The sequence below is a fragment of the Carcharhinus amblyrhynchos genome, unplaced genomic scaffold (assembly GCF_965287045.1).
Source record: "Carcharhinus amblyrhynchos unplaced genomic scaffold, sCarAmb.v2.hapA scaffold_37, whole genome shotgun sequence".
In the NCBI taxonomy this organism is placed as follows: Eukaryota; Metazoa; Chordata; class Chondrichthyes; order Carcharhiniformes; family Carcharhinidae; genus Carcharhinus; species Carcharhinus amblyrhynchos.
In genome coordinates this window covers 431,031-503,119 of record NW_027649778.1, presented here as the reverse complement: position 1 = coordinate 503,119, position 72,089 = coordinate 431,031, and the positions used below count along the sequence as shown (strand labels likewise).

The window sequence follows — 72,089 nt, the reverse complement described above, 5'->3', positions numbered from 1 at the left end:
GCTGGGAGGAAGAAACATACAGTGGGCAGATTAAGTGACAGGACTTCAATTTCAGTTTCAGTTTTGGGAGTTGAGGGTTAGCAGCATCACTGAAAGAGAAGTCTCTCTCTCTCTCTTTCCCTGTTTTTCTTTTGGAATTCTGCTGCTATCCTGAAGGGTTGTCGGGGTCTGGACCAGAGTCTCTGGTATTTTGGGAAATTGCCTTGTCTTCAAACTGTTCGGAGCAAGTCCAGAGAACTGTAGACATCAACCAAAGGATTCAATTCCCAGTATCACGTGAGCAGTAGTTTGTGCTCCATTAAATCTGTGAAAGGGCTCTTTTGGAGTTTGGTCTTTGGAGTTTCTAACCTGAACCATAACATTAGTGTTTGGTTATCCCTGTTTCACTTCAGAAATACTCCACACAACAACTGCACCAAGGACACCCTGGATTGGAAATAATCAGATCCAGGGCCAATGTTTCCTTGCACTGACCTTCTATGTTCACAGATGTGGAGAGAACAATGTCCAGATATGCACCATGCCGTGCACTCAAGCTCAATCGGTTACATTTACAGGTGTTCCTCTCTTGGCCATTCACAGAAGCTGATATGTTCAGATGGAATGGGAAACTACACTGGGTCTTAGTTGGCTTGAACTCGACTACCTGCTAAACATGCCGGGTAACATAGTCACCATTCAGCTCAAGAGACACTTCCCACACACACCATCCCACAGCGACATGACAGACAACTCGTTTCCACTGAATTTCGGAACTTTCCACAAACGTGGGACTTTGAGCATATAGAGAGCAGCCTTTATATTCACCGTCCAAACTGTCTGGTGGAATGGGCAGTTTGTTCAGACAAGTGCCTGCTGGAGAAATGTGTACAGGATCACCCTGATCACCAAGCTGCATTCATTGGCCACGCCAGCACAACGTTCTGCTCCAGGTGTAACAGGCCTTGGTTTTTGCTACTAAGGTTCTGCTGCAGTCCAAACCTTAAAGCAATGTGAAAGCTGCCCTGATGCAGCACAGATTGAGGAGCTAAACACACCATGATTGAGATGCCTGGGGATTCAGCTGTCTAACACCAGAATCGAGCTGACACATGGCCGGTGGTACAGAGCAATGTCCAACATTTGGGGTGGCACGGTAGTACTGGGGTTAGCACTGCTGCTTCACAGTTCCAGCGATGTGGGTTCGATTCCCGGCTTGGGTCACTGTCTGTGTGGAGTTTGCACATTCTCCTCGTGTCTGCAGGGGCTCCAGTTTCCTCCCACAATCCAAAGATGTGCGGGCTAGGTTGATTGGTCATGCTAAATTGCCCTTAATATCCTGAGATGCGTAAGTTAGAGGGATTAGTAGGTAAATATGTAGGGATATCACAGTAGGGCGTGGATGGGATTGTGATTGGTGCATTCATTCCTTCCTCCAAGTCATTAATAAATATTGCAAACAGTAGTGGTCCCAGCGCTGATCCCTCTGGAACCCTACTGGTTACAGATCACCAACCTGAAAAAGAACCCCTTATCTTCACTTGCTGTTTCCTGCTCATTCACCAATTCTCTGTCTGTGCCAATATACTTCTTCCAACACATGGGCTCTTATCCTATGACTTAACCTTTTATGAGGTGCCTTGTCAAACGCCCTCTGGAAGTCCAAATGCAACACATCTACTGGTTCCCCTCTCTCCACTCTGGTTGAGACTTCCTCAAAAAACACTAATAAATTAGTCAGACACGACTTCCCTTCCGTGAATCCATGCTGACTCTGCTCGATTAAATTATGATTTTCCAAATATGCTGCTATTACTGTCTTAATAATTGATTCCAACATTTTCCCAATAGTAGATGTTAGACTAATGGGCTGATAGTTACTTGCTTTCTGCCTCCGTCCCATTTTGAATAGAAGTGTCACACCAGCAGTTTTCCAATCCTCCAGTATCTTTCCAGAATCCAAGGAGTTTTGGAAAATTAAAACCAATGCATCCACTATCTCTGTAGCTGCTTCTTCTAGGATCCTAGGATACAAACCATCAGGACCAGGGGACTTATCTGCCTTTGGCCCACTGGTTTGTCTAATACGGCCTCTCCAACGATGGTGATGGAACTTAATTCCTCCCCTGTATTCTTTCGAGTTAATGAAATGATCAAAGTGTCTTCCATTGTAAAGATTGATGCAAAACGTCTGTTTAACTCCTCTGCCATTTCCTTGTTCCCCATAGAGGGAGGTGATGGCCTAGTGGTATTATTGCTAGACTATTAGTCCCTCAACTCAACTAATGCTCTGGGAAGCCGGGTTCGAATCCCGCCATAGAAGATTATGGAATTTGAATTTAATAAAAAATATCTGGAATTAAGAATTCACTGATGACCATGAAACCCAGTAAGAAGTCTCACAACACCAGGTTAATGTCCAACAGCATTATTTGGTAGCACAAGCCACAAGCTTTCAGAGCACTGCCCCTTCATCAGGTGAGTGGGATTTCGGTTCACAAACAGGGCATATAAAGATACAAACTTAATTTATAAAATAATGGTTGGAATGCGAATCTTTACACATAATCAGTTCTTAAAGGTACACACAATGTGAGTGGGGAGAGCATTAAGCACAGGTTAAAGAGATGTGTATTGACTCCAGACAGGACAGTTAGTGAGATTTTGCAAGCCCAGGCAAGTCGTGGGGGTTACAGATGATGTGACATGAACCCAAGATCCTGGTTAAGGCCATCCTCCTGTGTGTAGAACTTGGCTAACAGTCTCTGCTCATTGACTGTGCCGTGTGTGGTGAAGGCCACCTTGGAGAATGCTTACCTGAAAATCAGAAGCCGAATGCTTGTGACCGTTGACGTGTTCGCCAACAGAAGAGAACAGTCTTGCCTGGTGATTGTCGAGCAATGTTCATTCATCCATTGTCATCGCGTCTGCCTGTCTCCCAAACGTACCATGTTTTGGGACATTCTTTCCTGTAATGTATCAGGTAGACAATGTTGGCCGAGTTGCAAGAGTATGTACCGTGTACCTGGTGGGTGGTGTTCTCACGTGAGATGATGGCGTTTTTGTCGATGATCCGGCATGTCTTGCAGAGGTTGCTGTGGCAGGGTTGTGTGGTGTTGTGGTCACTGTTCTCCTGAAGGCTGGGTAGTTTGCTGCGGACAATGGTCTGTTTGAGGTTGTGCAGTTGTTTGAAGGCAAGAAGTGGGGGTGTGGGGGTGGCCCTGGCGAGATGTTCGTCTTCATCAATGACATATTGAAGGCTCTGGAAAAGATGTCTTAGCTTCTCCACTCCGGGGAAGTACTGGACGATGAAGGGCACTCTGTCCACCGTGTCCATTGTTTGTCTTCTGAGGAGGTCAGTGCGGTTTTCCAATCGATGAGTCGAGCGCCATATCCTGTTTTTGTAAGAACATCTTTCAGCATCTGGAAGTGTCTGTTCTGATCCTCCTCATCTGAGCAGACCCTGTGTGTACGGAGGGTTTGTCCGTAGGGGATGGCTTCTTTAACGTGTTTAGGGTGGAAGCTGGAGAAGTGGAGCATTGTGAGGTTGTCTGTGGGCTTGTGGTACGGTGAGGTGCTGAGGTGATCGTCCTTGATGGAGATGCGTGTGTCCAAGAATGCAACCGATTCTGGAGAATAGTCCATGGTGAGTCTGATGGTGAGATGGAACTTGTTGATGTCATCATATAGTTGTTTCAGTGATTGTTCACCATGAGTCCAAAGGAAGAAAATGTCATCCATGTATCTAGTGTATCGCATCGGTTGGAGGTCCTGTGTGGCGAAGAAGTCTTGTTTGAACCTGTGCATGAAGATGTTGGCATATTGAGATGTGAATTTAGTCCCCACGGTTGTTCCGTGTGTCCGGATGAAGAACTGGCTGTTGAAGGTGAAGACATTGTGGTCCAGGATGAAGCCGATGAGTTGTAAAATTGCATCTGGAGATTGGCAGTTGTTGATGTTGAGTACTGAGGCAGTTACAGCAATGCTATTATCATGGAGGATGCTGGTGTAGAGCACGGAGACATCCACTGTGATGAGGAGTGCTCCTGGTTCAACTGCTCTATATGTGTTGAGTGTTGTGGGAAATTCACCACTTTGGAGTCAGACTTGGAGGTTCAACAAAACAGTTTTATTCAGACAAAGCTTTGGGAGAAGCGCTGGTCCTCCGCAGTACTGGCAGCCACCTTCTCAACTACACAATGGCAGTTGAGCATGTTTTATACTTTTTAGATAATAGACAGTACGGACATTAGCCGTTAGCACATTGTTGTAAGCTGAGTAGACAGATACGGACATCGACAGTTAACACATTGTTATAAGCAAACAGGTATGAACGTAGTTAACACATTGTTGTACATAGAGTAGATACACTTATGCAGTTATGTCCTCTATCAATGACTGGTTTTGTTCTGTACATTTATGCTTTTATGTCCCCATCAGTGGTTGATCTCATTATCAAACTCATTGTTCTGCGTCTGCTCTTATCTCAAGTTTAAGGTGCTTCAAGGTCTGACCAGTTTCCTGCAGTGATTTAAACACTACAGGTTTTAACTCTTTGTGTAATGTCTGTGCCCAAAGTCAGTGCCTCTTACTGTCCTCTCCAGAGTCCATTTTGTGTCCATCACTTTGATTTCACCCTAAAGCTTTGGGAGAAGCTGTAGGAAATCTGTAGTATTGTGACAAAAGCTGGGGGTTCTTTGTACAAAGGATTTCAGGATGCCCTTGACCATGAAACCATCATTGATTGTTGGAAAATCCCTTCTGGTTCACTGAAGTCACTATGGCTGACTCTCAATTGCCTTCCGAAATGGCCGAGTTAGCCAATCAGTTCAAGGACAACTAAGGATGGGTAATAAATGCTGTCCAATCAGCAACACCCATGTCCCATGAATGAATAAAAAAACTCTCTCCCCAGATTCATTTTTGAAGGGTCTACTCTTCATTTCGATATAATTAAAGAAGTTCTCATTGTCAGTTTTGATATTTCTCGCTAATTTGCCCTCATAGTTTACTACTTCTCCCTTTATTATTGTTTTATCCTCCTTTGCTGGATTCTGAGTCGATTCCAGTCTTTGAGGCAGTCACTGACTTTCACCTCCTCATTCACTTTTTCTTTCAATTTAATACTCTGCTCGACTTCCTTGGTTTGAGCCTCTCATTGTTTCTTTCCTCGTTACTGGGATATATTTTTGCTGAGAGGCATGAATTACCTCCTCAAATGTTTGCACGGCTGACTTCCATTCTTTCCAGTTAAGCTATCTGCCCACATTACTAACTCTATCCTCATTCCATTGCCATTTCCTTTACTCAAGTCAAACACAATTGTTTCAGACCCAAGTTTCTTACTCTCAATATTAAGTTCTATCAGCTTAGAATCACTATTTTCCTACACACCTTTTACTCGGAGTTAATTTATTAAAATTGCTTCATTACCCATTATCAAGTCTAGGATAGCCTGTTCCCTGGTTGGCTTCATGACACATTGCTCTAGAAAACTGTCCCGAATGCACTCGATGAACTTGTTGTTGTAGTTATTCTTTCCATGTTGATTAACCCAATTTACATGAAGAGTGAAGTCAACCATAATTACTGCTCTGTTCCTTTTACATGCTCTACACACCCATTCTTACAGTGTAGCTTTCACTTGCTGTTTATTATCTCCACCCAAATAAACTCGACATTGTCTGAGCTGAGATCATCTCTCACACTGACCTCATTGCATCTCTTATTAACAGAGCTACCCCCCTTCCTTTCACTTCTCTCCTGTCTTTCTGAAAGGTCAAAATCCCTGAATATTAAGTTCCCACTTTTGATCTTTTAATCACAGGTAGAATTTTACCGGCATCTGCCCGAGGTTCGTAAGATTCTGCCCGAGGCCAACGGAGAATGCCATCCTTCGAACCAAGCCTGCCCCCTGATTTGGGGAGGGCATGCTGGTAAAATCCCGGCACATGTTTCCATAATAGAACATAGAACACTACAGCACAAACAGGCCCTTCGGCCCACAAGTTGCGCCGATCATATCCATACCTACCAGGCCTATCTATAACTCTCAATCCCATTAATGGCTATAAGGTCATTACATTTACCTCGATGTGAGCCATCAGTTTGTCTACCTTATTCCAAATGCTTTGTGTATTAAAATACAAAGCCTTTAGACTTCTCTTTTTGCTATTTTTAATCATCCAATCTTTTTTTTGTTCTGTGGCCCTATTTGCTTCTTGGCCTTGATTACCCTGCCTACCATTTTTCATTTTCCTGTTCCTTCCTTCGTTTATTACGGCCCTGGTTTCTCTTTTCCTTGTCACCCTGCTTAGATTCCCATCCCCCTGCCATTCTAGTTTAAACCCTCCCCAAACACACCAGCAACTACTACAGCTGGTCCATGGCACAGGTTCTTACACCAGTGGACATACAGACTGCTCCAGCCGTCAACACTCCACACACACAACACGCTGGAGAAAGTTCTGGGTTGCCTACACTAGGGACACCAGTCAGAGAAAGATGACGACACCACCAACTTGTAAAGTCAGGCGCGGAGTGAGCCTGAGCAAACTGAACACAAGGTTCCAGGACTTTATTACCACCTAGAATTGTCTTTTGAATTTCAGCTTTCTACAACAAAGAGGTGGGTGGGGGCGGGGGTGTGTGGAGGCATGAGGAGGGGGTGCGATGGACTATACACCTGTTGCAACTCTTCAATCTACAGTGCCTCACTGTAAATGAAGATAGATCTGCACTATTAGCTTGTTTCCCTTGTACGTTATTCAATGGTCTGTACATAGTGCCCTATGGAGCACACTGTTACATCTCATTCCAATAGGCATTCATTCTACAACTTCCCTGTTTACAAGGAATGTTCACATGAGAATATGATGGTGCGGTTACAGAAGAGGCCACATGGCCGGAATGTGGGAGTTATCCCTGGAAGTTTGGGCAGAGCACAAGGTTTGAAATCACTGCTAAGTTAGTGAATAAACTATTCTTTGCCGAAAGTTCTCACTGCCAGTGATTCGAGAGCCCAGAACATTTACACTTGTGAAAGTGAACTGTTTTCTTTAATTGTGAATGATTGGTGCAGTCTTTATTTCACTGTATGGAATCTCCTGTTATTATTTCTGAATTGACCACATACACTTTCAGCTTATCTCTCCTTCCCTCTCTGTAACAGCCGAGGTGTAACACTCTGATATATTCCACACCCAGGGGAGGTAATGTGAAGTCCTGTTTTACCAGAGCCCAGTGCCCTGTAACATTGAATAATCACAAATAACACAATGATGCTCTAATCACTATTCTGTCACTCGAAAGTTAAAGCAGCAGGTAACTGGGGATCTGACCCAGAAAATCTGCTTTATGAATGACTGCCAGGGTGAAACTGAATGGATTCCAGACATCGGATCAGCCTTATTGACTCTGCAGTGACTGAGCAAATTGCTAATTAATCTTGACTCTTCCCTCAATCATTAAAGACTTGCCCTACTGACCCAACCAATTTTCCTCATTACTGATTCGCTTCACAGTTTTTGAAATTTTCAACTCACCAGGGCCTTGGTGAGACCACACCTGGAATATTGTGTGAAGTTTTAGTCTCCTTACCTAAGAAAGGACATACTTGTTATGGAGGCAGTACAGCAATAGTTCATAGAATCATAGAAAAGTTACAGCACAGAAGGAGGCCCTCCAGTCCATCTTGTCCATGCCAGCCCAAGGATACCCAAGAACCCTTTCTCGTCCCACATTCCCGCACCCAGCCCATAACCCTGTTGTTTACAGCACTGAAGGTACAGATCCAGGTACATTTGAAAAGAGTTTCGGGTCTCTGCCTCCACCACCAACTCAGACAGCGAATTGCAGATACCCACCACTCTCTATGTGTGAAAGTAGTTCTTCCTCGTTTTCCCTCTATACCTTCTGCCACTTATCTTAAATCTTTGTCCCCTGGTTCTAGAATTCTCCACCAAGGGAAACACTTTTATCCTGTCCACTCTCTCTCTTCCTCTCATAATTTTGTACACCTCAGTCAAATCACCTCCAAGGAAAATAACCCCAACCTCTCCAATCGCTCCTCGTAGCTACACCTTTCCATCCCTGGCAACATTCTTGTAAACCTCCTCTGCACTCTCTCCAGAGTAATGACATCCTTCCTGTCATATGGTGACCAGAACTGCACACAATACTCCAGTTATGGCCTCACCAGTGTTTTATACAATTCCAAGGTTATATCCTTACTTTTATATTCTATACCTCTACCAATGAAGAATAACATTCTATTTGCCTTCTTTATAATGTTGCCTGTTTGAACTGCTGCCTTTAGGGACCTGTGTACTTGTACACCAAGATTTCTCATTTCATTTACCCCTCTTAGTATATTCCCATTTATTGTGTACACTGTAACTGTCTGACCTCCCTAAATGCATCACTCTCACTTCCCTGTGTTCAAATCCATCTCACCTGATGAAAGAGTAGTGCTCCGAAAGCTCATGATTCCAAACAAATCCATCTGCCACCTTACCTCCCTCTCCACCAACCCATCAATATTGTTTTGGTGATTTTAGCTATCGTCTACATTATCCACTACTCAGTCAATCTTGGTATGTTCTGCAAATTTCCCAATTACGTTCCCATGTTCATGTCCAAATCGTTAATATTTAACACAAACAGCAAGGCTCCCAACACCGAGCCCTGCGGAATACCACTGGAAACAGCTTTCCATTCGCAAAGCCATCCATTGACCATCATTCTTTGTGTCCTGTACTAAACCACTTTGGATCTAGTTTGCCACATTGCCCTGTATCCCATGGGCTTTTACTTTGTTGACCAATCTGCATGCTAAAATCTTGTACACACTATCCACTGCACTACCTTCATCAACACTTCTTGTCACGTCCACAAAGAATGCAGTCAAGTTTGTGAGGCAAGATCTTCCTTTAACAAATCCACACTGACCATCCCTGACAAGCCCTTGCTGTTCCAGGTGACAGTTAATCCTATCTCTCAGGATTGATTCTACTAATTTTCCCACCATCAATGTGAGACTAACCGGCCTATAATTATTTGGAGTTTCCTTTGATCTTTTTTAAACAATGGAACTACATTTGCATTTTACCAGTACCCACCCCTGTATCTAGTGAGGATTGGGAAACCATCCTCACAGCCTCCACCTCCCTGACGTTCTTTCGCAGCCTCGGAAACAATCCATCTGGCCCCGGCGACTTATCAACTTTCAAGGATTCCAACCCTTTCAGTACTTCCTTTCTCTTTATGATGATCCTGTCCTGTATCTCTCAGTATTCCTGCTGGAAAACTAAATCAGCATCATTCCTGTCCTTTGTAAACACAGAGACAAAATGTTCATTTTAAACACTTCCCACTGCCTCTGCATCTACACACAAGTTCCCTTCTTCATCCCTGATAGGTCTGACATTTTCATTCATTAACCTGTTAATTAATATATTGATAAAATATCTTTGGCTTTTCTGTAACTTTATTGACTAACCGTCTCTCACACTATCTCTTTGATTGCCTTATTTCCTATTTTACTTCATCCCAGCATTTCTGATATTCATCTTGTCAATCTGCAGTCCTCAGTTCTTTGTGTCTATTATCCATTTACTTTTTCTCTTTGTTCTTCTCCTTTATTTTTCTACTCAACCAGGGATGGTCTAGATTTGGCAGTACCACTCTTACTTTCGGAAGGGAAATGTCTACTTTGTACATTTAGGATCTGGCTTTTTAGTGCTTCCCCTTGGTTTTCCGCTGATTTATCCCCTTGCAGTCCTGTCCAGTCCACCTCAGCCAAGTCCCTTCTCATTCCTGCAGAATTTGTCTTTCCCTAGTTCAAAGCTTTTATTCTTACGTTATCTCTGTCCTGTTCCATAGGAATGCTAAATCTAATTGTGATCACTGACCCTGATCACTTCACCTGCTTGCCCTTCTTTGTTCCCTGAGACCAGGTCTAGAATTGCATCTCCTCCTGTTGGGTTTCTCACTAGCTGGTTCGAATTTCTTCCCGGGATAATTTACATTAATATTTCTCCCTCAGTGCCCCTTGTATTGTTTGAATTCTGGTTCATATTGGGATAGTTAAAGTCTCTAACTGTTATTGGTCTTTTATTCCTACAGGCAGAAATTTGCCTACATATCTTCTATCTTGCCCTCACTATTTGGGGGTGTGTAGCATACTCCCACTAGTGAGACTGCCTCTTTTTTATCCCTAAACTCAACCCATTAAGCCTCGTCTGTGACCTGATACATTATTCCTTCTCACAACTGGAATTGATTCTTTAACCATTAGTGTTACTCCCCCTCCTTTTTTATCTCCCACTCTATTGTGTCTGCAGATTCTATAGCTAGGAAGATTGAGCTGCCAATTTTGCCCCTCCTTTAGTCAGGTTTCCATTATAACAATGACATCATGCTGCCTTGTGTCTACCTCTGCCTTTAACTCATTTACCTTGTTTGTAATACTGCTTGCACTAAAGTATATACATTTAAACCCCATCCCCGCTGGACACCATTAAAATTTTCCTTCTCCTGTAATTCCAAGTCTATCATTCCGTCCTCAATATCACTACCTAATCTTTAATCTCTATTTGCCTGATCTGAATCTGACCTGTCTGATCCTACTCCTGGACCTACACTTCCCATTGCCTCAGCAAAGCAGGCAGCATAATTAAGGACCTCACGTACCCCGGACATTCTCTGTTCCATCTTCTTCTGTCAAAAGTCTGAGGTCATGTACCAACCGACTCAAGAACAGCTTCTTCCCTGCTGCCATCAGACTTTTGAATGGACCTACCTCCCATTAAGTTGATCTTTCTCTACATCCTAGCTATGACTGTAACACTACGCTCTGCACTCTCTCCTTCCCTTCTCTGTGTACTCTATGAATGGTATGCTTTGCGCAAGAAACAATATTTTTCACTGTATCCCAATACGTGTGACAATAATAAAGCAAATCAAATGAAATCAAATAGCCCTGCCATACTAGGGTGATTCTTGGGACAGACAGATTGTTGTATGAGGAGTGATTGGGTCAACAATGTAGACATCCCATAACACAATGATAGTAAGTAGGTAACCCCATTAAACTTGACACTGGGCTTAATAACTCCAATAACACTGTAACACTGGACATAATAAGCTCCACAACAGTGTGACTCTAGATAGAATAGAAACATAGAAAATAGGATCAGCAGTAGGCCATTTGGCCCATCAAACCTATGTATTGACTGGAGGTTCCAAAACAGAGCAGGGATCTTATTAAAACATAAAATTCTGATGGGGCTGGACAGACTAGAAGCGGGGGTGATCTTTCCACTGGATGGGGGAATCTAAAACATGGGGCCACAGTCTCAGGATGTGGGGTCGGCCATTTAGGATTGAGATGAGAAGAGATTTATTAACTCAGAAAGTGGTGAACCTGAGGAATTCTCTGCCACAGAAAGCTGTGGAGGCCAAAACACTGAATGTATTTCAGATGGGAATAGAGAGATTTCTAGGCATTAAAGATAAGAAGGGTTATGGGGAGAGCGTGGGAATAGGGAGCTGAGATAATGAATCAGGGGTGAGCAAATTGAATGATGATGCAGGCTCGATGGGCCGAATGGCCTACTCGTGATCCTATTTTCTATGTTTCTATTCTATCTAGAGTCACACTGTTGTGGAGTTTATTATGTCCAGTGTTACAGTGTCATTGGAGTTATTATGCCCAGTGTCAAGTTTAATGAGGTTATCTACTTACTATCGGTGTGTTATGGAATGTCTATGTATGTTATATGTAGAAAAGATGACACTGTTATGTGTGCTTTTTAGACCCCCTGGCAGCGTATCTGTAGGACAGAGCATATACCAGAAATAACTGGGACATAGAACATAGAAAAACTACAGCACAAACAAGGCCTTCAGCCCACAAGTTGCGCTGAACATACTTCTGCCTACTAGACTTACCTATAATCCCCTATCTTACTAAGTTCCATGTACTCATCCAGAAGTCTCTTAAAAAACCCTATCAAATCCACCTCCACCACCAACGGCAGCCGATTCCACGCACGCACCGCTCTCTGAGTGAAAAACTTACCCCGACATCTCCTCTGTACCTACTCCCCAGCACCCGAAACCTGTGTCCTCTTGTAGCAGCCATGTCAGCCTCTGAGAATCCATGTAAGAAAGGCATTGTGATTCGGTTGCAAGTTATAAGATTCTGAGGGGATGTTTCCATTGTGGGGCATCTTATAAGTGTTGGGCATGGGGGTCTCCCATTTAGAACAGAGATGGGAATGAGTTTCTTCTCTCAGGGGGTCCTTTATCTTTGGGCTTCTCTTCCCCAGAGCGCAGTGAGGGCTGAGCCATTGAATATATTCAAGGCTCTTTTAGACAGATTTCTCATTAACGAGGGAATCAAGGGTTATGAGGAGCTGATTGGAAAGCGGATTTAAGACCAGACTCAAACAGCCATTGAAAGTGAAATAGGCTAGCTGGGCCGAATGGCCCTGATAACTGTCCTCGGTTTTAATGATGTTATAAAGTTGAGTCTGTACTCATTGGAGTTTAGAAGGATGACGGGGGGGGGATCTTATTGAAACTTACAGGATACTGCGAGGCCTGGATAGAGTGGACATGGAGAGGATGTTTCCACTAGTGGGAAAAACTAGAACCAGAGGGAGCAACCTCAGGCTAAAGGGACGATCCTTTAAAACAGAGATGAGGAGGAATTTCTTCAGCCAGAGAGTGGGGAATCTGTGGAAATCTTTGCCGCAGAAGGCTGTGGAGGCCGGGTCACTGAGTGTCTTTAAGACAGGGATAGATAGGTTCTTGATTAATAAGGGGATCAGGGGGAAAGGCAGGAGAATGGGGATGAGAAAAATATCAGCCATGATTGAATGGCAGGGCAGACTCGATGGGCTGAGTGGCCTCATTCTGCTCCTATGTCTTATGGTCCTAGGTATCACTGTGTTCTGGGGGTTTTTTTATCTTTGTGTTTGCATTGCCTCCTGTTTGGTCAGATATTTATGTAATAAACTAACTGACTTAATGATTCAGATATTAATGTCTAATCGTTGTTGGTTATTCTTCATGTGGCCGAGCAGTAGGAGAACCCTGTCCCAGACCAGTTCCTGCGTGGCAGTGAATGGGTTAATTTTCTGGGCTAAGTCCCTCCCTCGCTTTGGTCTTCAGAGAGGGCCGGATTGTGAGTGCTGGAGTTTAATCCCAGTTGGCCGCAGCTCACATCTCTGCTCGGGGTGTCTGAGTGAGAGTGGACAGAAAGGAAAGGAAGCGGATAGAAAACATCCCACATCCAACAACATGTGAGTGATTGTTAAATTCAGACATGCACCTTGTTATCTGTCAGTGGAACTTCCTTCCATTTAGATTTCATTCTGAAAATGAACAGATTTAAATGATTCCTTTCAGAGTATTGGTGTTATCGGAGTAAATATAATAGTAAATACATTTTGGGCTGATGAAGAGTACTCTGATCAGTGTAAAGTTTCTCAGTGATTTGGGCTGGTATCTGGGAGCCTGGGTGTGTTTAGTCCCGGTAGTGTCCGACTGGAACCTGACACTCAAGGCTGCAATTCTTTATCCTGGGATCCCTGGAGCTGGAGAAACAGAATTCCAGAACGAGGACTTATCCTTGCCTCTGATCCCCATCATTTCGTGTTGAGAAATGAAGCAATATAATTGATTTGATAATGTTACACAATAATCCAGGAGTTCTGGCTCAGTTGTGTTGTCAGGCTGTTAGTTACAGCTGGAATAAATGGTTTTTGCTGACGGTCTGATCTGGTGTCGAAATGTAAATCTCATTTTTCCCCAAACCATTGCTCCAGTTTAAATTGTTTTAGATTTGATGCATTATAAATAACTTTATCATCAATTTAATTGTTTCTGATAGACAATTGACAGATTCATCCCGTTCCCATCTCAGAGACCAGGTCATATATCTCTCAGTGCTGTCCCCAGTACAGACTGGACAAGGTGGCACTGATCTTGGGAAGGAATGTGTATTTGCAGCGAGTCCACCTCATTCTCTGTCAGATAGGTGAAGGGACCCTCACCCCGCCAGCAAATCAAAGGGGAATTTAGTCTCTAAAGTGGAGAAGGTGCAATTCTCACTGTATAAGGAAGGCTGTGCAAATCGATATTAACTATAAACTAGGATGGGAAGTGTTTAATTGTGTTCCATTCTTCACTTCTGAAAGCTACAATGAAAGGAGCAGAAAGTTTCCGATAGAAAGCTGTGCCTCTGTCACCGAGGTTCAACACATCAGCGGATTACTGGGCCGCTCGATTCACCATCTCTGGCTGTTCCAGTGAACTGAACCATGTGTAAATGATTGCAGCCGAGAGGGACAGAGCAGAAAACCGTTCCTTTCATTCCCAAACTCCTCTTTCTAATTAATAACCCTACTCAACAATGACACATTGATCTGAAATTTAGGGCAGCGATTCTGGAACCATCGCCTCTTCACTGCATTGCTGTTTCCAGAGTTTACTCCGTCTTTCCCTCTCTCTCACCAGCATTCTCTCTCTCATTCCTGCCCTCAACATCTCATTCCGCTATTCTCTTTCCCGGAAACGTGGGTTAGATACAGAGTAAAGCTCCCTCTACACTGTCCCCATCAAACACTCCCAGGACAGGTACAGCACGGGGTTAGATACAGAGTAAAGCTCCAACTACACTGTCCCCCCATCAAACACTCCCAGGACAGGTACAGCACAGGGACAGATACAGAGTAAAGCTCCCTCTACACTGTCCCCCCATCAAACACTCCCAGGACAGGTACAGCACGGGGTTAGATACAGAGTAAAGCTCCCTCTACACTGTCCCCATCAAACACTCCCAGGACAGGTACAGCACGGGGTTAGATACAGAGTAAAGCTCCAACTACACTGTCCCCCCATCAAACACTCCCAGGACAGGTACAGCACGGGGTTAAATACAGAATGAATCTCTACCTTTTCATCCAGATGGTTTAAAATATATTTGTCCTGTTTTCAGGTTTGTTTGTCGGAAATCCGTTGAGGATCACCGTTCGGAATCCTATGTAAAAATGGAACCCTGGAGCCCAGTGGCAGAAGCCAGTCACTGTAGTGTAGGAGGCTCATCGGATGGAAGCACCATGTACAGTTTCACACTCAGCGGAGTTCCCCAGGGACTCACCTCCCCTGAGCTCACTAATAGTTTCAGTTGCTGCCACAAGAGATATGAGGACTGTGCGAGTGGGCAGATTGGAGATGATTCGATGAAGTGTGATTATGGTCTCAGTTCCATTCCCAAGCGCCTGTGCCTCGTGTGTGGTGACATTGCCTCTGGATACCATTATGGAGTGGCTTCCTGTGAGGCCTGTAAAGCTTTCTTCAAACGCACCATTCAAGGTCCAGCAATCTTTCCCTGGCTTCATTCCACCGTTGGTTTTGTTTGCATGAACAATATTGGTGGTGGGCATTGGAATCAATTCCATTTGGGGCTAAAATAGAAAATAACAAACACTCCCAGTTAGCAATGGTGAGATTCAGAATTCTCAGTCTAAACTACCCAGGTTTGAAAAAGTTTTCTCCAGTAACAATATATAGTGAATAACGAGCTTACTTTGTATCTAACCCTGTGCTGTACCAGTCCTGGGAGTGTTTGATGGGGGACAGTGTAGAGGGAGCTTTACTCTGTATCTAACCCCGTGCTGTACCTGTCCTGGGAGTGTTTGATGGGGGACAGTGTAGAGGGAGCTTTACTCTGTATCTAACCCCGTGCTGTACCAGTCCTGGGAGTGTTTGATGGGGGACAGTGTAGAGGGAGCTTTACTCTGTATCTAACCCCGTGCTGTACCTGTCCTGGGAGTGTTTGATGGGGGACAGTGTAGAGGGAGCTTTACTCTGTATCTAACCCCGTGCTGTACCTGTCCTGGGAGTGTTTGATGTGGACAGAGTAGAGAGAGATTTACTCAGTATGTAAGCCTGGTTGAACCTGTCCTGGGAATGTTTGATGGGGACAGTTTAAAGGGAACTTTATTCTGTAACTAACCCTGTGTTGCACCTGTCTTGGGACTGTTTGATGGAGACAGTGTAGAGGGAGTTTTACTCTGTATCTAACCCTGTGCTGTACCTGTCCTGGGAGTGTTTGATGGCGGGGTAGTGTAGAGGGAGCTTTATTCTATATTTAATACTGTGCTGTACCAGTCCTGGGTGTGTGTGATGTGGACAGATTAGAGAGAGATTTATTCAGCATGTAAGCCTGTGTTGAACGTGTCCTGGGAATGTTTGATGTTGACAGTTTACAGGGAACTTTACTCTGTATCTAACCCCGTGCTGTACCTGTCCTGGGAGTGTTTGATGGGGGACAGTGTAGAGGGAGCTTTACTCTGTATCCAACCCTGTGCTGTACCTGTCCTGGGAGTGTTTGATGGGGAGAATGTAGAGGAAGCTTTACTCTGTATGTAACCTCGTGCTGTACCTGTCCTGGGAGTGTTTGATGGGGGGACAGTGTAGAGGGAGCTTTACTCTATATCTAACCCCTGTGCTGTACCTGTCCTGGGAGTGTTTGATGGGGGACAGTGTAGAGGGAGCTTCACTCTGTATCTAATCCCATTCTGTAACTGTCCTGGAAGTGTTTGATGGGGGACAGTGTAGAGGGAGCTTTACTCTGTATCTAACCCCGTGTTGAACTTGTCCTGGGAGTGTGTGATGGGGACAGTGCAGAGAGAAATTTACTCTGTCTGTAACCCTATGCTGCATCTTCCTGGGAGTGTTTGATGGACTGACTCTCAGGGTGGTATTGTATGCCCTCAGAAAGCATTTGGACATTGTGGGCATTTCTTGAGCCAGTCCTGCTTCCATTAGGCCAGTTCTGCGTACACCATCTCATTAAGAGTAGCAGAATGGGAAGAGGAGGTTGGGGGTTTGGCGGGGTGGGGGGGGGGAATGTTTGGAAGGGATTGGGAGTGTTTTGGGGGAGGCCTGAAGGGGGACTGGGTATATTTGCCACCCTGTGCACCAGGAAAATGTTTCTGAAGAAATGAAGTGTTTGAAAAAGGGCACTGATGAATAACTCCAAACTCAGTCTCCAAACACAGGAAGCCGAGGTGTAAGTGGCCTCATGTCAGCAGGTGGATCCCTCCACATGAATATCCATGGTAACGATTGGACATTTTTGAGCCTTGTCCAGCCCTGATATTGCTGCCACACTCAGCCTTCAATGGCTGCCTGACATCCTTCCAGGAAGTCACCATGAGGCTAACTGGTGACACTGTCGACAATTTACACTATTGAAGAACGGCCCTTGATTGAGTCAATTCCCCTAGCAGCAGAATCCAGGATAGGAATCGCATTGGACAGTTGTCTGGGACAGAGTGGGGAGTGGTGGCAGGGGGTAGGAAGGGAGGGGGGGAGTGGGGAGTGGCGGTAGGTGGTGGGAAGGCTGGGGAGTGGTGGCAGAGATTGGGGGGGGTGTTGGGGAGAACGGAGGGTTGCTTTACAACTCTCTTGGCTTCCTGGTTATTCTCTGGCCTTTAAACCCATGGTGTGGAGTTGCCGGCGTTGGACTGGGGTGGGCACAGTAAGAAGTTTTACAACACCAGATTAAAGTCCAACAGGTTTGTTGGACTTTAACCTAGTGTTGTGAGCCTTCTTATTTTAAACCCATCACATTGCTATCAGGAACATCTACCTCTGTGGGATGTTTATTTTTCTCAGGAATTATCCCTTAAACTACTGAGAATAAATTCATTTAAAATAATATTGTTCCAAAACCATCTCTAAATGACTTGCAAAACCTTTAACACAAGAATATAAGAAAAGGGGGCAATGGCAGACTATATCAACCCTTAAATCTGCTCTACCATTCATACAATCGCAGCTGATCTTCTATCTGCACTAATGTCATGTCCTTAATATTCAAAAACCCATCAATCCCAGTCTTGAATATTATCCACCACAAAACATCAAGTGAATTCTAAAGCTTCACAACCTCCTGCTGAAGGAATTCCTCCACATCTCAGTCCTAAGTTTCAATCTTCTGATTCTGGACCTCTGACCCTGACTCTCCAGTCAAGGGGGCAGACCTTCCCACCTTTGCCCCTGTCCACCTGCCAAAGAATCTCACCAGTTTCACTGAGTTTCCCTCCCATTCTTCGAAACTCCACAGAATTTAAACTCATAATATTCAATCTCATTGGATAATCCTCTCATCTCAGAAACCAATCAAGTGAACCTTCTCTGCATCCTATCCAAGGCAAACACATCCTCCATTAGCGAAGGAGACCAAAACTGCAGTGACTTCCAGGTGTGGGTTTACCAGGTCCCTATATAATCGTTGCAAGACTTTGTTAGTTCTATTTTCCAATCGCATTGCATCAAAGGCTAATGGACCATTTGCTCTCCTAATTGCTTGCTGTGTTGACATGTTAACCTCCTATGATTCATGACCAAGGACACCCATATTCCTCTGCAGAGCAATATTCCTAATCTCCCAACTTTTGAAAAGTATTCTGCTTTCCCATCTCAAAGGGTGATGGAGGCTGGATCATTAGGAACTTACAAAGTAGAGGTGGATAAATATTTAATAGATTGAAGAATAGAGGGTTATGGGGAAATGGCGCAGAAAATAAATTGAGGCTGGCATAAATCAGCCAGGATCTTATTGAATGGCAGGGCAGGCTTGAAGGCCGAATGGCCGCCTCCTCTCCTATTGTTCGTGTTCTTGTGTTTTATCAAAGTGAATAATTTCCCTACATTATACAGCACTTGCCATCTTCTTGCATATTCATTTAACTGGTCCATATCCCTTTGCAGACTTGCTGAATCGAGTACCTTTCTTTCCCCTTATGTGGATGTAAAGGATTGTGTGAAACTATCTGAACAATGAGCCGAGAGTTCTCCTGGACAAATATTTATGCCCCAGTCCACAACACAAATGCATATGTTTGGGTGGTTATCACATTGCTGTTTCTGGGAGCTTGCTGTGCACAAATAGGCTGCTGTATTTCCCACATGTGACAGGAATTTCATTGGCTGCAAAGCACTTTGACCAGGACTGGGGCCTCACCTGCTCATCTACAAAAAAGCTACTATATAAACCCAAGTACTTTTTACATTTTCTTTGTGTTCTGCTCACAGCTTACTTTCTCACCTAGCTTTATATCACCACAGGGTTTGGATCCATCACATTCTGTTCCTTCACCAAATCATAGAATCCCTACAGTACACAAGGAGGCCATTCGGCCCATTGAGTCTGCATCAACAACAATCCCACCCAGGCCCTTTCCCTGTAACCCCACCTATTTACCCTGCAAATCACTCTAACCTATGCATCCTGGGACACTAAGGGTCAATTTAGCATAGCCAATCAATCTAACCTGCACATCTTTGGAGTGTGGAAGGAAACTGGAGCACCTGGAGGAAACCCATGCAGACATGGGGAGAACATGCAGACTTCACACAGACAGTGACCCGAGCCATGAATTGAGCCTGGGTCCCTGGTGCTGTGAGGCAGGATGCTGACCATTGTGCCACCGTGCCACCCATATTGATAAAAATTGTCAAGTTGATGCCCCAGTACTGATCCATGGCTCAAAATGACTCATTTATTCAGATTCTCCCTTTTCCGTCTGTTAACAAATTCTCAATCTATTAACCTTCAAATATTTCACCAACAGTCCACATGGATCAATAGCAGGCGGGCTAACAATCTGAACAACAGGTCAGTGTATTGAATGGGGAGGCAGGAGCAGTACATCAGTCTCCCCAGCATTAGACCTACAAAGAAAGTATCTCGCCTCTCTCTAATGGTATTCAGTGCTGCCCAGCATGGAAGAGTTGTGTCTCAACTCACCTCAATCTCCGCCTGACACAAAGTGTGAGGTTTAAACCTTGTTATTGATCAATACATCACTGTTCAAAGGGGATAAAAGCCAGCTGATAGAATTTGTCTGAAAAGCTGTAAAGATAATCAATAATCTATTCAGAAGCATTGTGTAAATGTCCTGTTTGATATTGATTGGTATGGGAAGGGCATGCCTGTGAAGAGAGCTTCAAATCTCTGCTTCTTGAGTTCCCATTGATCGCCAATCTAAGAGTCACCATTAAAGATTCCCTGTCATCTGGAATGAGTGGCGGCACAGTCCCTCCCAGCTAATGTAAATACCAAATAGCAGCAACACACTTGAATATTCAACATGGTCAGCCTAAGTATTTAATTCAGTCATGGGATGTGGGCATCGCTGGCTAGGCCAGCATTTTTTTTTGTCTTCCTAATTGACCTTGAGAAGGTGGTGGTGAGCTGCCTTCTTGAATCGCTGCAGTCCCGGAGGTGTAGGTACACCCACCGTGCTGTTAGGGAGGGAATTCAGGATTTTTACCCAGCCACAGTGAAGGAACGGCTGATGTATTCCCAAATCAGGATGGCGAGTGGCTTGGAGGGGAACTCGTAGGTGATGGTGTTCCCAGCTACCTGCTGCCTTTGTCCTTGGAGATGGTCTCTGGTTTGGAAGGTGTTGTTGAAGAAACCTCAGATTGTTGGCTCACGTAATGCTTCACATCGATATCAATCATCAGAGAAGGACAGGTGGTAAGTTGAAGTTTTGTGGACAGGGATTGGAAGGAAGGAATTTGTAACGTTCCCATAGGAAAGCCCCAGGAACTGACTGGAACTCAGCGTCTCTCAGTGGCTGGACTTTCAGATAATGGTGTAAACTGATGGCAGGATCTTGTGAAGCAGTGACACAATTCACATCACAAACTGACTGAAAATAATATGGAGTTTAACCCCCCGCCACCCAGACCTTCTGACAGACATGCTCTGTCTCCGAGGTTTTCTGACAGAAGGAGAGTGGGGATAACCAGGAAAAGACAAAGTACCATTAATCACATGTAACCTGTTTAAATCAGCTGTAAAAACTGGAGAAATATCCCCAAACAACATTGCCAATATTAGTTGAGGTACAAGGTTAGCGTGAAGAAATTGAGCTTTACTCTGTATCTAACCCTGTGTTGTACCTGTCCTGGGAGTGTTTGATGGGCATGATGTGGAGATGCCAGCGTTGGACTGGGGTAAACACAGTAAGAAGTCTGACAACACCAGATTTAAGTCCAACCGATTTATTTGTTAGTAAACTCAGAACTCTCAACTCACCTGACGAAGGGCAAACCCCAAAAGCTTGTGAGTTTACTATCAAATAAATTGATTGGACTTAAATCTGGTATTGTCAGACTTCTTACAGTGTTTGATGGGGACAGTGTAGAGGGAGCTTTATTCCATGTCTAACCCCATGCTGTACCTGTCCTGGGAGTGTTTGATGGGGGGACAGTGTAGAGGGAGCTTTACTCTGTATCTAACCCCGTGCTGTACCTGTCCTGGGAGTGTTTGATGGGGGGACAGTGTAGAGGGAGCTTTACTCTGTATCTAACCCCGTGCTGTACCTGTCCTGGGAGTGTTTGATGGGGGGACAGTGTAGAGGGAGCTTTACTCTGTATCTAACCCCGTGCTGTACCTGTCCTGGGAGTGTTTGATGGGGGGACAGTGTAGAGGGAGCTTTACTCTGTATCCAACCCCGTGCTGTACCTGTCCTGGGAGTGTTTGATGGGGGACAGTGTAGAGGGAGCTTTACTCTGTATCTAACCCCGTGCTGTACCTGTCCTGGGAGTGTTTGATGAGGACAGTGTAGAGGGAGCTTTACTCTGTATCTAACCCCGTGCTGTACCTGTCCTGGGAGTGTTTGATGGGGGACAGTGTAGAGGGAGCTTTACTCTGTATCTAACCCCGTGCTGTACCTGTCCTGGGAGTGTTTGATGAGGACAGTGTAGAGGGAGCTTTACTCTGTATCTAACCCCGTGCTGTACCTGTCCTGGGAGTGTTTGATGGGGGACAGTGTAGAGGGAGCTTTACTCTGTATCTAACCCCGTGCTGTACCTGTCCTGGGAGTGTTTGATGGGGGACAGTGTAGAGTCATAGAAGTTCACTGCATGGAAACAGGCCCTTTGGCCCACTTGTCCAGGCCGCCTTTTTGTTTAAAACCCCTAAGCTAATCCCAATTGCTCGCATTTGGCCCATATCCTCTATACCCACCGTGTCCATGTAACTATCTAAGTGCTTTTGAAAAGATAAAATTGTACCCGCCTCTACTACTGCCTCTGGCAGCTCGTTCCAGACACTCCCCACCCTCTGTGTGAAAAAATTTCCCCTCTGGACATTTTTGTATCTCTCCCCTCTCACCTTAAACCTATGCCCTCTAGTTTTAGACTCCCCTACCTTTGGGAGAAGATATTGACTATCTACCTTGCCTATGCCCCTTATTATTTTATAGACCTCTATAAGATCACTCCTTAGTTTCCTATGCTGCAGAGAAAAAGTCCCAAGCTATTCAGCCTCCCCTTATAACTCAATCCATCAAGACCCCGTAGCATCCTAGTAAATCTTTTCTGCACTCTTTCTAGTTTAATAATATCTTTTCTATAATAAGGTGATCAGAATTGCACACAGTATTCCAACTGTGGCCTTACCAATGTCTTGTACAACTTCAACAGGACATCCCAACTCCTGTATTCAATGTTCTGACCGATGAAACCAAGCATGCCGAATGCCTTCTTCACCACTCTGTCCACCTATGACTGCACTTTCAAGGAGCAATGAACATGTATCCCTAAATCTCTTTGTTCTGTAACTCTCCCCAATGCCCTACCATTAACTAAGTCCTGCCCTGGTTCAATCTACCAAAATGCATCACCTCACATTTATCTAAATTAAACTCCATCTGCCATTCATCAGCCCACTGGCTCAATTGATCAAGATCCCGTTGCAATTGGAGATAACTTTCTTCACTGTCCACTATGCCACCAATCTTAGTGTCATCTGCAAACTTATTAACCGTGCCGCTATATTGTCATCCAAATCATTAATATAAATGACAAATAATGGTGGGCCCAGTACTGATCCCTGAGGCACACTGCTGGTCACAGGCCTCCAGTTTAAAAAACAACCCTCTACAAACACCCTCTGGCTTCTGTCAAGGAGCCAATTTTGTATCCATTTAGATACCTCCCCTGGATCCCGTGAGAATTAACTTTATGCAACAACCTACCCTGTGGTACCTTGTCAAAGGCCTTGCTAAAGTCCATGTAGACAACATCAACTGCACTGCCCTTACCTACCTTCTTGGTTACCCCCTCAAAAAACTCAATCAAATTTATGAGACATGATTTTCCACTCTCAAAGCCATGCTGACTGTCCCTAATCAGTCCTTGCATCTCTAAATGCCTGTAGATCCTGTCTCTCAAAATACCTTCCAACAATTTACCCACCACAGATATGAGGCTCACTGGCCTGTAGTTCCCAGGCTTTTCCCTGCAGCCCATCTTAAGCAAAGCCCATCTTAAGCAAAGGCCATCTTAAACAACATTTGCCACTCTCCAATCTTCAGGCACCTCATCCATGACTATCGATGATTCAAATATCTTGGCTAGGGGACCCACAATTTCCTCCCTAGCCTCCCACAACATCCTGGGATATACCTCATCAGGGCCCAGGGATTTATCTACCTTGATGCTCTTTAAGACTTCCAGTACTTCCTTCTCTGTAATATGTTCACTCCTCAAGACATCACTATTTATTCCCCCAAATTCCCTAACATCCATGTTTTTCTCAACAGTAAATACTGATGAGAAATATTCATTTAGGATCTCACCCATTTCTTGTGGATCCGCACATTGATGAGCTTGTTGATCCTTAAGAGGCCCTACTCTCTCCCTAGTTACTCTTTTGTCCTTTATGTACTTGTAGAAGCTCTTCGGATTCTCCTTTGCCTTATCTACCAAAACAATTTTGTGTGCCCTTTTTGCCCTCCTGATTTCTCTCTTAACTCTACTCCTACACCCGCTATACTCTTCAAGAGATTCATTTGATCCCAGCTGCCTATGCACGTCATGTGCCTCTTTCTTCTTCTTGACCAGGGCCTCAATATCCCGAGTTATCCAGGGTTCCCAGCTTCTACCAGCCTTGCCCTTCACTCTAAGAGGAACGTGTTTATCCTGAACCCTGGTTAACACACTTTTGAAAGCCTGCCACTTACCAGACATCCCTTTACCTTTCCACGGACTCCCCCAGTTAACTTTTGAAAGCTCCTGCCCGATACCATCAAAATTGGCCTTGCCCCAATTTGGAATTTTAACTTTCGGGCCAGACCTATCATTCTCCATAGCTATCTTAAAACTAATAGAATTATGGTCACTGGTCCCAAAGTGAAACCTCACTAATGCTTCTGTCACCCACCCTTCCTTATTTCCCAAGAGGAGGTCGAGTTTTGCCCCCTCTCTAGTCGGACCATCCACATATTGAATGAGAAATTCCTCCTGAATACGCTCAACAAATTTCTCTCCATCCAACCCTCTAATACTATTGCTGTCCCAGTCAATGTTGGGAAAATTAAAACCTCTGACTATTACCACCCTCTTTTTCTTGGAGCTATCTGTCATCTCCTTACATATTTGCTCCTCAATTTCCCACTGACTATTTGGGGGCCTATAATACAATCCTATCAAAGTGATTTCCCCCTTCTTATTTCTCAGTTCTACCCATATAGACTCAATGGCTGAACCCTCAGATATATCCCCTCTCAGTACAGCCATGATGGCTTCCCTAATAAAAAGTGCAACTCCCCCTCCTCTCTTCCCTCCTGTTCTATCTTTCCTGTAGCATCTGTAACCTGGAACATTAAACTGCCAATCCTGTCCCTCCCTTAACCATGTTTCAGTAACTGCTATAATGTCCCAGTCCCTTTACCCATCCATGTCCTGAGTTTATCTGCCTTGCCCGTCAGGCCTCTTGCCTACATTGAAATAAATGTAGTTTAATCTGGATTTCCCTTGCTCTCTGTCTTGCTTCTGTCTGATCTGTCTGGTACTAGGATTACTGACACTGCCTTTATTAATTAATGTGCTCTCTTTAACTTCTGTGCTGTCCTCAAACTTCTCTTCTGTCTCCCTACAGCTTTGTAGAGGGAGCTTTACTCTGTATCTAACCCCGTGCTGTACCTGTCCTGGAAGTGTTTGATGGGGGACAGTGTAGAGGGAGCTTTACTCTGTATCTAACCCCGTGCTGTACCTGTCCTGGGAGTGTTTGATGGGGGGACAGTGTAGAGGGAGCTTTACTCTGTATCTAACCCCATGCTGTACCTGTCCTGGGAGTGTTTGATGGGGACAGTGTAGAGGGAGCTTTACTCTGTATCTAACCCCGTGCTGTACCTGTCCTAGGAGTGTTTGATGAGGACAGTGTAGAGGGAGCTTTACTCTGTATCTAACCCTGTGCTGTACCTGTCCTGGGAGTGTTTGATGAGGACTCAGGTAATATGAAATAGGGAAGTCTTTAATTCTAAGCACTAACAGCTCTCAGTTTGCTGAACACAAAGCCATCCGTTTCTTCATTCAGAACTCCTTCCATTCTCAATCCCAGGGTAGGAGAAATTTCAATGTTTCCTCTGAAACAGTCTGCATCACATTGTATATCATATCGATCATATTAATACATATCATTCATATGACATTAATGTGACAATAAGGTTTTAATTAATAATTGAACTCTGGATTTTTGTTCAGTAATATTTTAAATCACACAATTTATATGCTCTGTATTACTCAGGTTGTTCATGGTGGAATTTGCAAATTTGACAAGAAGATGCATATGAAAAGGATAGCACGGATTTTAATTAATTACTTTTTATTTAATGACTTTGCTAATCTCTTTGCTTGACTCTGTAAGAAAGAGATATCAGGCGGAAGATATAGTCAATATTCATTAGTGTTTACAGAGTTTGACTGCCGCGACATTTCATTAACGGGCAGTCCCTGGGGAGTGAGAGGGGACTAATTGCTAAATGCAATCACATATCTTCCCGAGCTGCTTTAATCCAAGCTCTGCAGCTTCTATCAGAAGCACGGTCTGTGTTGCCCACGTTGTGACAGAGCATTGAATCATTTCATAACCACCGTATAGAGACCAGCAGTGAACCCCGAAAAAGCAGGAAGCTATTCAACAACATGGAAACTAGAAGCAGGAGTAGACCACTGGCCATTCATTTTGACCATGGCTGATCATCAAATTCAAATATCCAAATTCCACCCCCCCCCAACATATCCCTCGATCCCTTTAGCCCCAGGAGCGATATCTAATTTCTTCCTGAAATCAGACATCATTTTGGCCTCAACTACTTTCTGTGGGAGTGAATTCCACACATTCCCCACCCTCTGGGTGAAGAAATTTCTCCTCACCTCAGTTCTAAAAGGTTTATCCCTTATCCTCAAACTATGACCCCCTAGTTCTGGACTCCCCCACCATCGGGAACATTCTTTCTAAATCGATCCGGTCCAACCCTGTTAGAATTTTATAACCTTCTATGAGATCCCCTCTCACTCTTCTAAACTCCAGTGAATATAACCCTAACCGACTTAGGGTCTCCTCGTATGACAGACCTGCCATCCCAGGATTCAGCCTGGTAAACCCTCGCTGTGCTCCCTCAATAATAGCATCCTCCTTCAGATAAGGACACCAAAACTGAACACGATACTCCAGGTGTGGCCTCACCAACGCCCTACACAATCGCAGCAAAACATCCTTATACTCAAATCCTCTCACTATGAAGACCAACAGGAGCTGGCACCATTCCATGATGTGGAGATGCCGGCATTGGACTGGGGTAAACACAGTAAGAAGTCTTACAACACCAGGTTAAAGTCCAATAGGTTTATTAGATAGTAAACGCCACTAGCTTTCAGAGCGCTGTTCCTTTGTCAGGTGTGTAGGGAGTTCTGATCACAAACAGGGCATATAAAGACACACCTTTACACCTAATTTGATTAGGTATAAAGACTTGCATTCTAATTAGTATTCTGTAAATGCTCCAAAAGCTAGTGGCGTTTACTACCAAATAAACCTGTTGGACTTGAACCTGCTGTTGTGAGACTTCCTAACATTCCATTAGCCAGAAAGTTCCAGCTTTCAAATCTGAAATGTCAGCTAATTTCTTTCTCACTCTTGCTCCCCAAGAGTTATCTCTCTTTCTTTCAAAGCCCTCAGTTAATTGGGATTCTACAATCCTCACAAATACTTCCTGAAAGCAGATCTGTGCTGAATGTAGATCATTATCTTTGGTCTCAATAGTCGGTGTGATGGTTTGGGTGGGGGAGGGGATATCAAGATCAAGGTGCTTACAGCTGATTTCCAGCCAGTTATTTACAGACTTGTGTGCTGATGTGAATAGGGTCCAGTTTGGCTTTCACTAAATAGCCCAAAGACATGTGCTCAACTCACACACTGGAGGGGTTTTGGAATTAATTCAATGGCCCAGTACCAGGGAATGCCAGAGAAGACCATCAGATTCAGGGGATACCTAACGGCTTAAAACTGATTAGACAGGTACTTTCCTTCTAAATAATAACCAAACACACAGCCGGGGCCTGAGCCTCTATATATGCCGAGGCCTGGGCTCGGGCCTTGAGTTTGGGCCTGGGCCTTGGGTCTGACCCTGACCCTGGGCCTGGGCCTGGACCTGGGTCTTGGCCTGGTAAAGATTGTGATGAGCCCTGGGACCTGGGGCTGGGGCTTGGTCCAGAGCCTGAGTTTTGGGGCTTTGACTCGGGATGGAGCTAATGTTAGGCTTTAGATTTAATGCCTGGACCAATAAGTTGGGTTTTGTGAACTATGTCACGGGAAGATTGTTCGGTTATAGGATCAGGCCAACAAAATAATTGAATGACAAAGATGAGGTGAGAGTGACTGCCACTGACATCAGGGCAGCGTTTGACCAAGTCAGTCATCAAGGAATATCAGTGAAACTGGAATAGATGGGAATTGGGATCTGGGAGGTGTGTGTGTGTGTTTGTGGGGCTGTGTGTATGTATGTGAACATGTGGGGCTGTGTGTGTGTGTATGTGCGTGTGGGGGGGGCGCTATGTGTGTTGGGGGAGTTCTGTGTGTGTGAGTGGGGCTGGGTTTGTGTGTGTGTGTGTGTGTGTGTGTGTCTGTGTGTGTGTTGGGGGGGGTGCCCTCCAGTGGTTGGAGTTACAGCATGAAGGAAGGCTGTTGTGATTGCTGGAGATCATTGACTCAGTCACAGAATATTGTTAAAGCAGTTCCTCGGGGTGGAGTCCTCGCCCCGGCCATCTCCAGCTGCTGCCCCAGTGGCCCCTCCATAAGATGGGGTGTTCGCTGATGATTGTACAATGTTCAGCACCATTCACAACTGGAGCAGTCCATGTTCATATGCAGCAAGACCAGAACCACATTCAGGCTTGAGTTGCTAAGCGGCAAGTTACATTTATACAATCCAAGTGCTTTCCTTAACATTCAACAACATTACTATAACCAAACTCCCCACCATTAACATCCAGCAGGTCACTACTGACCAAAAACTGAACTTGATCTGCCATATTAGGGCAGTCATGATGTGGAGATGCCGGTGTTGTGATGCAGTAAACACAGTAAGAAGTCTCACAACATCAGATTAAAGTCCAACAGGTTTATTTGGTAGCAAAAGCCACTAGCTTTCAGCGCGCTGCTCCTTCGTCACATATGTAACGAAGGTAAGTGACTTGGAGGGGAACTTCAGGTCATTGTGTGCCCAACCTGACCTCCGTCAGGTAAGGTGTTCACCTCAGTGGCGTTTGCTACCAAGTAAACCTGTTGGACTTTAACCTGGTGTTGTGAGACTTCTTATTATGTTAGGCAGGTCAGAGGCTGGGAATCCTTCGGTGAGTAGCTCACCACCTAATGTCCCAAAAGCCTGTCCACCATTCACAAGGCACAAGTCAGGAGTGTGATGGAATACTGCCCACTGTCCTGGATGGGTGCAGCTCCAACGACACTCAAGAAGCTCCACACCATCCAGGACAAAGCCGCCCCGCTTGATCGCTGCCCCTTCCACAAACATTCAATCCCTCCACCACGATAAACAGTGACAGCCATGTGTACAATGTACAAGATGCACTGCCAAGGTTCCTTCGATAGCACCTTCTTATCCCTCTATAACCTTCTCAAGGCCAACTCAGGCTGATCAATAATTCCTGGTCTGGGCAGCGATGCTGAGATCCTGTACAATAATAAAATTATTGTTCCCCTTGTTTCTCCAGGTCTGTGATTTTGGAAGAAGCTGCAAGTTGTTGTGAGTTTGAGCATTTATGAGTGGGACTGCGGATAGACAGGAATCTGTAACAAGTAACACTGTCTTTGATAAAACCTTGTAACCTGATTCTTGCAAACTGATTCAGAAACTTCTAATAACTACAAACATTGGACAGTTAAACACAGCAATTACTAGATTTTTCCAGTGCCAAGATGAAATATTTTGTCAATTGCCTTTTGTGTACAGGATGCTCCCGTGCTGATAGGCACAGGGAGTGATTTCCTTTAGCCTAGAGTGAGAGACAGACAGGTTGCGTGGAACAACTGAGACAGACGGAAGCACGGTTACAGCCTCTAGAAGATAATCAAATGTCACAGTCTTTCACGAAAGGAGCAAGGAAAACTGACACGAAACCAAAGGAAGAAAGATTAGTGAGAAGCTTGGCTGGAGAGGATTGGTGTTAAAAAAATCTCTTAGAGGAGAGAGTGGTGAAAGGAATTCAAGATTGGGACTGAGAAAACTTGGGACCAACCAAACCTCACCCACCTTCGACATCTACTTCCTCCATCAGCGACGCACTGTGGCAGCTGTGTCTACCATCCATAAGGTGCACAGTAAGAACTCACCAAGGCTTCTTAGGCAGCTTCTTCCAAATCATGACCACTGCCATCTAGAAGGACAAGGGCAGCAGACACATGGGAACACAACTATCTGAAGTTCCCCTCCAAGTCACTCATCTTCCTGACTTGGAAATATATCGGCTGTTCCTTCACAGTCACTGGGTCAAAGTCTTGGAACACTCTCTCTAACAGCACTGTGGGTGTATCTACACAAACAGGGACTGCAGCGGGTTCAAGAAGGCAGCTCATCACCACCTTCTCAAGGGACAAGTAGAAATGGGCAACACAGAATCCTACACTGTACACAATGCCCTTATAACATTAAGGGCATTTAAATGGTCATTGGATAAACATATGGATGATATTGGAATAGTGTAGGTTAGTTGGGCTTTAGACAGGTCGGCGCAACATGGAGCTCTGAAGGGCCTGTACTGCGCTGTAATGATCTATATTCACACTGACCCAGCCAGAGACACCCACATCCCGCTAAACAATTAAAAGAAAACCAAAAAACCAAATGAAAGGTGGAATTCACAGCAGTCTGAGCCCGAGGGAGCTCGAGGTTAGAGAGACAGGGGAACTTGTGCAAAACAAAATGATAGTCAAAGACAATGTTCAGTATTTGTGAGGGTTTATATGTGGGTTTGTGTACAAGGGGGGGGGGGTGAGGGGTTGGGGTGAGGTTAAGAATGAAGGTTTGTGTGAGGTTCTATTTAAGGGTTTGAGTGAGGGATTACGTGAGGCTCTGTGCCACTGTCTCTGTCAGGGTCTGTGTGAGGGTCTGTGTCAGGATCCGTTTGAGGGTCCATGTGAGGGCACGTATGATGGTCTGTGTGAGGGTGTATGTCAGGATGTGCATGAGGGTGCGTGCCAGGGAATGTGTGCCAGGGCGTGTGTCAGGGTGTGTTTCAGGATGGCTGTCAGTGTGTTTCAGGGTATGTTTCAGGGTGTGTGTCAGGGTACTATACATTCTAACCATGTCTTTTCCTGTAGGTAACATTGACTACAGCTGCCCTGCCAGAAACGAGTGTGAAATAACAAAACGCAGAAGGAAATCCTGCCAATCCTGTCGCTTCATCAAATGTCTGAAAGTTGGGATGATGAAAGAAGGTAAATTAGTAACTCACACACTGTACACAAGTCCCTGTACACACACACCGGGACAGACAGTAACTCACACACTGTACACAAGTCCCTGTACACACACCGGGACAGACAGTAACTCACACACTGTACACAAGTCCCTGTACACACACACCGGGACAGACAGTAACTCACACACTGTACACAAGTCCCTGTACACACACCGGGACAGACAGTAACTCTCACACTGTACACAAGTCCCTGTACACACACACCGGGACAGACAGTAACTCACACACTGTACACAAGTCCCTGTACACACACCGGGACAGACAGTAACTCTCACACTGTACACAAGTCCCTGTACACACAGGGGTAGACAGTAACTCACACACTGTACAGCAGTCTCTGTACACACATGGGGACACGATGCAGACAGTAACTCACATTCTGGAGCCCCTATACACCCCAACTCTCTCACAGCCATACATGGAGACAACACACACACACACACACACACACACACACACACACACACACACACACACATTGCTAAACGATGGTTTAAGAACAGTGAGCTAATTGTTGAGGCATATCAGTGCTGGGCATTTTTAGCAAATGGGATGAAATGAACATGTGTTTGTCTGGAAGTGGATTGCTGGTGGGGAGAGAGCCCTGGGAGACTGCCAGCTAATTGAATTAGCATCCATGCACAGTGAGCTGGTCACCTCGCTTCCTGAAGGCACTGATCTCATTTGGGTAGAGACGCATAATTGAATTTGCATTTTCTCAGTGTAACTTCCCAGCTCCCAGTGTACTCTCTCGCAATGGGTTTAACTCACCTCAGCCTGTCAACCAAATCCCAATGCCAGGCACGTTAACACAAACCACTACCTGCTCTGTAGAAAAGATTTCATAAGAACATAAGAAATAGGAGCAGGAGTAGGCCAACTAGCCCTTCGAGTCTGCCCCGCCATTCAATAAGATCATGGCTGATCTGTTGCGGCTCAGTTCCACATTCCCGCCCTCTCCCCATAACCCTTAATTCCCTCGCTTATCAAAAACCCATCAACCCGTGTCTTAAAAATATTTAGCGAGGCAGCCTCCACCACTTCAACGGGCAGAGAATTCCAGAGATTCACCACCCTTTGAGTGAAGAAGTTCCTCCTCAACTCCGTTCTAAACCGCCCCCCCTTTATCTTGAGGCTGTGCCCCCTAGTCCTGCTGTCCTTTCTGAGCGGGAAGAGTCTCTCCACCTCTATCCTATCCATCCCATTCATCATCTTATACGTCTCAATGAGATCTCCCCTCATTCTTCTAAACTCTAACGAGTACAAGCCTAATTTATTCAGCCTCTCCTCATAGCTCAACCCCCTTAACTCCGGTATCAGCCTAGTAAACCTCCTCTGCACTCCCTCCAAGGCCAAAGTATCCTTGCGTAAGTACAGCGCCCAAAACTGCACACAGTACTCCAGCTGCAGCCTCACCAATGCCCTATACAGCCGCAGCAAGACCTCCCTACTTTTATATTCAATCCCCTTCGCTATGAAGGCCAGCATCCCATTCGCCTTCCTGACCACCTGCTGCACCTGCAAGCTGGGTTTTTGCGACTCATGCACAAGGACCCCGAGGTCCGTCTGCACCGTCGCCTGCCGCAGTTTTTCTCCACGTAAGTAATAATCCTTCCTACCATTATTCCTACCAAAGTGGACCACCTTGCACTTGCCAACATTAAATTCAATTTGCCATTTCCTGGCCCATTCACCCAGCCTATCTAGATCCTTCTGTAGACTCTCCCCACCCTCCGCACAATTTGCCTTTCCACCAATTTTGGTGTCATCAGCAAATTTCGACACCCTACACTCGGTTCCCTCCTCCAGATCATCTATATAAATGGTAAATAGCTGAGGCCCCAGCACCGACCCCTGAGGCACTCCACTAGTCACCATCCGCCAATCCGAATAGCACCCGTTGACCCCCACTCTCTGCCTCTATTTGACAACCAGTCCTCTATCCACGCTAACACCCTACCCCCAACTCCATGCCCCCTTACCTTCTGCAATAACCTCTTGTGAGGTACTTTGTCAAATGCCTTCTGAAAATCCAGAAAGACCACATCCACCGGCTCTCCTCTATCCACCGCCCTAGACACATCCTCATAGAACTCCAGTAAATTTGTCAGACACGACTTCCCTTTAAGGAAACCGTGCTGCGTCTGCTCTATCAAGCAGTTCCCCTCAAGATGCCTCGCAATTTCCTCCTTGATGATGGATTCTAACATTTTACCTACAACAGACGTTAAACTAACAGGCCTATAATTCCCTGCCTTTTGCCTGGCACCCTTCTTAAACAACGGCGTAACATTAGCCGTTTTCCAATCTTCCGGCACTTCCCCGGAATCCAGCGACAGAAAACTTTTTCAACAGAAAACTTACCATCTCACCATCCAGATTGATGTACTAATCGAGCACAGTTCACACAGAGCCTGGTATTCCAGGCCTGGATTGGGAGGCATGCCTTATGAGGATAGGTTGAGGGAGCTCGGTCTCTTCTCCCCGGAGGGACGAAGGTTGAGAGGCGACCTGATAGAGGTTTATAAAATGTTGAGAGGAATAGATAGGGTGGATTCTCGGAGGCTATTTCCCAGGGCTGAAATGGTCACTATGAGAGGACACAGGTTTAAGGTGCTGGGGAGCAGGTACAGAGGAGATGTTAGGGGAAAGTTTTTCACTCAGAGGGTGGTGAGTGAGTGGAATCGGCTACTGTCGGTGGTGGTAGAGGCAAACTCACTGGGGTCTTTTAAAAGACTTCTGGATGAGTATATGGGATCGAATGGCATTGGAAGTTACAGATAGTTCTATGGCTTGGTAGGTATAGATGTGATCGGCGCAACTTGTGGGCCGAGGTGCCTGTTTGTGCTGTAGTGTTCTATGTTCTATGTAGTACACTAGAAGCTTGACACCATCCAGGACAAAGCAGTCTCATTCCCTCCACCACCATGCAAACTGGAAGTTTGAGTAAATGTTTACTGCATTGCTCGCGTTATGTGATGATCATATTTCTCTGACCTGGGTTCGATTCCTGGCTCGGGTCACTGTCTGTGCAGAGGCTGCACATTCTCCCAGTGTCTGTGTGGGTTCCTTTGGGTGCTCCAGTTTCCTCCCACAGTCCACAAATGTGCGGTTAAGTTGATTGGCCATGCTAAATTGCCCATTAGTGTCATGGGGATTATTAGGTTAAATATTTGGGGTTATGGGGATAGGGATTGTGGTTGGTGCAGGCTCAGTGGGCCGAATGGCTTCCTTCTGCACTGTAGGTATTCTATTCTACTCTATTCTAGTACGATTACAATACTGGCATCTACCCAGCAATGTGGAAAACTGTCCAGGTATGTACTATACACAAAGCAAGACAAATTCAACTTGGCCAATTATTATGGCTGGTGGTATTATCACTAGACTATTAATCCAGAAACTCAGCTAATGGAGGGTTCAAACCTGGGCACCTGGGTTCGAATCCCACCATGGCAGATGGTGAAATTTGAATTCAATAAAAAAAAGTCTATAGTTAAGAATCTACTGATGACCAGGAAACCATTGTTGATTGTCGGAAAAACCCATCTGGTTCATTAACGTGTCTTTAGCGAAGGAAATCTACCGTCCTTACCCGGTCAGGCCTACATGTGACTCCAGAGTCACAGCAATGTGGTTGACTCTGAACAGTTCTTAGGCAACTAGGGATGGGCAATAAATGCTGGCCCAGCCAGTGATGCCTGCGTCCCACGAATGATTAAAAGAGAATTACTGCCCGATCAGCTTAGTCTTATTTGTTATCAAAGTGATGGAAAGAGTTATCGACAGCACTATCAAGTAGCACTTACTCAGTGACAACCTGCTCAGTGATGCTCAGTTTGGGTTCCCCAGGGCCACGCAGCTCCTGACCTCATTACAGCCTTAGTTCAAATACAGGCACAAGAGCTGGACTCAGAAGGTGAGATGACAGTGGCTGCCTTGGCATCAATGCTATGCTTGACTGAGTGTGGCTTCATAGATTCCAGTCAATGGGAATCAGGAGGAAAACACTCGATAGGCTGGGGTCATAACTCGTGCTATGGAAGATGGTTGTGGTTCTTCTTTGTCAATCATCTCAATCTCTGCAGGAGTCCCTCAGGGTAGTGAGCTCGACTCAAACATCACCAGCCGTTTCATCAATGACCTTCCCTCCTTTATAAGGCCAATGACAATATTCCCGATGATTACACAGTGCTGAATTTTATTAATAACTCCTCAGATACTGAGACAGTCTGTGCCTATGTGCCCATATGCAGCAGCACCTGGACAACATTCAAGGCTTGGGTTAATGAGTGACAAATAATTTTTCTGCCACACAGTGCCAAGCAATGACCATCTTCTAGAGAAAATGCAACCATCCCCCATTGACATTCAGTGGCAGTGCTACTGCAGCACGTCCTCACTACCATCATCCTGGGGGTTACCACTCAGCAGAAACTGAACTGCACTAACCATATAGGTACCACGGCTATAAGAACAGGTCAGATTGGGAATTCTACAGAGTATAACTCACCTCCTGACTCCCAAAGCCTGTCCACAACCTGCAAGCCACAAGTGTGATGGAATATTCCCTACTCACCGAGATGGGAGGTAAGCAGCACATCACACATACAGTGAGCTCTGCACGGTATATCAGAGTGTTACAGTGAGGGGTGTGGGGTATATCAGAGTGTTACAGTGAGGGGTGTGGGGTATATCAGAGTGTTACAGTGAGGGGTGTGGGATATATCAGAGTGTTACAGTGAGGGGTGTGCGGTATATCAGAGTGTTACAGTGAGGGGTGTGGGGTATATCAGAGTGTTACAGTGAGGGGTGTGGGGTATATCAGAGTGTTACAGTGAGGGGTGTCGGATATATCAGAGTGTTACAGTGAGGGGTGTGGGATATATCAGAGTGTTACAGTGAGGGGTGTGGGATATATCAGAGTGTTACAGTGAGGGGTGTGCGGTATACCAGAGTGTTACAGTGAGGGGTGTGCGGTATACCAGAGTGTTACAGTGAGGGGTGTGCGGTATACCAGAGTATTACAGTGAGGGGTGTGGGGTATACCAGAGTGTTACAGTGAGGGGTGTGGGATATATCAGAGTGTTACAGTGAGGGGTTTGGGGTATATCAGAGTGTTACAGTGAGGGGTGTGGGGTATATCAGAGTGTTACAGTGAGGGGTGTGGGATATATCAGAGTGTTACAGTGAGGGGTGTGGGGTATATCAGAGTGTTACAGTGAGGGGTGTGGGATATATCAGAGTGTTACAGTGAGGGGTGTGGGATATATCAGAGTGTTACAGTGAGGGGTGTGGGGTATATCAGAGTGTTACAGTGAGGGGTGTGGGGTATATCAGAGTGTTACAGTGAGGGGTGTGGGATATATCAGAGTGTTACAGTGAGGGGTGTGGGGTATATCAGAGTGTTACAGTGAGGGGTGTGGGATATATCAGAGTGTTACAGTGAGGGGTGTGGGGTATATCAGAGTGTTACAGTGAGGGGTGTGGGGTATATCAGAGTGTTACAGTGAGGGGTGTGGGGTATATCAGAGTGTTACAGTGAGGGGTGTGGGGTATATCAGAGTGTTACAGTGAGGGGTGTGGGGTATATCAGAGTGTTACAGTGAGGGGTGTGGGGTATATCAGAGTGTTACAGTGAGGGGTGTGGGGTATATCAGAGTGTTACAGTGAGGGGTGTGGGGTATATCAGAGTGTTACAGTGAGGGGTGTGGGGTATGTCAGAGTGTTACAGTGAGGGGTGTGGGATATATCAGAGTGTTACAGTGAGGGGTGTGGGATATATCAGAGTGTTACAGTGAGGGGTGTGGGGTATATCAGAGTGTTACAGTGAGGGGTGTGGGGTATATCAGAGTGTTACAGTGAGGGGTGTGGGGTATATCAGAGTGTTACAGTGAGGGGTGTGGGGTATATCAGAGTGTTACAGTGAGGGGTGTGGGGTATATCAGAGTGTTGCATTGAGGGGTGAAGTGTTAAAGTTTCATTCAGTTCCATGACAGACTCGTGCTGAAAATTGATTTGTGCGTTTCTGGGTCATTGTTTGTCCTCTTAGTAACACCCAGCAACAAAAAATGAAGTGATTTTTAAGGACTTTATTGGGATCATTCTGTGCAAACGTTAGTTCAGTAGCTGTTGTTTTTGTGTCCCCAGGTGTACGCTTAGACCGTGTGAGGGGTGGTCGACAGAAATACAAGCGACGATTTGATGACGTGGGTATTACATACATGAACTCACAATGTTGCCAACCCAGCAAAAAGTCAGGTAAAGCTCCACACTTTGAAACCCTTATGTCTTTGCGGTCACCCCCCCTTTTGGACTAACTACGGAACTGATTGGTGAGAACTCTCTCACACATCAAAACATAAAATGCTGGGGAATCTCAGCGGCTCTGACAGTATCTGTGGCGAGAGAGTAGAGCCAACATTTTGAGCCTGGGTGACTTTTATCTTTGGTAAGAGCTCTCGATCAGCTATTTGCAAGGGTAAGGGTCACAGCATTTCCCAAATCTCACTGGGAATGAGGTCACAGTTCAAATGATGAGGTTTGAATTTTACAGACGTTAGAGCAGGAGGCCATTCAGCACTTCAACTCGTGCTGGCTCAGTTTTGGAGTTCTCCCAACCAATCCCACTGCATTGCTCTCTCCCCACAGCCCCGTAATTCACCCAGCTTCACACGTTTATAGAATTTCCCATGAAAGAAGTAATCATTTCCTCAGCTCCATTAGCCCCCCAATAAAAAAAAATTCATGAAACATAGAAAAATAGAAACTAGAAGCAGGAGGAGGCCATTCGGCCTTTCCAGCCTGCTCTGTCATTCATTCTGATCACGGCTGATCATCAAATCCAATATCCTGATCCCCCCCTTCCCCCCATATCCCTCAATCCCTTTTGCCCCAAGAGTTATATCTAACTACTTCTTCAGACAATGTTTTGACCTCAACTACTTTCAGTGGGAGTGAATTCCATACATTCACCACCCTCTGGGTGAAGAAATTTCTCCTCACCTCAGTTCTAAAAGGTTTACCCCTTATCCTCAAACTCTGACCCCTAGTTCTGGGCTCCCCCACCATCGGGAACATTCTTTCTGAATCTACCCTGTCTAACCCTGTTAGAATTTTATAAGTTTCTATCAGATCCCCTCTCACTCTTCTAAACTCCAGTGAATATAATCCTAACTGATTTAGTCTCTCCTCATATGACAGACCTGCCATCCCAGGAATCAGCCTGGTAAACCCTCGCTGTGCTCCCTCTATAGCAAGGACATCCTTCCTCAGATAAGGAGACCAAAACTGTACACAATATTCCAAGTGTGGCCTCACCAACACCCTGTACAATTACAGCAAAACATCCTTATCCCTGTACTCAAATCCTCTCGCTATGAAGGCCAACATACCATTTGCCTTCTTTACTGCCTGCTGTACCTGCACACTTACTTTCAGTGACTGATGCACGAGGATTCCAAGCTCACACTGAGTATCCAGTCCTCTCAATTTACACCCATTCAAATAATAATCTGTCTTCCTATTATTGCTACCAAAGTGGATAACCTCACATTTATCCACATTATACTGCATCTGCCATGCAGATACCCACACACTCAACCTGTCCAGATCACACTGAAGCATCTCTGTATCCTCCTCACAGCTCACCCTCCCACCCAACTTTATATCATCTGCAAATTTGGAGATAATATATTCAGTTCCCTTTTCCAAATCATTAATATATAATGTGAACTGTTGGGGTCTGAGCACAGATCCCTGTGGAACCCCACTAGTCGCTGCCTGCCAATCAGAAAAAGACCCATTTATGTCAACTCTTTGCTTCCTATTTGCTAACCAGCTTTCTATCCATCTGAAGACATTACCTACAATCCCACATGCTTTAATTTTACACAGTAGTCTGTTATGTCAGACCTTGTCGAAAGCCTTCTGAAAGTCTGAATAAACCACATCCACAGGTTCTCCTCGGTCAACTCAACTAATTACATCCTCAAAAAATTCCAATAGATTCATCAAGTATGATTTCCCTTTTGTAAGTCCATGCTGACGTGTCTGATATTCTATGAGGAATATCCTTATATTCTTTTTTGAGGGCCTTATTCATTCTCTTTTTACCCATGTCATCTATGCCAATGTGACCTACATTGACTGTTTGCCCTCCTCCTTCAGAATGCCCTGTGGCTGCTGCAAGACATCCTTGACCCTAGCACCAGGGAGCAACATACCATCCTGGAATCTCGTTTGTGGCCACAGAAATGCCTGTCTATTCCCCTTACAATTAAATCCCCTATAACTATTGCACTGGCACACATTTTACCCCTCCCCTCTGCAGCAGAACCAACCGTGGCGCAGTGAGTCTGGCTGCTACTGCTTTCCTCAGAGAGGTCATTCCCCTCAAAAGTATCCAAAATGGTATATCTATTCTGCAGGGAAATGGTCACAGGAGATTCCTGCACTACCTGCCTATCTCTCTTGTTCTGGTGGTCACCTATTTCCTTCCTGCCTGCGGAGTCTGAGCCTGCAGTGTGACCACCTCTCTATACGTGCTATCCACGATATTCTCTGACTCGTGGACGCTCCACAGTGTCTCCAGTCACCACTCCAGCTCTGAAACTGGAGCTTCGAGGAGCTGCAGCTGGATACTTTTCCCATACACATGCTGGCCCAGGGCACTGGAACTGTCCCCAACCTCCCACATGGAGCAAGAGGAGCAAACCACAGCTTGGAGCCCTCCTGTCATGTCTTACCCCTTTAAATTAAACTTTTGAAAGATGTTTTGTTTCAGCTTATATCCAATTCTCTCAGGCCCTTCTTTTCTGCTCCTCGTTACTGCTGAATATAACCTTTACAAACTCTAAACCACAGAAATTACCTCAGAGACTACAAGTGATAGAATGATTAAATACTTACCCGACCTTTCTACTTACCAATCTGCTCTTTCCCTTGTGTCCTCACTACTGCAGCAGGGCAAGACAACACCTGGGATTTAGAAGGTGGGAAGCAAGGAGAAAAAGCAGAAATCATCTCCTTCCCCTCAGCTCCAAGTTCTCAATAGCCTCACACCTCACTCCGGCCCTGGTCTCACTGATGTGATTTGTCCCACTCCTCGTGTGTGTGTGAAGGGAACTGAATTGATGTATCTGGGTAAATGGTTCATTTATGAGGAGAGGCAAGGTAAAGGGGAGAGGGTAAATTAGATAGACCAATGGGGAGAGAGGGTCTGAACATTGTGAGGGTTAGAGTCTGTTGAGGTTCGCAGGGTCAAGCACCAGAGGGCAGCGAGGCTTGGAGGATGGTGAGGGTCAGAGGGCATTGAAGATCAAAGGGCAGTGAGGATAATCCCATGGATTATGATTTTTGATTGGTAGCTGACTGAGCCAATAAATATCCATCAATCGCCGGGAATTAGCTCAGCATTTCAAAACTTGACTTTTTCTTACAGGAAATCAAATTGTCTCCCATCTCCTATTGGTGGAACCAGACAAGATCTTCGCTATGGCTGATCCGAGTACCCCTGAGAGTGATGTCAAAGTCCTCACCACACTCTGTGACCTGGCAGACAGAGAGCTGGTCGTTCTCATTAGCTGGGCTAAACACATCCCAGGTACTAAATACTGTGTGTGTGTGTGTCTGTGTGTGTGTGTGTCTGTGTGTGTGTGTGTGTGTCTGTGTGTGTGTCTGTGTGTGTGTGAACATGAATGTGTGTGTGTGTATCTGTGTATGTATGAGTGTGTGTATTTGTATGTGTGAGAGTGTGTGAGTCTGTGTGTGTATGTGACTGTGTAGAGTATGTGAGAGTGTACGTGTAAATGTGAGTGAGTGTGTGTGTGGCTGTATGTGTGTGTGTGTGTGAATGTGAGAGTGTTAGTGTATAAGTGTGTGAGCGTGAGTGTGCGTGTGTGTGAGTGAATATGTGAGCGTGTGTGTGAGAAAGTGTGAGTGTGAAAGTGAATGTGTGTGTGAGTGTGAAAGTGTGAATGTGTGTGTTTGTGCGTGTGAGTGTGTGTTTGAGCATGTGAATGTGAGTGCCTGTGTGTGAATGTGTGAGTGAATGTGTTTTGTGAATGTGAGTGTGTGTTGTGATTGTGAGAGCATGAGTGTGTCTGTGAATGTTTGTGTGTGTGAATGTGTGTGTGTGTGTTTTATCTGTGTGTGTAAATGCACGTGTGTGTATGTGCATGTGAGTTTGTGTGTGAATGTATGTGTGTGTGTGTGTTTTATCAGTGTGTGTGAGTGAGTGTCTGTTTTATCTGTGTGTGTGCGTGTGTGTTTTATCAGTGTGTGTGAGTGAGTGTGTGTTTTATCTGTGTGTGTGTGAATGTGTGTGCGTGTGTGTGTTTTATCTGCGTGTGTGTATAAATGCATGTGTGTGTATGTGCATCTGAGTTTGTGTGTAGGTCTGTGTATGTGAGTGTGTGTATGTGAGTGTGTGTGTGTGTGAATATGAGAGTGTATGTGCATATGTGTGTGTGTAAGTGTGTGTGTGTGCGCGAGTGTGTGTTGTGAATGTGAGAGCATGAGTGTGTGTGTTTGTGAATGTGTGTATGAATGTGTGTGTGAGAGTGTGGGCGTGTGTATGAATGTGTGTGTGAGAGTGTGGGCGTGTGTATGAATGTGTGTGTGAGAGTGTGGGCGTGTGTATGAATGTGTAAGTGTGTGTGTGAGTGAGAGTGTGTGTGTGGGTGTGTGTGAGTGACAGACTGTGTGTTTTACCTGTGTGTATGTGCATGTGAGTTTGTGTGTGTGTGTGTGTTGTGAATGTGAGAGCGTGAATGTGTGTGTGAGTGTGTGTGTATAAATGTGTGTGTGTGTGTATGTGCATGTGAATTTGTTTGTGTGAGGGTGTGTGTGTGTGTGTGTGTGTATAAATATGTGTATGTGCATGTGAGTTTGTGTGGATGAGTGTGTGTCTGCGAATGTGTCAGCGTGAGAGTGTGTGTGTGTGTATATGTGAGTTTTATCGGGGTGTTTGTGTGTGTTTGTGTGTCTGTGTGTATGCGTGTCTGTGTGTGTGTGAGTTTTATCTGGGTGTTTGTGCGTGTGTGTGTGTGTGTCTGTGTGCGTGAGGGTGAGTGTGTGTGTGTGTCTGTGTCTGTGTGTGTGTGAGAGTTTTATCTGGGTGTTTGTGTGTGTGTGTCTGTGTCTGTGTGGGCGTGTATGTGTATAGAACATAGAACATTACAGCGCAGAACAGGCCCTTCGGCCCTTGATGTTGCGCCGACCAATTAAAAAACAATGACCCTCTAACCTAAACCAATCCCTTTCCATCCATAAACCTATCCACGGATCCCTTAAACGCCCCCAAACTAGGCGCATTTACAACCGTAGCAGGCAGGGCATTCCAATCCCCCACCACCCTCTGGGTAAAGAACCTACCCCTGACATCCGTCCTACAACTACCACCCCTTAATTTAAAGCCATGCCCCCTCGTGCTAGCTTTCTCCATCCGAGGAAAAAGTCTATCACTGTCCACCCTATCTAAACCTCTAATCATCTTATATGTTTCAATAAGGTCCCCTCTTAGCCGCCTTCTTTCTAACGAAAACAACCTCAAATCCCTCAGTCTCTCCTCATAGGACCTCCCCTCCATACCAGGCAACATCCTGGTAAACCTCCTCTGCACCCTCTCCAAAGCCTCCACATCCTTCCTGTAATGTGGGGACCAGAACTGCACACAGTACTCCAAGTGCGGCTGCACCAGAGTTGTGTACAGTTGCAACATAACACTGCAGCTCCTAAATTCAATCCCCCTACCAATAAACGCCAAGACACCTTATGTGTATGTGTGTGTGTTTGTGTGTGAGGGTGAGTGTGTGTGTCTGTGTATGCGTGTGTGTGTATGTGTGACGGTGTGTGTGTGTATGTGTGTGTGTGTGTCTGTGTGTGTGAGGGTGAGTGTCTGTGTCTGTGTATGTGTGTGTGTGTGTGTGTGTGTGTGTTTTATCTGGGTGAGTGTGTGTGTATGTGAGTGTGTGTGAGTTTTATCTGGGTGAGTGTGTGTGTATGTGAGTGTGTGTGTATGTGAGTGTGTGCATGTGATATTCCAGAGGGAATTAAACAAAGTGATAAGTTAGACTGTGAAGTATAATCAATTGCACCACCCCCCCCACCAAATTCACCAATAAATTATTACCATCAGAAGAATTTTTCTCTACAGTCACTGCACAAATATTGAAGAACTGTAGGGAATCAGTTCAAAGCCTCGGGTGTTTGAAAATGGAATTAGCACAAACTGACTTTTTGCAGATGTGTTTTCAGGATGTGAGCTTGCCTGGTTAAATCAGTGTTTACCGCCTTGTCTGTCTGATGGTGCTGGATAATCACCTTCCTGAACTGCTGCAGTCTATCTGCTGTAGGTACACCCACAGTGCTGTTAGGGAGAGAGTTCTAGGGTTTTAAACAGTGACGATGAAGGATCGATGAGATAGTTTTAGTTTGAGATGGTGAGTTGGCTTGGAGGGGAACCTCCAAATGGTGTTTCCAGATATTTGCTACCCTTGTCCTTCTAGATGGCAAAAGTTGCAAATTTTGCTGCTGCTGTCTAAGGAAACCTTAGTTAGGTGAACTTGGAGTGTGGATTGGTGCTTGGGACTATGACCTTGTGGCCATTACGGAGACACGGTTAGAACAGGGACAGGAATGGTTGTTGGCAGTTCCGGGGTATAGATGTTTCAGTAAGAGTAGGGAAGGTGGTAAAAGAGGTGGAGGAGTAACATTGTTAATCAAGGATAGTTTAACGGCTGCTGAAAGGCATTTCGAGGGGGATCTGCCGACTGAGGTAATATGGGCTGAAGTTAGAAATAGGAAAGGATCGGTCACGTTGTTAGGAGTTTTCTATCGGCCCCCAAATGGTAATAGAGATGTGGAGGAGGAAATGGCAAAGCAGATTATAGATAGGTGTGGAGGTCACAGGGTAGTTATCATGGGTGACTTTAACTTTCCAAATATTGATTGGAACTTTTATAGGTCAAATAGTTTGGATGGGACACTCTTTGTACAGTGTGTGCAGGAAGGTTTCCTGACACAATATGTGGATAAGCCGACAAGAGGTGGGGCCACATTGGACTTGATACTGGGTGATGAACCGGGCCAAGTGTTAGATTTGATTGTGGGAGAGCACTTTGGAGACGGTGACCACAATTCAGTGTCCTTCATTTTTGCAATGGAGACGGATAGGGTCACATGGCAGGGCAAGGTTTATACCTGGGGCAGGGGTAATTATGATGCGATTAGGCAAGAATTAGGGAGCGTAAGATGGGAGCAGAAACTGTCAGGTATGGGCACAAACGAAAAGTGGAGCTTTTTATGTCCCTGTCATGCAGGGAGGAAATGGCCGAGTGAGGGAACCATGGTTCAGAGGAGGTTGAATGTCTGTCAAGAGGGAAAAGGAAGCATGTGTAAGGATGAGAAAACAAGGTTCAGTTGGGTCGCTTGAGGGCTACAAGATAGCAAGGAATGAGTTAAAGAAAGAGTTTAGAAGAGCTAGGAGGAGGCATGAAAAGTCGTTGGTGGGTTGGATTAAGGAAAACCCCAAGGCTTTTTACTCTTATGTGAGAAATACAAGAATGACCAGGGTGAGGTTAGGGCCAGTTAAGGATAGTCGTGGGAACTTGTGCATGGAGTCAGAAGAGACAGATGAGGTGATGAATGAACACTTTTCTTCAGTGTTCACTAAGGAGAGGGGTAATGTTTTTGAGGATGAGTGCGTGATACAGGCTGATAGGATGGAGGAGGTAGATGTTCTGAGGGAAGATATATTAGCAATTTTGAAAAACCTGAGGGTGGATAAGTCCCCTGGGTCAGATGGGATACATCCTAGGATACTTTGGGCAGCAAGGGATGAGATTATGGAGCCTTTAGCTTTGATCTTTGGGTCCTCACTGTCCATGGGGCTTGTGCCAGAGGACTGGAGAGTGGCGAATGTTGTTCCTCTCTTCAAGAAAGGAAATAGGAATGACCCTGGTTTATAAGATGAGGGGGATTGATAGAGTGGACGTGCAGAGACTATTTCCTCAGGTGGATGTAGCTGTTACTAGGGGGCATAATTATAAGGTTCATGGGGGGAGATATAGGAGGGATGTCCGAGGTAGATGCTTCACTCAGAGAGAGGTTGGGGTGTGGAATGCACTGCCTGCTGTGATAGTGGAGTCGGATACTTTAGTAACTTTTAAGCGGTTTTTGGATAGGCACATGGAGCACTCCAGAATGATAGGGAGTGGGATAGCTTGATCTTGGGATTGGACATAGCTCAGCACAACATCGAGGGCTGAATGGCCTGTACTGTGCTGTACTGTTCTATATTCTGTGTTTTTATGAGTTTCTGCAGCGCATCCTGTAGATAGAACACACGGTGGTCACTGTGTGTCGGTGGTGGAGGGAATGGTTGTTTAAGGTAGTGGATGGGGTGCCAATCAAGTAGGTGGTTTTGTCCTGGATGGTGTTGAGCTTCTTGAGTGGAGTTGCACCCATCCAGGCAAGCAGAAAGTAGTCCATCACATTCCTGACTTGTGCCTTGTAGATTGTGGGCAAGATTTGGGGAATCAGGAAGTGAGTTACTCACCACAGGATTCCTAACCTTGGATCTGCTCTTGATGATAGAAGCAGGAGTAGGCAGTTTGGTGCCATTAGTCTTGATCATGGCTGATCATCAAATTTAATATCCCAATTCCCCCTTCCCCCCCCATATCCCGATTTCCCCATCCCCCCCCATATCCCGATTTCCCCATCCACCCCCATATCCCGATTTCCCCCTTCCCCCCCCATATCCCGATTTCCCCATTCCCCCCATATCCCGATTTCCCCATCCCCCCCCATATCCCGATTCCCCCTTCCCCCCATATCCCGATTCCCGATTCCCCCTTCCCCCCATATCCCGATTCCCCCTTCCCCCCATATCCCGATTTCCCCATCCCCCCCCCCATATCCCGATTCCCCCTTCCCCCCCATATCCCGATTCCCGATTCCCCCTTCCCCCCATATCCCGATTCCCCCTTCCCCCCCATATCCCGATTCCCGATTCCCCCCATATCCCGATTCCCCCTTCCCCCCCATATCCCGATTCCCCATCCCCCCCCATATCCCGATTCCCCCTTCCCCCCATATCCCGATTCCCGATTCCCCCTTCCCCCCATATCCCGATTTCCCCATCCCCCCCCATATCCCGATTCCCCCTTCCCCCCATATCCCGAATCCCCCTTCCCCCCCATATCCCGATTCCCCCTTCCCCCCATATCCCGAATCCCCCTTCCCCCCCATATCCCGATTCCCGATTCCCCCTTCCCCCCATATCCCGATTTCCCCCTTCCCCCCATATCCCGATTCCCCCCTCCCTCCATATCCCGATTCCCCCCTCCCTCCATATCCCGATTCCCCCTTCCCCCCCATATCCCGATTCCCCCTTCCCCCCATATCCCGATTCCCCTTCCCCCCATATCCCGATTCCCCCTTCCCCCCATATCCCGATTCCCCCCTCCCTCCATATCCCGATTCCCCTTCCCCCCATATCCCGATTCCCCCTTCCCCCCATATCCCGATTCCCCCTTCCCCCCATATCCCGATTCCCCCCTCCCTCCATATCCCGATTCCCCCTTCCCCCCCTATCCTGATTCCCTCTTCCCCCCATATCCCGATTCCCCCTTCCCCCCATATCCCGATTCCCCCTTCCCCCCATATCCCGATTCCCCTTCCCCCCCCATATCCCGATTCCCCCTTCCCCCCATATCCCGATTCCCCCCTCCCCCCATATCCCGATTCCCCCTTCCCCCCATATCCCGATTCCCCCCTCCCTCCATATCCCGATTCCCCCTTCCCCCCCTATCCTGATTCCCTCTTCCCCCCATATCCCGATTCCCCCTTCCCCCCATATCCCGATTCCCCCTTCCCCCCATATCCCGATTCCCCCTTCCCCCCATATCCCGATTCCCCCCTCCCTCCATATCCCGATTCCCCCCTCCCTCCATATCCCGATTCCCCTTCCCCCCCATATCCCGATTCCCCCTTCCCCCCATATCCCGATTCCCCTTCCCCCCATATCCCGATTCCCCCTCCCTCCATATCCCGATTCCCCCCTCCCTCCATATCCCGATTCCCCTTCCCCCCATATCCCGATTCCCCCTTCCCCCCCATATCCCGATTCCCCCTTCCCCCCCATATCCCGATTCCCCTTCCCCCCCATATCCCGATTCCCCTTCCCCCCCATATCCCGATTCCCCCTTCCCCCCCATATCCCGATTCTCCCTTCCCTCCCATATCCCGATTCCCCTTCCCCCCCATATCCTGATTCCCCATTCCCCCCATATCCCGATTCCCCTTCCCCCCCATATCCCGATTCCCCCTTCCCCCCCATATCCCGATTCCCGATTCCCCCCATATCCCGATTCCCGATTCCCCCCATATCCCGATTCCAGATTCCCCCCATATCCCGATTCCCCCTCCCCCCATATCCCGATTTCCCTCTTCCCCCCTACATAAAGAACAAAAACAGCCCGGGAAACAGGCCCTTCGGCCCAACGAGCCCGCGCCGCCCTTTTCACATTACCAGTCCCCCCTCCGCCCATGACCCTTATCTCTGCTTATGGCATTCCACATTGAGGGAAAATTAATTTAGGGACAATTTATTACCTCCAATCAGCCTAACAGCACATCTTTGGGATGTGGGAGGAAACCGGAGCACCCGGAGCAAACCCACGCAAGCACGGGGAGAATGCGCAAACTCCCACAGACACCGGCCCAAATCCATGTGTCTGCACAGCAAACAGCGATAGTCACTGAGCTGTCGTCTTGCCCAGTATCTGGTCCAGCTTAAGCGCACACTAACGACACAAAGCACTAGGCCAATCTCGAACACTCAAGAGCGGCCCTCGTACAACCCATCGCGTGTATACCCCTCGCTGGACAACAAGGCGGACTGACTTAAAACCTGTGAATTAAAAAAGAAAAACATTAGTATCATTCCACATCCTTATACGTTACCAGGGACGTCCCAATGCTAATGAGCCTTATTTAAAACAATCTCCAGCCCACTCATGTGCCTGTCTAAGTAACTCTTAAACAACTCCAGCGTGCCTGCCTCCACCACCTTACTTGGCAGAGCATTCCATACCCCCACTACCCTCTGTGTGAAAAACACCCCTCTAATATCCGTGTTATACCTCTCCCCCCTCACCCTAAGCCCGTGGCCCCTCGTACTGTGTGTCTCTAATATAGGAAATAGCTTATCACTATTTACCTTCATAATCTTATATACCTCTATTAGATCCCCCCTCAGTCAACGTTTTTCAAGGGAAAAAAGCCCCAATTTGCTCAATCTTTCCTCATAACCCAGTCCTTCCATACCAGGTAACATCCTGGTAAACCTCCTCTGCACTCCCTCTAGAGTCTCCACGTCCTTCCGGTAGTAAGGCGACCAGAACTGGACACAGTACTCCAAATGTGGCCTAACCAACGTGCTATACAACTGCAACATTAGACTCCAGCTCTTATACTCTATACCCCTTCCTATAAAGGCTAACATAACAAAGCTTTCTTCACAACCTTCTCCACTTGTACTGCCACCTTCAAAGATTTGTGCACTTGCACCCCCAGGTCTTGCTGCGTTTCTATACTCTTTATAGGTTCACCCTTTATCATATAACTTCCCCCTACATTATTCCAGCCAAAATGCATCACCTCACATTTATCTGGATTAAACTCCATTTGCCGTATATCTGCCCAATATACCAGCCTATCAATATCCCGTTGTATTGACAGGCTCTGATCCTCACTACCCACCAATCCAGCCATCTTGGTGTCATCAGCAAATTTGCTGATCACACCACCTACTCCCTCTTCCAAATCATTTATATACACTACAAAGAGAAGCGGTCCTAGTACTGAGCCCTGCGGCACACCACTAGTGACAGACCTCCAGCTAGAAAAGGACCCCTCCACTACTACTCTCTGTCTCCTCTTACAAGCCAGTTCTCAACCCATCTGGATACCTGGCCTTGTATCCCATGAGCCTTAATCTTTGCAACCAACCTACCATGAGGGACTTTGTCAAACGCCTTACTGAAATCCATATAGATGACATCAAAGGCTCGTCCTTCGTCAACCGTTTTTGTCACCTCCTCAAAAAATTCTACCAGATTCATAAGGCATGACCTCCCCTTTACAAAGCCATGCTGCATATCCCTAATCAGATTGCAACGCTCTAAGTGCTCATACATCCTATCCCTAAGAATCCTCTCCATCAACTTGCCTACCACTGACGTCAAACTCACCAGCCTATAGTTGCCAGGGTTATCCCTCCTACCCTTTTTAAACAATGGTACCACGTTCGCCATCCTCCAGTCCTCTGGGACCTCACCGTGCCCAAAGAAGAGACAAAGAATTGCGTCAGAGGCCCAGCAATCTCATCCCTCACCTCCCTAAGCAGCCTAGGATAAATGCCATCAGGCCCCGGAGATTTATCAGTTTTAATGCTACCTAAAAGCCCTAACACTTCTTCCCTCGTAATGGATAGTTCTTTCAATTGGTCTACAACTCCCTCAAAGTCCGTACCAGACATCAAGCTCCTCTCATTTGTGAATACCGACGCAAAGTATTCATTCAGGATCTCCCCCATTCCCTTGGACTCTAAGCACAATTCCCCTCCTCTGTCCCTGAGGGGACCGATTTTTCCCCTAGCCACCCTTTTGTTCCTGACATAGGAGTAAAACGCCTTTGGATTTTCCTTAATCCTACCTGCCAAAGCCATTTCATGCCCCCTTTTTGCCCCCTTAACTCCCCTTTTGAGATCCCTCCTACTCTCTCTGTATTCCTCCACCGCTCTTTCCGTTCCCAGTTGCTTAGACCTAACATAAGCCTCTCGTTTCTTCCTGACCAATTCCTCAATATCTCCAGTAATCCACGGCTCTCTAATCCTACCTTTCCCATCCTTTCTCTTAACTGGCACATGCCTTTCTTGCAACCATTTCCATTTTCCCTTGAAAGACTCCCACATGCCTAATGTGGACTTGCCCTCCAACAGCCTATCCCAGTCTGTATCCCTAAGCTCCTGCCTAACCTGGCTGTATCTAGCCTTCCCCCAATTTAGCACCCTCCCCTTAGGACAGCACTCATCTTTTTCCGTTAGTATCCTAAAGTAGACAGAGTTGTGGTCACTATTAGCCACATGTTCACCTACTGCAACCTCAACCACCTGACCCGGCTCATTTCCCAGAACTAAATCCAGTATCACCCCCTCTCTAGTCGGGCTATCTACATACTGCTCCAAGGATCCTTCCAATACACATCTTACGAATTCCTCCCCGTCTGAACCCCCAGCTCTGGGCACCTTCCAGTCCGTCCCAGGGAGATTAAAATCTCCCACTACAGCAACCCTGTTCTTCCTACACTTATCCAAAATGTCTCTGCATATACCCTCTTCCACTGCCCACGGGCTGTCGGGTGGTCTGTAGTACACCCCTAGCATAGTAATCGCTCCCTTCCTATTCCTCAACTCCACCCACAGAGACTCAATTCCTAACCCCTCTATATTATCCTCCCTCTGCACCGCTGTGATCTGCTCCCTAACTAACAGTGCCACTCCCCCTCCTCTTTTTGACCCTCCCCTGTTGTGCCTAAAACACTTATACCCAGGAATATTTCGCTGCCAGTCCTGCCTTTCCTTTAACCACGTCTCCGTCACTGCCACCACATCTAAATTCCTCGCGAACATTAAGGCCTTAAGTTCATCCGTTTTACCCGTCACACTCCTCGCATTAAAACAGATGCACTGAAGACCCTCAGGCCCACTCAGATCCTCCTTCTCCTGGGAGATTTTCCTCTCATCTAGACTTACCCTGTCACCCAACTCCCACTCCCAGTGCCTACTGAGCTATCTGTCTCCTCCCCACCCCCCCTCCATATTAGTTTAAACCCTGCCGAAACACTCCAGCTAACCTCTCAGATAAAATATGTGTGCCCTTCCCATTTAAATGTTCCCCGTCCCACTTGTACAGGTGCCCTTCCCTCACAAAGACTTCCCAATGGTCTACAAAAGTAAAACCCTCTGTCCTGCACCAATCCTTCAGCCACGCATTCAGCTGCAGGATCTCAGTATTCTTATCCCTGCTATTACTGGGCACTGGCAGCAGCCCAGAGATCGCCACCCTGGAGGCCCTGCACTTCAGCCTGGCCCCCAACTCCCTGAACTGCCTACGTATATCCCCCCTGCTCTTCCTTCCTACGTCCTTCTCTCCTATGTGTACAATTACATCCGCCTGGGTCCCTTGGCCCTTCAAGATTCCCTCTGCCCTCTCCGACACATCCTGTACCCTGCTCCAGGGAGGCAGACTACTATCCTGGAGTCCCACTTTTGCCCACAGAACCTTTAACCATCCCATCCCCCACCACTATCTCACATCCAGCCCCATTCCTTCCTTCTGATATATTCCGGTCTTCCTCTCTTGCCCTTTCTACCCCAGTTGTCGCCTTACCCCTGATATTTTGGGAGACTACCTCTGGGGTAGCCTTTGGACCATGATTCCTCTTCTTTTTCCCCTTCCTAACAGTTGCCCCCCCCCCCCCACCCCCCGCCAAGGCTCTGGGATCTCCACATGACCGTGGTTCCGATCCATTATTACCTCGTTCTCCCTGATTAAAAATAAATCTTCCAGTCGCAGCTCCAGTTGCCTAACCCGGGCCCTCAAATGCTGCAACTCCAGACATTCGGTGCAGATGTGGACTCTCGGGAGACGCGTTGTCTCCAGGAACTCCCACTTATTGCACCTAGCGCAGCTGACGCGTCTCCACAAGGACCCTGCCATTTACCTGACCGCCCTTAGAGTTATGGACACAGAAATGGAAAACAGGGAGAAATGGACCAGTAACTCACCGTGCCTAAGCCTGGCCCTGTGAGCCAAAGCCCTTGCAGCACTCCCTCTGCACCCTCCTCACTCTGCTGCTCGCTCCCGACGCTGCCCGCTGCTATTGCGGCCTTCTTTTTGTACTCCTGCACTCCCTTCCCGACTGCCCCCGCGCCTAGCTCCCGCTACGGAACGCGAAAACAAACAAAAACCCCGTGAACCGGCCAATACAGAGAAGAAAAAACTGAATCGAAAATTCAAAAACTCACCAGCCACCAAGTATTACTGCTCTGAAGAATATCCTGATTCCCCCTTTCCCCCCATATCCTATTCCCCCTCCCCCCATATCCTATTCCCCCTTTTCCCCCGTATCCCGATTACCCCCTTTTCCCCCATATCCCGATTCCCCCCCATATCCCTTGATCCTTTCAGCCCCAAGAGCGATATCTAATTTCTTTTTGAAATCTCACAACATTTTGGCCTCAACTACTTTCTGTGGGAGTGAATTCCACACATTCCCCACCCTCTGGGTGAAGAAATTTCTCCTCACCTCAATTCGAAAAGATTTATCCCTTATCCTCAAACTATGACCCTTAGTTCTGGACTCCCCCACCATCAGGAACATTCTTTCTGAATCCACCCTGTCTAAACCTGTTCAAATTTTAGTCACAGTGTTTATATAGAATCATAGAACCCTACAGTGCAGAAAGAGGTCCTTCAGCCCATCGAGTCTGCACCGAACACAATCCCACCCAGACCCTACCCCCATATTATACCCACTAATCCCCCTAACCTCCGCTACCCTGGACACTAAGGGGCAATTTCTTAGCATGGTCAATTAACCTAAACCGCACATCTTTGGACTGTGGGAGGAAACTGGAGCACCCAGAGGAAACCCACACAGACACGAGGAAAATGTGCAAACTGCACACAGACAGTGACCCGAGCTGGGAATCAAACCCAGGACCCTGGAGCTGTGAAGCAGCAGTGCTAACCACCATGCTACCATACTGCCCTCTAGTTGGGTCCAGTTCAGTTTCTGGTCAATGGTGACCCGCAGCATGTTGAGAGTGGGGAGATTCAGTCACGGCAATGCCAGAGATTGTCAAGTGGAGATATTCCTATTCCCTGAATAGTGTAATTCACATATTACTGATGTACATAAATCTTTAACAGCTAAAATATTCAAAATGGTCTTTTTCCTTTCTGCTTCTGTTGAAACATTTTTTGTCATTCTGACAGCGCTAACTCGAAACCAACTTTGCAATAATTTCCCCCGATAAACACCATTCAAATGGTGAATGTTGGCAGATATCCAACCATAGAGACATCACAAATCAACCTGATTCTCACCCAGTATTCACTCAGAAAGTAACTCTTTAACTCTCACCGCGGTTCACCCCTCATCAAACTCCCAGACTTCCTCTTCAACCCTCACACCCTCCTCATCCTTTACCTCCTGCACCTGTGTGTGAGTGTTTGTGTGTGTGTGAGTGTATGTGAGTGTGCATGAGTGTGTGTATGTTTGTGTATTGGTGTGAGAGTGTGTGTAAGGGTGTGTGTGTGCATGTGTGAGTGGGTGTGTGTGTGCATGTGTGAGTGGGTGTGCGTGTGTGTATAAGTATGTGTACGTGTGTGTATAAGTATGTGTACGTGTGTGTGTGTATAAGTATGTATACGTGTGTGTGTGTATAAGTGTGTGTGTGTATAAGTATGTATACGTGTGTGTGTATAAGTGTGTGTGTGTATAAGTGTGTGTGTGTATAAGTATGAGTGAGTGTATGTGTATAAGTATGTGTGTGTGTGCATAAGTATGTGTGTGTGTGAGTGACTGTGTGTGTGTATAAGTATGTGTGAGTGTGTGTGTGTGTGAGTGAGTGTGTGTGTGTATAAATATGTGTAAGTGTGTGTGTGTGTGTATAAGTATGTGTGCGTGTGTGTGTGTGAATATAAGTGTGCATTCACATCTTGAGTCCAGGGAGATTAAAGCTTTGACTTCAGAAACATTGATTCTTTTGAAGGATCTTACTCCCTGACAGAGTTTGTCTCCGATCTCTCCCCCCCACCCCCGCAATCGATCTGCTGATTACTATCTGTTAATTAATGTTTTCTAAACCCTGTTTTGTATTAATCAGCTAAAAAACAATGAAAGTAAGAGTCAGTTGGGAGCCAGAGACAGAGGTATCGTCCAGATAGAAATCACCAATAACAAGTAATGGAACTGATCTGCATTATTCAATATCCTCCTTACAGGATTGTGCCAAGCTGTAGCTAGAAGGATGCAGCTGGAATCAGAGCTGTCACCTGGAGGTCAGTTTGACTTGTCTGTGGCTGCCAGTGCTTTTCACCAGCTGAAAAGTGCTGATGCTGCATTTTCACTCTCACAGCTGGTGTCTTGTTGAGTTTCTCCACATTAAATTAAAAGTTAAGGAGGTTCTTCCAATATGGAAGCATCTTATACCCAAATCAGTTTTCATCTTTAGAGAAATTATACATTGGAACTCAGGTTACTGCTCTCTCAGTCCCATTCCTCTTCCCTCACTCTAGCCATTCTCACTCCCACCTCCATCTTTCCCCACTCCTGTCCTTTAACTTTGTCTCACCGGGATCTTTATCCCAGCCCTCCCCTACCTCCACTCTTTGACTCCTCCACAACCACCCACCAACCTGTAGGCGTAGCCTATAGACTGCCAAATAATGACAAATGGTGGGTTGAGAAATAAACAAAGAAATAACTGATGCATGTAAAAATGTTACAGCAATTATCATGGGGGATTTTAATCTACATTTCAATTGGTCAAACCAGGCCAGCCAAGGCAGCCTTGAAGAGGAGTTTATAGAATGTATCTGTGACAGCTTCCTTGAACAGTATGTAATGGAAACAATGAGGGAGCGAGCTATTCTAGATCTGGTCCTGTGTAATGAGAAGGGAATAATTAATGATCTTACAGTTAGAGATTCTCTTGGAAGAAGCAATGGTTGAAGTGTGGTTGAATTTAAAATACAGGTGGAGCGTGAGAAGGTAAAATCCAATACCAGTGTCTTGTGCTTAAATAAAGGAGACTATAAAGAGACAAGAACATAAGAAATAGGAGCAGGAGTAGGCCATCTAGCCCTTCGAGCCTGCTCCACCATTCAATAAGATCATGGCTGATCTGAAGTGGATCAGTTCCACTTTCCCGCCCTCTCCCCATAACCCTTAATTCCCCTGTCTATCAGAAACCTATCTACCCGTGACTTAAATATATTTAGCGAGGTAGCCTCCACCACTTCAACGGGCAGAGAATTCCAGAGATTCACCAACCTTTGACTGAATAAGTTCTTTCTTAACTCTGATCTAAACTGTCCCCCCCTTATCTTGAGGCTGAGTCATCTAGTCCTGCTATCCTTTCAAAGCAGGAAGAATCTCTCTACCTCTACCCTATCCATCCCCGTCATTATCTTATACATCTCTATAAGATCCCCCCTCACCCTTCTAAACTCCAACAAGTACAGACCTATTCTATTTAGTCTCTCTTCATAGTCCAACCCCCTCATCTCTGGTATCAGCTTAGTGAACCTTCTCTGCACTCCCTCCAAGGCCAACATATCCTTCCGCAAGTGTGGCAACCAAAACTGCACATAGTACTCCAGCTGTGGCCTCACCAGTGCCCTGTACAGTTTCAGCAAGACCTCCCTGCTTTTATATTCTATCCCCCTCGCTATAAAGGCCAACATTCCATTCGCCTTCTTGATCACCTGCTGTACCTGCAGACTGGGTTTTTGCAACTCGTGCACAAGGACCCCCAGGTCCCTCTGCACCGTAGCATGCTGCAGCTTTTTGCCTTTTAAATAATAATTCCTCCTACTATTATTCCTGCCAAAGTGGATAACCTCACACTTGCTAACATTGTGAATGGCGGGGCAGGCTCGAAGGGCTAGATGGCCTACTCCTGCTCCTATTTCTTATGTTCTTATGTTCTTATGTACTCCAACTGCCAGGTCCTCGCCTCCAGGGAAAAGCTTAAACATGGACTTAGGAGGGCAAAAAGCTGCCATGAAATATTCTTGGCAGACAGGATTAAGGAGAGTGTCAAGGCTTTTTATGCATATACAAAGAGGAAAAGGGTAGCTAAGGACAGTGGAAGGAATGTGTGTGGAGCCAGATGAGGTGGATGAGGTCCTTAACGAGTACTTTGTAACAGTATTCACAAAGGAGAAGGATAGGGTGGATGGCGAGTTAGAAAGGGAGACTTTGACATTCTAGGACATGTTGAGATAAAAAGGCAGGAGCTTTGTAGGTTTTGAAAAACATTAAGGTGGACAAGTCCCCAGGGCCAGATAGGGTCTATCCCAGAATACTGAGAGAGATGGGGGAAAGTGTAAGTTGTCTGATTAGTAAGTTTGTAGATGATACAAGAATTGGGGAAGGAGTGGAGGGTGATGATTGTCAGAGGATACAGCAGGAGACCTGGGATGAAAGATGCGGGTCTACTGTAGAAGGGAAGTATACGTGGGAGCCCTTAGAAATATTAACATACAGAGGGATCTAGGCATGCAGATCCACAGCTCCCTGAAGGTGGCAACTCTGGTGGACAAGGTAGTGAAGAAGGCATATGACATGCTGCCCTTCATTGGTCAGGCCTTGAGGATAGGAATTGGAAAATTATGTTGCAGCTGTATAATACTTTGGTTAGGCTGCACTTGGAGTATTGTGTACAGTTCTGGTCACCACACTACCGGAAAGATGTTGATGCATTTGAAAAGGGTGCAGAAGAGATTTACCAGGATGTTGCCTGGTTTGGGGGATGTGGACTATGAAGAAAGGCTGAACAAACTTGGATTGTTTTCATTGGAGCATCAGTGGATGAGGGGGGACCTGATAGAGTTTACAAGATTATGACAGGCTGGGATAGAATGGATGGGCAGAGTTTTTTTCCCCCAGGATCGAAGGGTCAATTACTCAGGGGGAAAGATCGAAACTAAGAGGCGGAAAGTTTAAAAGAGATGTAAGGGGCAAGTTTTCCAGACAGACGGTGGTGAATGCCTGGAGTGTGCTGCCGGAGGGGGTGGTGGAAGCAGATTCTACAACAATGTTCAAGAGGCATCTGGATAGATACATGAATAGGCAGGGAATAGAGGGATATGGACCACATAGTGGCAAGAAAGTATTAGATTAGAGAGGCATCTGTATCGGCACAGACTTGGTGGGCTGAAGGGCCTGTTCCAGTACTGTGCCGTTCTTTGTTCAACACAGTGCAGTTAGGTGAGGATCAGGAGGGGCAGTATGGTGGCACAGTGGTTAGCACTGTTCCTTCACAGTGTCAGGGTCCCAGATTCAATTCCCAGCTTGGGTGACTGTCTGTAGAGTCTGCACATTCTCCCCGTGTCTACGTGGGTTTTCTCTGGGTGCTCTGGTTTCCTCCCACAGTCTGAAAGACGTGTTGGTTAGGATGCATTGGCCATGCTAAATTCTCTCTGTGTACCCGGACAGGGTCCGGAATGTGGCGACTAGGGGATTTTCACAGGAACGTCATTGCAGTGTTAACGTAAACTTGTTTGTGACAGTAATAAACTTTAACTATAATAAACTTTAGGAGGTTGAAGATGGGAGCAGATCCTCCTGAGGTGCAGCTTCAATGTCCAGTGAAATCAGCTACCAATCTGGCGTTTGTCTCAATTCCCCCAGGTTTCTCCACGCTGTCACTGGGAGATCAGATGGGGATCCTGCAGAGTGCCTGGATGGAAGTGCTGATCCTAGGAGTGGTGTTCCGCTCACTGCCATATGATGAAGGATTGGTCTATGCAGATGATTTAATCATGGAGCGGGAACAATGTCGGATGGTTGGATTACTTGACCTGTACTGCACACTCCTGCAACTGATCACAAAGTATCGCAAGCTTCAACTTGACAAGGAAGAGTTTGTAACACTGAAAGCCATGGCCTTGGCTAACTCAGGTACAGATCCTCATTCTGCACCTCCCAATTACTCTCTGAGGAACGGTAGCATTGCGATTATATTACTGGACCAATGATCTGGAGACATGACTTCAAATCTCAACATGGCAGCTGCAGAGATTTAAATTCGGTTAATTAAATAAATCTGGAATTAAGAGCTAGTATCAGGAACAGTGACCACAGTTTTTTGTAATATCTCACATGGGTCACGAACATCCTTTTGGAAAGGAAACTGCTCATTCTTATCTGGTGTACATGTAACTCTAGATCCAGCGTGTTATGATTGGAAGACCATAAGAAAGAGGAGCAGAGGTCGGCTATTTTGCCCATCTTGCCTCCTCTGTCATTTCATAAAACGGTGCCTAATCTAATTGTGACCTTAACTCCTGTTTCCTGTTGAATGATTGACACTCTTACTGGGTGAAAATCTATCTAACTCGGTCCTAGATATATTCAATGACCCAGACTCCACTGCTCTTTGCAAAGATTCACAACAAAGGTTTTTTACTGTGCCCACCCCAGTCCAACGCCAGCATCTCCAACTCTTTGCACACTAATGACCCTCTGGAAGAAAGAGTATCCTCTCATCTGTATCTTAAATGGAAGAGCCTTCTTTTTAAAATGTGTTTGCTACTTCTACATTGTCCCAAAAAAGGAAGCGTTCTCACAGCATCTCCCCTCTCAATGCCTCCCCTCAGAATCTTATCACTTCCACTAAGATCACCTCTCATTCTTCCAAACTCCAGTGTGTTTAGGGCCAACCAGCTCAGAAGACAAGCCCTTCATCCCAGGAATCAGCTCAGTGAACATCCTCTGAACTGCTTCCATTCCAAGTATATCCCTCTGTCAGAAAGGAAACCAGAACTGTCCACATTCCTCCAGATGAAACCTAACTAATGCTCTGCATGATTGTTGTAAAGCTTTCCTACTTTTATATTTCATCCCCCTTTCAGTAAAGGCTAATATTCCATGTGTTTTCCAATTACTTGCTAAATGATAACTTGTGGTGATTCATGTACAAGGATACCCAGATCCCTCTGACCTGCAGCATTCTGCAATCTCTCTCCCGCCAGTTACGTAATATTTTGCTTTTTTATTATTCCTGCCAAAGTGGACAATCCCACATGATACTATATCCGGCAAATTTTTACCCATCCTCTTGATAATCAATCTCTATCGCTTCCTACTTGCAACTTCTTACCTATTTTTGTATATCAGTAAATTTGGCTACGATACAGTCAGTCCCTCGATAAAAAGCCGGTGGGAGACAGGGTAATGTGGCAAACTGAACCAAAAGTTGGATTAATAACGGGAAACAAAGGATAATGATCGATGGATGTCCTTGTGAATGGAAAGCTGTTTCAAGGGTTCCACATGGTTCAGTGTTGAGACCCTGACTGTTTTTGTTATATATTAACAATTTGGATGTGAACATAGGGGGTACGATCCCCCCTAAACCTCCTGCCCCTCACCTTGAACCTATGTCCACTTGTGACTGACTCTTCAACTAAGGGGAACAGCTGCTCTTTATCCACTCTGTCCGTGTCCCTCATAATCTTGAACACCTCGATCAGGTCACCCCTCAGTCTTCTCTGCTCCAGTGAAAACAACCCAAGCTTTACCCAACCTCTCTCTTCATAACTGCAGTGCTCCATCCCAGGCAGCATCCTGGTGAATCTCCTCTGCACCCCCTCCAGAGCAATCACATCCTTCCTGTAATGTGATGACCAGAACTGCGCACAGCGCTCCAGCTGTGGCCTCACCAAAGTTCTACACAACTCCAACATGACTTCAAATTGCTTTGACAAAGAGTCATCTGAACTTGAAACCTCAGCTCTTTTCTCTCCTTACATTTGCTGCCAGACCTGCTGAGATTTTCCGGCATTTTCCCTTTTGGTTCCTACATGCCTTGTCTGCTTTTGTAATCTGTGCCTCGATTGATAAGGGCAAGTGTCCCACATGCCTATTAGTTGTGACTGCCTCCTGAAACAAGGCATCTATGTAACATTCCCTCTCGCTGGTACATTGCAGTGTCCGAACCTCAGACCCCAGCTAACCAACTCTGACAGTTCCTTACTCTGCAGACACATACTGCAGATATAGTTGCTATAGATTGCACAGGTGTCCACAAAGCCATGATAAAATATAGCTGCAACATATCACCTGTCATGTTTTATTTTTAAAATAAATAAAGTTACCGTTGTCCCAGATGGCCACAGGTTGACCAGTGGCAATTTAACCTGAGGATCTCTGTACGTCAGGTGAGGAGCAAGGTTGAGAAGGCAGATGCAGGAATGGGAATTGAACCCTCGTTGTTGGCATCGCTCTGCGTCACAGACCAGCCATCCAGCTAACTGAGCTAAGCAACTCCCTAATTAGGCTCAAATTTAGAAATTCTTCAACTGGGTGGTTGACCTGTAAGTGTCCTTTGAAATATCTAGAAAGCTATTCAGTTGTTTTCAAGGCGCCTCACCACAAACTTCTCAAGGGAAATTAGGGTTAGACAATAAATGCTGGCCTTGCCAGCAACACTCTCATCCAGAACCTCAGCCCTCACCCTAACCCTGGACACTCACACTCTCACCATTTGATTGCTTTATGCCCTGCCCAGGGCTGTACCTAGCCTCACTGGTTGCTGAGCGCTTTTTCAAAGCTACTTTCTGCACAGTTTCCTTCTAAGTATTTTTTTCTCATCGCCTGAGGGCCCTGGAAGGAGATTCTAATACGGCTGCAATAGGAATGAAAACGGGGCTTTGACATTTTCTGAACAACACACTCGCCATCTATTCAAATGGAGTTAACATTGGGAGGGAAAGCCAATTGCCAGCATTGACCCTGTTGTATGTATGGAGATGGAATCAACGAGAGTTTCATAATTGAGAGCCTTATACTGAAGGAGATTGTGAAAGATAGTGTTATAACTGAGAGTCTTATACTGAGGGACAGTGTGTGAGAGAGAGTGTTATAACTGAGAGTCTTATACTGAGGGAAAGTGTGTGAGAGAGTGTTATAACTGAGAGTCTTATACTGAGGGGCAGTGTGTGAGAGAGAGTGTTATAACTGAGAGTCTTATACTGAGGGACAGTGTGTGAGAGAGAGTGTTATAACTGAGAGTCTTATACTGAGGGAAAGTGTGTGAGAGAGTGTTATAACTGAGAGTCTTATACTGAGGGACAGTGTGTGAGAGAGAGTGTTATAACTGAGAGTCTTATACTGAGGGACAGTGTGTGAGAGAGAGTGTTATAACTGAGAGTCTTATACTGAGGGACAGTGTGTGAGAGAGAGTGTTATAACTGAGAATCTTATACTGAGGGACAATGTGTGAGAGAGAGTGTTATAACTGAGAGTCTTATACTGAGCGAGAGTGTGTGAGAGAGAGAGTGTTATAACTGAGAGTCTTATACTGAGGGACAGTGTGTGAGAGAGAGTGTTATAACTGAGAATCTTATACTGAGGGAAAGTGTGTGAGAGAGTGTTATAACTGAGAGTCTTATACTGAGGGAGAGTGTGTGAGAGAGAGTGTTATAACTGAGGGTCTTATACTGAGGGACAGTGTGTGAGAGAGAGTGTTATAACTGAGAGTCTTATACTGAGGGAGTGTGTGTGAGAGTGTTATAACTGAGGGTCTTATACTGAGGGACAGTGTGTGTGAGAGTGTTATAACTGAGAGTCTTATACTGAGGGACAGTGTGTGAGAGAGAGTGTTATAACTGAGGGTCTTATACTGAGGGACAGTGTGTGTGAGAGTGTTATAACTGAGAGTCTTATACTGAGGGACAGTGTGTGTGAGAGTGTTATAACTGAGGATCTTATACTGAGGGACAGTGTGTGTGAGAGTGTTATAACTGAGAGTCTTATACTGAGGGACAGTGTGTGTGAGAGTGTTATAACTGAGGGTCTTATACTGAGGGACAGTGTGTGTGAGAGTGTTATAACTGAGAGTCTTATACTGAGGGACAGTGTGTGTGAGAGAGAGTGTTATAACTGAGAGTCTTATACTGAGGGACAGTGTGTGTGAGACTGTTATAACTGAGAGTCTTATACTGAGGGACAGTGTGTGTGTGAGAGAGTGTTATAACTGAGAGACTTATACTGAGGGAGAGTGTGTGTGAGAGAGTGTTATAATTGAGAGTCTTACACTGAGGGACAGTGTGTGAGAGAGAGAGTGTTATAACTGAGTCTTATACTGAGGGACAGTGTGTGAGAGAGAGTGTTATAACTGAGAGTCTTATACTGAGGGAGAGTGTGTGAGAGAGTGTTATAACTGAGGGTCTTATACTGAGGGACAGTGTGTGTGAGAGAGTGTTATAACTGAGGGTCTTATACTGAGAGACAGTGTGTGTGAGAGAGTGTTATAACTGAGAGTCTTATACTGAGGGACAGTGTGTGAGAGAGTGTTATAACTGAGAGTCTTATACTGAGGGAGAGTGTGTGGGAGAGTGTTATAACTGAGAGCCTTATACTGAGAGACAGTGTGTGTGAGAGAGTGTTATAACTGAGAGTCTTATACTGAGAGACAGTGTGTGTGAGAGAGTGTTATAACTGTGGGTCTTATACTGAGGGACAGTGTGTGAGAGAGTGTTATAACTGAGAGCCTTATACTGAGGGACAGTGTGTGAGAGAGAGTGTTATAACTGAGAGTCTTATACTGAGGGACAGTGTGTGAGAGAGAGTGTTATAACTGAGAATCTTATACTGAGGGACAATGTGTGAGAGAGAGTGTTATAACTGAGAGTCTTATACTGAGCGAGAGTGTGTGTGAGAGAGAGTGTTATAACTGAGAGTCTTATACTGAGGGACAGTGTGTGAGAGAGAGTGTTATAACTGAGAATCTTATACTGAGGGAAAGTGTGTGAGAGAGTGTTATAACTGAGAGTCTTATACTGAGGGAGAGTGTGTGAGAGAGAGTGTTATAACTGAGGGTCTTATACTGAGGGACAGTGTGTGAGAGAGAGTGTTATAACTGAGAGTCTTATACTGAGGGAGTGTGTGAGAGAGTGTTATAACTGAGAGTCTTATACTGAGGGAGAGTGTGTGAGAGAGAGTGTTATAACTGAGGGTCTTATACTGAGGGACAGTGTGTGTGAGAGTGTTATAACTGAGAGTCTTATACTGAGGGACAGTGTGTGTGAGAGTGTTATAACTGAGGATCTTATACTGAGGGACAGTGTGTGTGAGAGTGTTATAACTGAGAGTCTTATACTGAGGGACAGTGTGTGTGAGAGTGTTATAACTGAGGGTCTTATACTGAGGGACAGTGTGTGTGAGAGTGTTATAACTGAGAGTCTTATACTGAGGGACAGTGTGTGTGAGAGAGAGTGTTATAACTGAGAGTCTTATACTGTGGGACAGTGTGTGTGAGAGTGTTATAACTGAGAGTCTTATACTGAGGGACAGTGTGTGTGTGAGAGAGTGTTATAACTGAGAGACTTATACTGAGGGAGAGTGTGTGTGAGAGAGTGTTATAATTGAGAGTCTTACACTGAGGGACAGTGTGTGAGAGAGAGAGTGTTATAACTGAGTCTTATACTGAGGGACAGTGTGTGAGAGAGAGTGTTATAACTGAGAGTCTTATACTGAGGGAGAGTGTGTGAGAGAGTGTTATAACTGAGGGTCTTATACTGAGGGACAGTGTGTGTGAGAGAGTGTTATAACTGAGGGTCTTATACTGAGAGACAGTGTGTGTGAGAGAGTGTTATAACTGAGAGTCTTATACTGAGGGACAGTGTGTGAGAGAGTGTTATAACTGAGAGTCTTATACTGAGGGAGAGTGTGTGGGAGAGTGTTATAACTGAGAGCCTTATACTGAGAGACAGTGTGTGTGAGAGAGTGTTATAACTGAGAGTCTTATACTGAGAGACAGTGTGTGTGAGAGAGTGTTATAACTGTGGGTCTTATACTGAGGGACAGTGTGTGAGAGAGTGTTATAACTGAGAGCCTTATACTGAGGGACAGTGTGTGAGAGAGGGAGTGTTAAAGCTGAGGGTCTTATACTGAGGGACAGTGTGTGAGTGTGTTATAACTGAGAGTCTTATACTGAGGGACAGTGTGTGTGAGAGTGTTATAACTGAGAGTCTTATACTGAGGGACAGTGTGTGTGAGAGTGTTATAACTGAGAGTCTTATACTGAGGGACAGTGTGTGAGAGAGTGTTATAACTGAGAGTCTTATACTGAGGGACAGTGTGTGAGAGAGTGTTATAACTGAGAGTCTTATACTGAGGGACAGTGTGTGAGAGAGAGAGTGGTAAAGCTGAGGGTCTTATACTGAGGGACAGTGTGTGTGTGTTATAACTGAGAGTCTTATACTGAGGGACAGTGTGTGAGAGTGTTATAACTGAGAGTCTTATACTGAGGGACAGTGTGTGAGAGAGAGAGTGTTAAAGCTGAGGGTCTTATACTGAGGGACAGTGTGTGAGAGAGTGTTATAACTGCGAGTCTTATACTGAGGGACAGTGTGTGAGAGAGTGTTATAACTGAGAGTCTTATACTGAGGGAGAGTGTGAGAGAGTGTTATAACTGAGAGTCTTATACTGAGGGACAGTGTGTGAGAGAGTGTTATAACTGAGAGTCTTATACTGAGGGACAGTGTGTGTGAGAGAGTGTTATAACTGAGGGTCTTATACTGAGGGAAAGTGTGTGAGAGAGTGTTATAACTGAGGGTCTTATGTTGAGAGACAGTGTGTGTGAGATAGAGTGTTATAACTGAGAGTCTTATACTGTGGGACAGTGTGTGTGAGAGAGTGTTATAACTGAGAGTCTTATACTGTGGGACAGTGTGTGTGAGAGAGTGTTATAACTGAGAGTCTTATACTGAGGGACAGTGTGTGTGAGAGAGTGTTATAACTGAGGGTCTTATACTGAGGGAGAGTGTGTGAGAGAGTGTTATAACTGAGGGTCTTATACTGAGGGACAGTGTGTGTGAGAGAGTGTTATAACTGAGGGTCTTATACTGTAGGACAGTGTGTGTGAGAGAGTGTTATAACTGAGAGTCTTATACTGTGGGACAGTGTGTGTGAGAGAGTGTTATAACTGAGGGTCTTATACTGAGGGAGAGTGTGTGAGAGAGTGTTATAACTGAGAGTCTTATACTGAGGGAAAGTGTGTGAGAGAGTGTTATAACTGAGGGTCTTATACTGAGGGACAGTGTGTGTGAGAGAGTGTTATAACTGAGGGTCTTATACTGAGGGACAGTGTGTGAGAGAGTGTTATAACTGAGAGTCTTATACTGAGGGACAGTGTGTGTGAGAGAGTGTTATAACTGAGAGTCTTATACTGAGGGACAGTGTGTGAGAGATAGTGTTATAACTGAGAGTCTTATACTGAGGGATAGTGTGTGTGAGACAGTTTTATAACTAAGGGTTTTATACTGAGGGACATGTGTGAGAGAGAGTGTTATAACTGAGGGCCTTATACTGAGGGAGTGTGTGAGAGAGTGTTATAACTGAGGGTCTTATACTGAGGGAGTGCGTGAGAGAGTGTTATAACTGAGGGAGTGTGTGTGAGAGAGAGAGTGTTATAATGAAAGTCTGTAATGAGGGTCGGAATGGAAACTGAGTGTGGGTCAGACAGGATTCAAACTGAGGATCTGAAAGGCTCCATTTCCTGCTGATTTGAGATAAGATTCTCAGGATTCCTGCTTCTTTCACTCTTCCCTTTTATTCCCAGTTCTTTGTCAAGGATACATTTTCTCTCTGGTTTATTCCAGAAGCGATTAGTATGGCACTGGTTAATTGCAGAAGGGTATAATGTGTGCACTAACTCTATGTTCAACACACAACAAAGCACGACACACAACAGTTTAAATTGTTTGCTGAAAGGAAACTGATGACCGATAAGGTTATTGACATCTGTCACTTTTTGAGCGAGAGATGTGACCTGGTCTATTGACAGAAAGCTCTATTCAAAAGTGCTGCTGTCTAGGCCGCAATGTCAAAATCTCCAATCCCCCAAAATAATGGTTCACAGCAGTGAAGGTAGGAGAGAGATTGTGGGTCACGTAGGGTCTCATAAACATTAAGGAAAATTACTCCCTCGGGAAAGAATTGGGATCGGGGCTGAGGAAGGAAGAGAAATTGATTTTGTAATTATAGGTTCATCAATTGAATTGATTGGCACATCATCTCTACGATGCCATTTGTGTTTATTCCAAGGAGTGCAGAAAGAGGGAGGAGAGGGGGAGGAGAGTGTATGAGGAGAGGAAGAGAGTGAGGGAGTGTGAGAGAGGGAGAAAATGAGGGAAGGAGGAAAAGAGGGAGAGAGAGAAGAGTAAGGGAGAGAATGAGTGAGGGGCAAGAGATTTTTTATTTTTTCACAGAATGTAGGTGTTGCTGGCGAAGCCAACATTCATTGGCAATGCCTAACTGCCCCTTGAGAAAATGATGCCTTCTTGAGCCACCCAGGCCGTGTGATGGCGGGGCAGGCTCGAAGGGCTAGATGGCCTACTCCTGCTCCTCCTGCTCCTATTTCTTATGTTCTTATGTTCTTTTTCTTATGTAGGTACATCCACTGTGCTGTTAGGGAAGGAGTCCCAGGATTTTGACCCAGCAACAGTGAAGGAATGGTGGTTATATTTCCAAGTCAGTATGTGAGTGGATCAGAGGGGACTTGTGTCCGCCGCCCTTGTCCTTCCAGATTGTAGAATTTGCAGGTTTGGAAGGTGTTGTGAGGGGTGATCCAAGTGGCTGTAATCTTTTAGTGCCTCAGGGATATCTCTATGGAATCTTTTTGCTCATTTATCTGTGAATTGATTCTATCTTCCTTTTTTTATGATTATGGTCTTGAACCCTAGTCACTGTGGACAGTGGCTCAGGGAAGACACCATTACCAACATTCATTGGCAAAGTCCGGAATGTCAAAGTTTTTGTCTTCCAGTTGTTGAAATTAATCCACCAATGAAGCAATAAGAACAAACCTTTCTAAATTTCCCAGAAGATCCAAGCGCAACTAAGGAAACAATCCAATATTTCAGGGCAAACATGCCCAATATTCCCACAGATACTTCCCAACCCACCATTACCTCAACCCTCCTCCACCCCCCAACTATCCACACTCCAAACTCGCCCTCCCAAACACTGACCCACAACATCCCCGAGCCCCTGGGTGAACCTGAGCCAACTCTACACCGAAAATCTAAGGTTACAATAGGCAGGAAGAGATTTCATCTTTTCTTTTATTGGTTCCAGATTCAATGAATATTGAGAATGTGGAGGCAATTCAGAAACTGCAGGATATTCTTCATGAAGCTCTACAAGAGTATGAGAAAAGCAGGCACTTGGAGGATCCACACCGCAGCGGGAAGTTGCTGATGACTTTACCACTCCTCCGACAGACAGCAAACAAAGCTGTCCAATGTTTCCGTCGAATCATGGCCGAAGGCAGAGTGACTATGCACAAACTGTTCCTGGAGATGCTGGAGGCAAAAATCTGAAAGCTGCAGCCAAGGACCTGCTTAAACTTCTTCCCCTCGAACACAGCCACCATCACCTGCTGACCAACGCAGAACTGAAACTAATAAAGTGACCAGATCCAGACTAGGGTCAGAGCAGCTTAATCCTTGCCTGCTTGGGGAATAAGTTTCACCACCTGGTGATGTGATGCTCGAATGTACGGAGGGGTGTGTGCACTACGACCTGGTGATTTGGCAAAGACTGACTGCATATTCCCCAGGTCACAAGGTCAGCTCCACTGGGACATCTGATAAAACTTCCTGGTTCTGCAATTGCCACAACAGCCCCAATGGTGACAATTCAGATAAAGTGAAAGTTTTTCAAGAATTGAAAAGTTTGTTTAATGAAAAGACGATGAAAATAAAAGAAAATCCTGGACTCTGGGTCTAATAGTGTAGCTCTTGTTTATCTTACTGCGATAGGTCAGACTTACTGATTCAATTAACATCTCTTTTTGGTTTATTTAAAATTATTTACCCATCGTCATGTGGGGATGTATTCCTTCTGTTAAAATCTCTCTCTAAAAGCAAGGAGTTTTAAAAGAAACTACGGTATGGAATGACGTTTCCTGATCCTTTCCTGGGATCTGGAATGTTGGGGATCTTCCTGTGTTTCATCTGGTCCCAAGAATATCCAGTGTGAATTCTCCATGTACCGTCCCCACATGCCAATCTGAGGGATTTTCTATTGCTTTTCTGCATTTGAGAGCAGGGTGTGCGGATTAGGTGGATTGGCCACGTTAAATTGCCCCTTAGAGTCAGTGCAGATTCGATGGGCCGAATGGCCTTTGCTGTACTGTGGCGATTCTATGTGCTCTGGATTTGGATCGATTATAAAATCATGGAATGACAGGATTTTTGGGACTGGCACTTTCGGCAGGAAATCTAATTAATCGCACTTCCTGTTGCTTCCTCCATACCTTGCAATTGTTTCCTGCTTTATGTGATGGGTTGGGTTTAGAGATTAGTATTGGCCCACCTCACCGAGTAGCGCAGCCCCGTCCTGACCACCTGTTGTGTAAAAATGCTTCTGCTTCTGCCACAAAAGCCCGACTGAAATTCCTGGAGTCAGAGGTTAAAGGTCAGATGCTGTGACAGGCCTGAGGCCCAGAATGCAGCAGGCCGAGAAAAGATCTGACTCTCCTCCTTCTAATCGTCGATTCTCAGCTCGGAAACAATCACCAAATGAATTTTAATTTCTGCTGTGACCTTTCGCAAAGAGGAAACTGAAAGAGGCTTCCAGAGGTCCCAAGGAAAGTCCAAGTGGGTACAGACCCCAACCCTCCTCAAGGCCCAGGAGCAGAAACATGAACAGTGATTGGTTTTCCCAACCTTAGATAATTTTAGGTCTCATTTAGTGATCTCACTATTGGATCAAAGGGCATAATCCACACCTGGACCTTCTTATTTTGTGCCTTTATCCAAAGTCTGTAATAGATTGTACCAAATTGACCCTACGCTATTCTCCCCTGAATCTGGTTACAATAGAGGTACCATTCGCATACACACAGGGCAAGGTAGATGTGGGAAAATGCTTTGTTAAGATGGCGGTGAGGGCTTGTTGGGCCGAAGGGCCTGTTTCCCGTGCTGGGTTGTTCTTTGTTCTAGATTAACCCAGATGTGCAGCAGGTGTTTAAGGTTGTCACTTGAATCAAGCTCTGCTAGTTTGGAGATTGATCCTCTGACTGTGGCCAGCATTTACATAAGATTTAGGAGATGGAATGGGCCACTTGGCCCCTCACACCTGCTCCCCACCTTCCCACCTATCCCAATAATCATTTATACCCTCGTTAATCAAACATTTATCCAGCTCTACCTTAAAAATATTCAGAGACTCCCCACTGCCTTTTGAGGAAGAGTTCCAAAGACTCAAGAACGTCAGAGAGAAAAAATCTTCATCACTGCCTTAAATTGGCAACCCCTTATTTTTAAACACCTACTTCTCTCACAAGAGGAAACATTCTTTTCACATCCGCCTTGTCAGGGCTCTTTAGGATTATATCTGTTTCAATAAAGTAACCTCTTAATCTTCTAAATCCCAATGGATACAAAGCTAGCTTCTCCAACCTTTCCTCATAGGATAGCCCTCCCATTGCAGGTATTCACCTAGTAAACTTTCTCTTCTTACATAAGGTGACCAATAATGTACACAAGATGTGGTCTCATCAATGACCCTGAATAACTAAAGCATAACCCCTATTTTCGTATTCAATTCCCCTCACATTAAATAATTAAATACAATAGCTTTCCAATTACTTGCTGTACTTGCCTACAAACCTATTGCAATACATGCACCAGGACATCCAAGTCCTCATTCATTTCTAATCATTTAGGTAATGGATGGGATTCTACAGCAAGACCGGGAATTCCCACCTGAGGTGAATAGAGATTTCTGTTGTCGGACCCTCACCTGATTCCATGGTGTGTCAGGTGGTAAAGTTCCGGACAATAAGTTTCTTTTTTTATTCTTTCTGCCAAAATTAACAAGCTAATATTTTCCCAGATTTTACTCCACTGCTGCTAGATCTTTGTTCATCCCTTAACCTATCCGTCCATTTGTCCCCTTTACACTTACTTTCCCTTTACACTTTTGTTCCCTTTACACTTACTTTCTTAACTATCTTTGTATCATCAGCAAATTTGGCAACCTTGTCTTCAGTCCCTTCATCCAAATCATTTCAATAAATTGTAGAAAGTTGAGGTTCCAGCACTAATCCGTGTGGCACACCACTCGTTATATCTTGACAACAAGGAACTGACCCATTTATGCCAATTCCAATTAGCTTTCCAATCTTCCATCCATGCCAACATGTTACACCAACAGCTTTTACTTTCTACATTAACATTTGATGAGGTAAATTTTCAATGTCTTTTGGAAATCCAAGTACTGTACATCCACTGGTTCCCCTTTATTCTCAATAACAATTTCTTCAAAAAGAACTCCAAGAAATTGGCTAAATATGTGTTCCCTCTCACAAAACCATGTTAACTTTATCTGTTCACTCTATTTACATAAGTGCCCAGCTGTAACGTCCTCAGTAACAGCTTCTAATGTTTCCCCTATGACAGATGTTAAGCTAACTGGCCTGTAGATTCCTTCTTTCCCTCCTTTTTCTGAATAAAGGAATCAAGTTCACTATTTTCCAATCTAATGGAACTTGCAACAAATCTTAGGAATTTTGGAAAAATATAACAAATGCATTAATCATCGCACTATATCCCTCTCACTCCTACCCTGGCATTCAGATAAAACAGAACGTTCCAGAGATACCCAGCAAGACCATCGGCACCTGAAATGAAATTTCTGGTAGAAATATTTGTTATCTCCAGGAAGTATCCAAATGCACAATTGTTTTTCCTTGCCCAGATGCTTAGAGGATGCTGAGAATTTCCTGACTGATTTATTTTCCTGACTGGATAACACAGCTGCCCTCAGTGCCTAGTGTCCAAGCCCAGATCTGTCAAAATGAAGGGCACATCTCTTTTTACAGCACTGACTGCCATGAACCAGGTAAGTTTAAAGGTTCACTGATACTGACAGGGCCGGAGAGAAGGGAAATATCTAAAACAAGTAGGTAGGATTAGGGTGTGTGGGGGATCGGGGGGTTGGACCTCAGAGGGGGCTAGTGGGGAAGAATCGGATCCCAGTGAGTATTGGGTGGGGGGGTGGGGGGCTGTGTGGTTAGGGGAGGAAAGGTGGGACCTCGAATGTGGGGGTCAGATTGGGCGTGTGGCAGGGGGAAGGAGGGTGATGGGTTGGGCCTTGTGGAGGGTGGTGGTGGGTTGGACCTGGGCTGGGTACAGTGGTAAGGGTTTGGATTATTGTGTGAGGGTGGGCGAAATCCCACGGGAATGGGAGTGGGAAGTGCGGGAATTCTGTGAGGAGATGTGGATGGGGATTGGGGGGGTGTAGGGGGAGTTCCTTTTGAAAGTCAGCATTTGTCTATGTCTTTACAATAATTAATTCAAAGTTAGAAGCGGTTTCAATTCTTCTAATTTTTCCTGAGTAATGTTTGGTGTAACCCTCTGAGAACCTTCTAAAGTTTGTCATTTAAGTCACATTTTGGGAAGGTTCCCAGCGCAGGGAAGTTATCCAGAGGAAGTTTGCACTTTGCCTGGAGCATTTCGAGAGCCGTTCCCCAGTGGATCGCTGGCATCTGCACAGATTCAGTGATGGGGAGTTTGGGAATTACAGCCTGCTGAGTCCCTGTTTATGATGGAGAGTGTAGGACGTTCAATGACTGCGTCAACTCTTCAATGTTCTGTCAAGGTTAGGTATTCTCTCTAATAAATGTGGTGCCAGTTTACAAGATCTTTATGTGGAATTATGACACCAGTGATTGGCTGATGCTAAGTGTTGTATTGAACACCTGGCGATGAACTCCTGCACAGAGTCAGTCCCAGATACACGGCCATAACTACCCTGCACCGAGTCAGTCCCAGATACACGGCCATAACTACCCTGCACCGAGTCAGTCCCAGATACACGGCCATAACTACCCTGCACCGAGTCAGTCCCAGATACACGGCCATAACTACCCTGCACCGAGTCAGTCCCAGATACACGGCCATAACTACCCTGCACAGAGTCAGTCCCAGATACACGGCCATAACTACCCTGCACAGAGTCAGTCCCAGATACACGGCCATAACTACCCTGCACAGAGTCAGTCCCAGATACACGGCCATAACTACCCTGCCAGGGGAAGGCCCCCCGTCCATTTCAGAATCAGCAGAGTAGTCAGGGGCTTTCTCCTCCTTAGAGGCAGCAGCTCTGTCCCAAGGCCTCATCTCCATTGAACTGGAGACCTTTCCATAGTCCACCTAAGTGCAGCAAGTAACTTCCTGAAACCAAATCCAGGGATTCATAGCTCAGCAGTATAATGCCATCGCTCTACTCAATGGTGCCAACATGGCTGCTGTTGTAGTCACACTCTGCGTTACATCGCTGCTTCCTAAAGGAGGTCATCAGCCAAATTCTTATTGGAGAGCCCTTGTCCATTAGGAGCCATCGTTAAC

The 72,089-nt window shown here is 45.7% G+C and overlaps 1 protein-coding gene across 3 annotated transcripts; it reads left to right on the top strand.

Annotated features, from left to right (window-relative positions):
* The first annotated feature begins 13,205 nt into the window (after window positions 1–13,205).
* On the top strand, window positions 13,206–67,442 carry LOC145362275 (estrogen-related receptor gamma-like). 3 transcript variants are annotated; one of them, XM_080218363.1, is made up of 7 exons: window positions 13,206–13,289; window positions 30,698–30,814; window positions 35,178–35,448; window positions 37,009–37,119; window positions 40,301–40,462; window positions 57,355–57,624; window positions 66,808–67,442. In XM_080218363.1, the coding sequence occupies exons 3-7, from the start codon at window positions 35,418–35,420 to the stop codon at window positions 67,050–67,052; spliced, it is 819 nt and encodes a 272-aa protein (XP_080074489.1). In that variant the 5' UTR covers window positions 13,206–13,289; window positions 30,698–30,814; window positions 35,178–35,417; the 3' UTR covers window positions 67,053–67,442. The 3 variants fall into 3 exon arrangements, with proteins under 3 accessions (XP_080074489.1, XP_080074488.1, XP_080074487.1); XM_080218362.1 differs by lacking the exon at window positions 35,178–35,448 and adding an exon at window positions 14,987–15,363; XM_080218361.1 differs by lacking the exon at window positions 35,178–35,448 and adding an exon at window positions 14,987–15,426.
* Window positions 67,443–72,089: the final 4,647 nt, after the last annotated feature.

Bases quoted from the DNA above. Each gene is read 5' to 3' on its own strand.
- LOC145362275 (XM_080218361.1), top strand. The intron at 15,427-30,697 runs GTGGGCATTGGA...CTTTTCCTGTAG, and splicing joins TTGCATGAACAATATTGGTG to GTAACATTGACTACAGCTGC. The intron at 40,463-57,354 runs GTACTAAATACT...CAATTCCCCCAG, and splicing joins CTGGGCTAAACACATCCCAG to GTTTCTCCACGCTGTCACTG.